This window comes from Chenopodium album, chromosome 11, assembly GCF_948465745.1.
Source record: "Chenopodium album chromosome 11, dcCheAlbu1.1, whole genome shotgun sequence".
Taxonomy (NCBI): domain Eukaryota; kingdom Viridiplantae; phylum Streptophyta; class Magnoliopsida; order Caryophyllales; family Amaranthaceae; genus Chenopodium; species Chenopodium album.
This window is the reverse complement of record NC_137844.1, coordinates 41,923,320-41,995,408: the sequence shown is the minus strand read 5'-3', so window position 1 is coordinate 41,995,408 and position 72,089 is coordinate 41,923,320. Positions and strand designations below refer to the sequence as shown.

At 35.7% G+C, this 72,089-nt stretch overlaps 1 protein-coding gene and 1 long non-coding RNA gene across 2 annotated transcripts; both read right to left on the bottom strand.

Annotated features, from left to right (window-relative positions):
* Positions 1-13,891: 13,891 nt before the first annotated feature.
* LOC145567580 (importin beta-like SAD2) lies at positions 13,892-27,574 on the bottom strand. Its single transcript, XM_081626891.1, has 22 exons — positions 27,149-27,574; positions 26,789-26,924; positions 26,594-26,681; positions 26,345-26,494; positions 25,140-25,302; positions 24,762-24,946; positions 24,438-24,611; positions 23,608-23,753; positions 23,352-23,475; positions 23,071-23,251; positions 22,579-22,738; positions 22,428-22,469; positions 22,226-22,344; positions 21,947-22,148; positions 20,214-20,345; positions 17,453-17,556; positions 17,109-17,288; positions 16,539-16,678; positions 16,259-16,398; positions 15,972-16,129; positions 14,791-14,920; positions 13,892-14,687 (listed from the first exon to the last, which is right to left on the bottom strand). The coding sequence occupies exons 1-22, from the start codon at positions 27,236-27,238 to the stop codon at positions 14,530-14,532; spliced, it is 3,102 nt and encodes a 1,033-aa protein (XP_081483017.1). The 5' UTR covers positions 27,239-27,574; the 3' UTR covers positions 13,892-14,529.
* A 23,128-nt stretch (positions 27,575-50,702) lies between these two features.
* LOC145568899 (uncharacterized) lies at positions 50,703-53,996 on the bottom strand. The gene is made up of 3 exons (XR_014096009.1): positions 53,673-53,996; positions 51,355-51,454; positions 50,703-51,258 (listed from the first exon to the last, which is right to left on the bottom strand). It is a non-coding gene; the product is annotated as an uncharacterized LOC145568899 (long non-coding RNA).
* Positions 53,997-72,089: the final 18,093 nt, after the last annotated feature.

Sequence of the window (72,089 nt, the reverse complement as noted above, 5' to 3'; positions counted from 1 at the left end):
AATAGAATTATGATAGTTTTTTGTTGGAATTTATTATTTGGTTGATGTTGGCGATTGAATTATGAAGCATAGATTACTTGTGATGAATTATTGAATGGAAATTATTATTTTGGCATGTTGAATATGAACCACACTTTTATTTATTGCATGATAGAAAGCATGTTTAATTAAACTAAATGTTTAATTTGGTTTGGAATATTGAAAAGGAATTTTATGTTGGTTCATATAATTTTTATTGATGCTATAAGCATGAGGAAGGAGTTATTTAAGTGTCTTTGTACACGAGAAATAAATTATATTTTGGTGTCTTTGTGCACTTAAGGTGTTTTCAACACCGAGGGATAGGATTTGTGGCACATTATGCGTTTAAGGTGCCTTTGACACCGATGTAGATTTAAAAAGGGTTCAACATTAAATATTATGTGGTCACTAATTATTCAAGAATTAAATTGGAATGTTTAATTGTTTGGATAATTATAATGTTCGAATATGCTATGGTTTGAGAGTCATCACCAAGTTTAATAATATGTAAATAACGTAAAGTGAAAGAGATTACGCACCAAAACTCTTGGAACGTATATACCTTGAGTATGAACATATGGGTTGGGGGTTATGGGATTTTATATTTAACCATAACTTCTACTGGGAGTACAGGACGCTGTATTTTCCTTTTATTATTATGCGCAGGAATTTCGCCTTTTACGAGTGGTTATTTTATACTGGCACGGTTAGCTCCCGTGTTACTAACCCTTTATTGGGGCAGGTTAGGGGGGGAAACCCGTTCGATGCGTAATCAATACTAAATAAATTATTTATTTAATTAGTCGAGAAGTCTTGTTGTATGTTGTGTGCTTGTAAACAGATGTAACGAGGTAAGTTGTGTGTTGATAGGTGAAAGCATGTTAGTGTGTTTAATAACGCTTATGTACTCAGCTTTGCTGATTGTGTGTTTGTTGGCCTTGTCTTTACCTTGGCCGTATGATGACCCATTTTTAATGGAGAGTAGTGAAAACAAGTAGAGAGAAGCTTTTCAGGTGATGAAGCATATTCATGATGGGTATGAGTGAAGAGCGAATCATGCTAGTTTCCATAAGTTTACGATGTGTTATTGCTTTCATTATTTTATTATATTATGTTTGTGAGACTAACACAAAGGTTTTGAATTGGTTCGGTTTTGTTAAGGGTCTATAATGGTTCCAAGTTGTAGGTTGACTTTGTTTTACTTTGGTTTGACTTTACTTCCGTTGGTTGACTTTTTAAGTTGAGTCGTTTTGAATGTTTTTAAAGATAGTCTTCCGCTGTGTGTCTTTGATAGTTGCCTTAGCCGTTTTCACGGTGGCGGTAATGTCTTAGATTTTCTTATTTTGAGTTTCAAATAGAGCAAAACAGGTATTTTAAAAGAAATGAATTTCTAGGGTGTTACAGCGCAACCCACCATACTTAGGTCATAATTCCTTATGTAAGGGCACAATCCCCAATGACCCTATAAATAGGGACATTTAATCTAATTTGGGGATACGTTCATTTATTACATCACTTACCATTCTCTTACAACAGAGAAATCACCTGATCTCAGGATCCTAAAAGATTTACCTACTTTCCGCATTTTATGAGTCTATTATATATATATATTCCCAGTCCCATGGTCATATTTGTGCTTATTTGAGCTCTACAGAGCTATTTTTATTACTAATATACGTTTTTTTAGTGTTTTTGTAGAGTTGGTTTTATTTTGTAGGAATTTGTAGAGTTATTACAATTTCCAGACTTATTAGACCACTACGAAGATATTGGAGTTTGATCGTATTTTATGACCGTATTTTTATAGCCCAAGACCTAGTGAAAGGAATTTAATTTGGTGATTAAAGGCTCGATTGGTGAAGAAGTCCAAGTTTTTACAGGCTAGTACATGAATCAATTAAGTTAAGTATTGGGCTCAAAGAAAATGGAAGATCCAATCTCGTGGAACTGTTGGGCGTGGAGACCAAACGGGCCCGATCGGGTGAGACCTAGCCTAGTTAGGCGTGAGTACTTTAGCTATTGGACTTGTGCACTATTGGGCCTGTTGCTATGGGCTGTTTGCTGATTTGTTTTGTTTTAACTCGGTCTTTGTCGGTTTGGGTGGATATTCACGGAGTAGTTTCTCTAGTCCTAGTTTTAGTGGAACTCCTTTTTCCTTCTTATAAAAGAATGGATTACATAGAGGGGGAATGATGGACCACTACCCGGTATAGGTCACCTCGCCCAATACCAAGTGACATAAGTTTTTTTTAATATATTTTATTTAAGGTAAATAACAATACTTAATAAATCAATAACAATACTTGATAAATTAATAACAGCACCTTAATTTAAAATAACAATTTTTAATAATACACTTATTATTACTATAATTCGATTTGATAATCACTTATGACTTTTATTGGTACTTGTTATCACTAATTACTACTTATATCTTAAAGAGATTAACGTTTATATTTAATAGTCCACCATGCTTCGCAATATAGAATGTTCTACTTAGAGAGTTTTGACCAATACCTGAACTTAGTCGACAATGGAACTTCCGCCGTTCTGAGCTTCCGGCTTTACCAAGGTAGCTAACCCCAACCTCGTCTTCCTTAGATCATGTACATCACAAATCTAATTTGTTTCCTACCTTAGATCGTAGTCTCTACTCAAACAATCTCTATTGTATTTGTGATGGTACTTTTAAACATAGAAATAACTCATCTGTGACATAAGTTTTGAAAGGATAATGTTCCTTTTTGAAAGGAAAATTTTTTATTTAATTTGAAAAGATTACAACACTCATTTCTTACAGAATTAAAACAGAAAGTCTAAACAGACATGACAAGAAATAGAGTTTTTCTCTACTTAAGAGAGATAGAGAACCAATCTGTCTTTTAAGGTGAGGATTTTCTCTAGAGAATTTTTCTTGTTTTCAGAAATGCTCTAGCCAACTCACTTCAAGCCTGCCTCACTTCTTTGCCTAATGCCCTTTATATAAGGGAAGGCTCACAAAGGTCACCACACTTTCTATGGTTTACAGAAAACCATGACTTAGCAAGTGAATATCGTTTACTGCTTTTCTAAAGATTCTTTAAAATAAATAAAACGTGCTACAATAGTAAAAGTATAATACTTTATTGCTGGTGTGGGCTTAGGTTTCCATCATATCTTGTAGACCACCTTTACTATCCTTACTGTCTTCATAATGGACATACATTGTCTTCTTCTATACAGAGATCCATCACACATTGGTAGCATAGGATTCATCCCATGTGATAAAGATCTCCAATAAGTGCTCTTTTCTTTCTAAGGATAAATATCTCCCAGCTTCAACTTGTTCAAGATAATCATACACTGATTCTCCATGTAATACTCCTTCTTCTAAATAATTTCTTAACCATTTTGGTGCTACTATTGTGGTATTTACCACATGTATTATGACTGGTGGTTATTCTTTTATCGCTATGAACTGGTTAAGATACTGAGCAATATAGAAAAATCCATAAGCTCTTGCCTGATTTATCGTCTCTGCTGGATACAGATTGGATATTTGACTTTGCGATAAACATCTTCAAACATGATCAGGAAATGTGGAGAGCTAACTTTTCCTTCAACCATTTCAATGTTTGCACTTTGCACTTGGACATGTTCAGCTCTTCCTTTGTATCTTGTTGCATCATAAATTCTCCTAAATATATACCTCTAAAATTTTGTGAGCTTCTAAACGAAAGTAGTATTATTATTAGGAAATGGTACAATGCTATGAACCATTCCATAATCCCAAGCTTTGTAGTGCTTCGCCACATATGATGCCCTTCATTCCAGAGAATGTGGATGAATTGACACAGTACCTACTCTGAAATTGGTATTGAACATTATTCTACTTCCCCATATATCATAGACATCATACAACTTGTATGACCTTGATACAACTAAAACGTACCAGAATCTAAAGTTGTTATCTTTTATATTATTTAGTATTATATTCTGAATATCTAGAATGAGTCGTAGGATAATGACCACTACTTCATACATTAGGAACCTTCGAACTGCTATATGACAACTTTTAATCAAACCATCTCTAGAAATCTTTTTTGATGAAACAATCATGGCCTCCATCAAGACCCAAGTGGAGGGTGAAACCTGCTCCATTGCTTTACTGTTTTTTCAATAAGAGTTTTTCTCTCTGCCTCCATCTTTTCTAGTTGATGGGCAGGAGGTTTTTCTGGTATCTTGTGCTTCTTTGCCATTGGCTAATTCTCTAATCAAAATCTGCCCAAGAATTCTTAAATCCCTGTATATGTTCAAAAGTAAAAGAGAATTGGTTAAGCAATAATTGTAATACCTCATATTTTTATACATATTTTATTTTAAATAAGTATTTTGTGAGTTATTTAAATAATTTGAAATGAATTTTAAATGGCATTTTAATTATTTATTTTAAATAAGTTTGGATATTTATAAAAGGAAAGTTTTATTTAATTAATTATTTTATTAAGTTAGGATTTAATTTAGGAAAGTTTAATTTTAGTAAAGTTTTATTAGGAAAGGGATTAGGAAAGATTAAAAAGGGAAAGTTTAGGTAAGAAGGGTTTCTAGAGAAAGGGGTATAAATATTCAACACTTGGGCAAATTAAACTTTGCCTAGAATGGAGGATATCTAAGGTAAACTTTCTCTCCCTTCTCCTTTATTTCTCTTTCTTTTTCTTTCTTTTTTTCCCTTCCCCTTTTTCGGCACTCACCACCGCCGACCACCACCACCACCGTTGGGCCGCTGGCCACCACCACCAGCAGTCGGCAGCAGCGGCGGCGCCACCTGCAGCACGGCAGCAGTCGGCTGTGGTGCCGTGGCTGTTGTCCGACCACCTCTTTCGAAAAAAAAAATTATTCTTTTTTATTTTTCTTTTGTTTAATCCTAGATCTAATTCTAAATTATGTCTTTTGTGATGATTTTATGATGATTGACTTTATGTATGGTGCAAATTAATTTTCAGATTTTAATTCTAATTAAAAAGCCCCAATTTTTAAAACCCTAGATTTATAAATAATTGATTATTGAAGGAATATGATTTAGGGTGGTTTAAACCTTTAATTTAGGGGTTGCAAAGTATAATTACAGCAAGTTTTCATTAATTAATATTGCTGGAATTTTTGTTAGTATGCAAAAATTAAATTTCTTGAAGGAATTTTGACTACCCATTCATTGGGATTAAAGTATGAGTTTTTAAATTAATTTTAACCTTGTTTTAATTAATGTATGAGTGTTTTACTAAGAGTATATATTGCTAGAAATTTGTGGGGTATATTTTAATGCCATGTTATGATTTTGGTTTGTAGGAGACTTTAACGTGAATTATTTCTATTAGTCATGGCGATTTTAAGATCGTATTAAAGGTACGTTCGAGTACTTGGTATTTATTTGGTGATATAAGATCATGCTAGGCTTTGAATAATTGATTCCAAATAGAATTATGGTAGTTTTTGGTTGGAATTTATTATTTAATTGATGTTAGTGATTAAATTATGAAGCATGGATTATTTGTAATGGATTATTGAATGGAAATAATTATTTTGGCATGTTGAATATGAACCACACTTTTATTTATGGCATGATAGAAAGCATGTTTAATTAAACTACATGTTTAATTTGGTTTGGAATATTAAAAAGGAATTTTATTATGGTACATATAATTTTTATTGATGCTATAAGCATGAGAAAGGAGCTATGTAAATGTCTACGTGCACGAGGAATAAATTATATGTTGGTGCCGTAGTGCACTTAAGGTGTTTTTAACACCGAAGGATAGGAATTATGGCACATTACGCGTTTAGGGTGTCTTTGACACCGAGGTAGATTTAAAAAGGGTTCAACATTAAATATTATGTGGTCACTAATAATTCAAGAATAAAATTAGAATGTTTAATTGTTTGGATAAATATAATGTTTGATTGTGTTATGGTTTGAGAGTCATCACCAAGTTTAATAATATGTAAATAACGTAAAGTGAAAGAGATTACGCACCAAAACACTTGGAACGTATATACCTTGAGTATGAACATATGGGGGGAGTTATGGGGTTTTATATTTAACCATAACTTCTACTGGGAGTACAGGACGCTGTATTTTCCTTTTATTATTATGCGCAGGAATTCCGCCACTTACGAGTAGTTCTTTTATACTGGCACGGTTAGCTCCCGTGTTAGTACCCCTTTATTGGGGCAGGTTAAGGGGGAAACCCATTCGATGTGTAATCAGTGCTAAATGAACCATTTAGTTACTTAGTGGAGAAGTCTTGTTGTATGTTGTATGCTTGTAAACAAGTGCAACGAGGTAAGTTGTGTGTTGATAGGTGAAAGCATGTTAGTGTGTTTAAATACGCTTATGTACTCAGCTTTGCTGATTGTGTGTTTGTGTGTTTGTTGGCCTTGTCTTTACCTTGGCCCTATGATGACCCATTTTAATGGAGAGTAGTGGAAACAAATAGAGAGAAGTTTTTTAGGTGATGAAGCATATTTATGATGGGCATGAGTGAAGAGTGAATCATGCTAGTTTTCATAAGTTTATGATATGTTTATTGCTTTCATTATTTTATTATATTATGTCTATGAGACTAACGTAAAGGTTTTGAATTGGTACGATTTTGTTAAGGGCCTACAATGGTTCCAAGTTATAGGTTGACTTTGTTTTACTTTGATTGACTTTACTTTCGTTCGTTGACTTTTAAGTTGAGTCGTTTTGAATGTTTTTAAAGATAGTCTTCCGATGTGTGTCTTAGATAGTTGCCTTAGCCGTTTTCACGGTGGCGGTAATGTCTTAGATTTTCCTATTTTGAGTTTTAAACAGAGCAAAACAAGTATTTTTAATGAAAGGAATTTCTAGGGTGTTACAATAATTGCCAACGCAGGAGTCTACCTTGCGCTTGCATATTAGACATATTCTTTTTAACAAAACCAAGTATGCCCTTGCAATCTGTTCTTATTAAGAACTTTTTAGGGGCTAAGAAGATTAAGAACTTCTCGATCCCTCTAATGACTGCAAGGATTCCCTTTTGCGTGGTAGAATAATTTAACTCGGCTTTATTAAAACTTTCACTGCTATATCTACAGAGTCTTTCTCCTTCTTTGATTTTTAACATAGCACTCCAGTGCTCATTACTAGCATCTGTTTCAAGGATTAAATCATCTTCATCACTAGTAAGTAGTGTTAGTACAGGAAGATCTTTACACATAGCTTTTAGATTTTGAACAATTTTGAAATCACTTTCCTTCCAGTTGGACTCTTTCCCAACAGCCATCATGTAACCCTTTTGGCTTGTCAGGGCGAACCATCCAGTCCCGCTTGCTTGTGGGGTTCGGCTGAGGTAATGCATTTGAGCAAAGGCCTCAAAGCTTGGCTCTACCTCGAGCATTTCGCAGGCGGCAACATACCCAAGATATTTACCCAAAAATTAGGGGCAAGTTGCTAAACACCCAGTTAGTATCTTTCCAAGATCCTCTCCACAGCCGGATGGAGAGGGAAGCGAAGACCAGCTTGAATGGCCGCCTCATAGCAGCCAAAACATTCGTGCTTGTAGCTGGACCCTTATGGCCAAACTACACTATCTTTAACATCTGGGACGTTGAGAATGATGCCATGGCCCATGACATGTTTATGCCTGAATTCCCCTATCTTTTCGGCCATGGTCTTCCGCCTGCCTGCAGCAACGTGCTGATAGTAGGCGGCATATTCTTTTTGGCGAGTGGACGAGGGCTCGGCCCAACCCTCGCCCCTATCAATAGACAGAGACTCCCTTGTAGTCTCCAGCCGGGAGCCTGCCTCTTCAGAGTCCATGGAGGCTCTGCTAGAAGTAGACGACTCAAATTCGTCATTAGAACTGTCGGACTCTGAGTCCGAATAAGGGTCTCGATGAGAAGGGACAGAGGCATTCTCCCTCAACCGTCCTAGAAGCATCATCTCTCAACTCCTCCCCTGATTCTTCAAGAATTGAATCACTAGGGGTGCTAGGAATACCAGGCGGATAGTCAGAAATATCGCTGACAGGCGCCCTAAAGGAGCTGTCAGGATTCCACCTTCTAGTTGTTTGTTTGGTTCTGGCCATAGTGTCCTGCACAGACACAGAGACGGTCGAATTTGGGATCGCTAATCTAGTTCGTGACGTGCGCATGTGGGGAAACCATTTTCAAAAGAAAAAGAGAGCAGAAAGCAGGCGGTTACCTTGCAGTCGGGTGTATAAAAGACGCTTGAGAAAATTGTCTGTAATACTCCGTATTTTTATAAAGTATTTAAGTATTTATAAAATATAAGGGCTCAAGTATTTTAATTATAAGGTTTTATAAAAGTGAAATATATTTTGGGCTAAACATTTGTTAGTTATTTGGCCTTGTTTAAAAATATCGTATGTAAACTAATCCTACATACTCTATTGGAATAACCCATTTCATTTAAATAAGCCCAACTCTTTATTTGAACCCCTGTGGGTCAAATATTCCATAACTTAAGCCCATTTATTTACTAAGCCCAAACCTACCCTATACTCTCTGCACTATAAATATCCCTCAAAACCCAAAATTTTCCACACAAGAGCCTCAAAAAACTCAGATTTTTCCATGTAAGTTTTCTTTTCTTTTTCCTTATTTTTCTTTCTTTCCTTCTTTTTTTCCCTTATTTCTTCTTTTCTTATTCTTTTTTTTTTCTTTTCTTGCAATTGGGGTTTCATGCGTGAAACTCTTCACGCATGGTTGACCATGTGGTCCCTCTTGATGTCGCTGTTGTACCGCCACGTCACCACCCGCCAGCAACCGACCCAGCCACCATGTACGGTGGTGCGTGCCTTTCTCCCTTCTCTCTCCTCCTTGTTTTTTAAATTGTTATTTATGTAATTATATATTTTGAGTATTGATTTTGGTTATTAAAATTATACTAGTATGTTTGTAATTATGTTTTGATGATTAAAGATTGTAAATTTTAGAGTATAAAGTGTTTTAATTTATGATTTTATAACGTATTAAAAGTTAGGGTTTTAATTATAAAAAAATTGATTTTTAGGGTTCTAACTTACAATTGATTTAGGGGTTTTATATACCCATTAATTGTAAGTGGTTATAAAGCTTAAAGATTGTATTTTTATGAAGTTTTAATGAGTTTTTGTTAATATTATATTGCTGGAATTTTATTTTAAGCACTACTTTTGTGTTTTAATTAAAAGGGGTTAATTACCCATAAGTAGAGAATGTTTTAATTGATTTTAATGGAATTTTCAGATTTAATTTAAGGGTTTAAACCTTAAAAAGTATGCTGGAATTTTTATATAAACACTATTATTGAGTTTTTACTTTGTGGTTTAATTACCTAGCTAAAGAAAGAATTTTAAAGGTTTTAAACCAAAATTTCAGCTTATTAGAGAGGTTTTAAAGTGTTTAAAAGTTGCCGAAAATTTGTGTAATCAAGGGATTAATTGAGACTGTGTATTTGGTATTGTAGGAGACTTTAAATTGCGTAATTTCTAGCATTGTGGCTAGTTGGAAAGACGATTTGAGGTACGTATGCGCGTAGGATATATTAATTATGCGTAGTTCCATGTTAGGAAGTTAAATTGGTATCAAGTATGAGATTAGTATCATGTTAAGTTGTGTTGTGATACTTGAATTGATTGAATGGTTATCCATGTCTTATATGTATGCATGTGAATATATTATAGTAATTATTATGAGCTTGATACAAATTGAAAGTAATTGAATCATGTTATATTATTTATTATTCATTATCAAGAAGGCATGTAATTAATAATCAAGGCTTATGTTTATTGAAAAGAGCTAAATTTATATTTATTGTGCATGATTCATGATTTTATTCTCACCCATTTATTATTGGAGTTAAGTCAAGAAAGTTAGTTTATTTATTTACTCACCCTCATAAGTTGAGGTCGAGTCAAGAAGTTAGTTTATTACTCACTCACATAGTTGAGATTGAGTCAAAGAAGTTATTTGTGCATTTTATGCACCAAGGTAGTAATCGTGCAATTTTGTGCACAAAAATAGGCAAGGAACCTTAATTTAATTCAAGAATGAATTGGAAGTATGTGTTGATTGTTGTTATGTTTGTTCTTGATTGATTGGTTGGAGTTATCACGAGTTAAATTGGTAAATCACGTAAAGTGTAAAAGTATACGCATCAAAACTCTTGGAACGTATACACCTTGAGTATGAACACAAGGGGGGAGCTATGTAACTTTATATTTGAGCATAGCTTCTATAGGGGTACATGACGTCGTACTTTCTTTTACTATTAATGCGTTGGAATTCCGTCACCAAATGTGACATAGTAGGTGCCAATTTGGGTAACTCCCTAATTGGAAGCTCCATATTTAATGGGCTATTTTAAGGAAGTAAACCCGTTCGATGCGTTATCCAAAACTATTTATTAATAAATTAAAGTAGAGTCATGAGTCAAAGGTCAGTTGACTTGTGTTGAATGGCGAGCATGTTTTTATTTTATTTTATTTTATTTATTTATTTATTGCCTATTGTTAGGATATTCATGTTAGTGTGATTATTCCTATTGGTGCATATGCAATCAGTTTTTGCTAATTCATACTTTGTTGTTGTGTTTGGATTCTCTTTGTATTGGCCCTACTATGACCCATTTTATATGGCGAGTAGTGAGGTTGAAATAAAGACAAGTACAGGTAGAAGGACCATATCAAGCATGATGGGATTGAGCGAAGAGGGTTATACGTTCATTTGTTAGTAATTAATATATTGGATTATTTAAGTAGTCATTGACACTAACATTAATTATTGTTTTGATATTTTAGTTTGGTTTTTAAGGCCTTTAATGGTTCCAATTTATTGGTTTAATGTAAGTTGGTTTTGAAATTTGAATTTGTTTTATTAAACTTTATTTTATTTGAGTTTTTTTAAAAGTTAGTCTTCCGCTGTGTGACTTTGATATAGCCTTAGCCGTTATCACAATGGCGGTAATACTTTGGATATTTCCTAACAATGGGTTTTATTTAGAGTAAAAAGAATATTTCAAAAGGAGGAATTTCCAGGGTATTACATGTTTGTCTGAAGGGCAGGCGGACAGGGTGCAGGCGGTCAACAAATTCTTCTCAGAAAAAGACAAACTCTCTCAAAGTCAAAGATTCTCTCTCGAAGACTTTTTCGTAAACGTGCGAAATGAGGGGGGGTCAATTGCTACTTATAGAGGGGTGAAAATTTTAGGGTAAAAACCCTAATTTTTACTCTAGATAAAACGGTAAAAATTGCAACAACACATGTGTGACACATGTCACAGGCGCCACGTGGCTCGCCACATCACTCCTGTGAGGGGCAAATGTTTTGGGTATTTTTACCTTATCACGTGGACCACTCAAAGCATGACACGTGTCACTCTAGGATGGTCACCAAATGGACCAACCAGGGTACGACACGTGAAAGGCAAATATCCCATAAGGGAAATGGCGGCCTTCAAGGCCCAATTCCAAAGACAGCCGCAAAACGGCGCGGCCCACATTTCTAGGTCACTAAAACCTAGACAAGGGCACGCAATTCTAGGATCCTATAAATAGGGAGACTACCCCCATTATTGGAGCACGTTCAATCATTACATCATTTATTACTCTCGAAAACAGAGAGACACCTGATCTCGGAACTCGAGAAGATATTTACTTTTCCGCATCTTTTTACTCCGAACCTCGACTAACTTGATCGTTGGAGGCGGAACTCCGATTAACCGGAGCTTCCGTTGTTTTGCAGGTACAGACAGCTCAAAATCCAGTCTTGGTGACGTAACTCTCCCGAGGGACACAGAAAACCCCGAAATAGTATTATCTTCTCAAATCTTCGGCGCGAGTGTAATTGTGTCATTCATCCTTGACGACCATTTTGTGCATAATGATACCGACTTTCATTATGTACCTATGTTGTACTCATTATCGTTTACCATAAAATTAATTGGAGGTGCTCAACCTTGCAGATCATCATCGAATATCAGAAAACGGTAAAGGACGTTAAGATCATTACAAGGGTGGAATTCCAAAGAATGCATCTGAAATCCATAAATCTTGACATGTAATGGTTTCTTGAATTAGGGTTGTGTTCTTCTACGGCCTCCAAATTGCACTTTCTAAGCCATAAGACAATTCTTCCACTCCTAGTGCATGTAGTCAATGCTACTGATCATACTTGGAAATCCATGAATTTAATTTTGGTGAAGGATTCTTCTTGAATCATCATCTGTTGAACTTCTTAAGTATTTAGCTTCAAAATGTTGGAGATCACCCCTTGCGTAAAATATTGCAATGACTTCCTAGATGAAGTTTGACCCATGCGTATGTACACGTCAATAACATTCAGAGCCAAACCATAAACTAATATTCTTATTGCAGTGGTGCATTTTTGTAGTCATGATAAGCTAAGTCTTCCATGTGCATCCCTACGTTGCTAGGAGAATTTATCCCCCTCAACCACCTTATCCATAATGTGACAGGACAAAGGTTTGTGCATGCGAAATCTACGATGAAATTGGTTGTCATTAATTATAAAATGAATTAACCTTAAAGTAATCATAATACAACTACACATACCCTTTCTCCCTTTCTCTGTCCTTCAACGCTCCGAAACACTTTCATTTACAGGTTCGATTTGTGGTGAAGGTGGTTGGGAAGCATTATATTTTATTTCGTAACTAGTATGTGATGAATTCGTGAACTAGATAATCAAATTCCTCATATTGATAAGAGTCAAATGAACTTGAGCTTGAGCTTGAGCTTATATATGGAATATATTTGTGTTGTTATATGAGTGTTTTTGGTGTGGTTCTTCAAATTTGGCGTAAATACATAGCAATGAAACACAATGTCTGATTATAAATAAATGTGAAAGGACTCTTCCATTTATAATAAAAAGGCTTACAAGAAACAGGACCACTTCTTTTTTGATATGACTCTACAATGCTCAATAAAACAAATCGCTACCTTTAAAAAGTATGAGATAACTCTTATGATAGCGTTTGGACAATTATACCCTCTAAAATGTTTATTTACTTAAATGCCCCCATTAATGTTGATTAGTTTTTTTTTAAACTCTTAAGAATAGTGTGGTGACATTTATACTTTACATAGCTTCCCTCATTAGTCATTAATGCTACTAACAACTAAAGTTGTGATGCAAGGTCAAATCGAAAGAGCTTTCTAAAATATTACTAGATATGGCGCACGCATCGCGCGTGTTAGCCACTCTAGTCACTACAAAAGATACAACAGTAGGTATTAATGATAAGACTCTTCAATGCATGATAAAATAATAAACTGAAAATGAACATGACTACCTTTTCATATATGACAATTCAATGGATAATAAAACAATTTCAGATATGACAAATTTTTTGAATTTTTCCCAAAGTTTTGGAATTTTGATTCTATGGACGAGAATTATATTTTTAGTGTTCCGGTATATAATAATTGGGAAGGGTGATTTGAATTCATATGAACTTAGGATTTATCCTCAACTCTAAAAATCAAAACATCAGTGTAAGCTCGCATCAAACTTGAAGCAATGGAGTGTGCATACATGCAAATTAATTATGATTTTAATTGTAAAAGCTAGGTTAGTTTCTCTAAATTTGTGATTTACATATCTTCTCGTCAAAAAATAAAATAAATTGTTTACCACTAAAAAAATTTCCAGCCCAAAAAACTAGAACTGAAATAATCCAAGTATGCCCTTGAACTAGATAGTTTCTTCAATCTGTACAGTAATCTAATTTTATTTGCATTTGTGGTCCATTCACATAGAAAAATGGCCACCAGAAAATCCTTTGTTCACTCATCAGTTTCAAAGTTTTACAAAGAGGCACATTCAAGGGATGTAAAGCCGCATATCTCAACTCAAGTGTATTTGATATGATACAAAAATCAACAAGTCTTACATAGACCAGCAAGTCACCTTAACCTGCTGCATCATACCCAAAATTGAAAACATCCCTCACTGGAAAGATGGGAAAAAAGGCCCAACCAAATCAATAGTGCTAATTGCATAAAATAGAAAAAAAAAAATGAAAATGGGCCAATACTAGACGCAAAATTGTGAGTACAACCTAGGACACCCTAGTTGATGCCTAAATAGATACATAAAAGAATGCACATTATACACCTTACACGCAGATCTCCTCGTCCATAAAAGTAGACCATACGTTTCCGGAACCTACAAACCCCGAAAGGGTTGTTGCAAACCATGACGACAATGGCAGCTTTTACCAGAAATGCAAGACACCAGGCACCTTTTACCAGGAATGCCTACCCCAGAGGTATGTATGAGACTTTTCAAGTTTCATAACCGCTTTCCATCAGCAACCTCAGAACAAAATCCAAACACTTTGCCAACACATACCCCTGACCATTTAACTTCATTACTGTCCCAATATATGACGCTGGATGCATCACAAATGGAATAGGCAAAAGAATGGAAATTCTTATACAAAACCAAGTATCCATTTGCTTGCCTTCCCACAATATGAAATCACGAGGAAGCAGCTGCTGCCTTCTCCAACTTCTCTTTCTCAATCTCTACCCGTCTTTGGTCAGCATGCTGGGCAACTCCATTGGCCAGTGCTTGATATTGGAATTCTAGAGCTTGAGTCAAATTTTGGAACCTTGAAGGATCTGAAGCTTGCATCACTTCATAACCAATAAATAAGAGTCAGCAAAGAAAAGTATATATGAACTAGACATGAAAGAATTAATTGATGCTTCTGTGCTTGGAGCGTGCCAAGTCACTTACCTTTGACTGTATCAACAAACAATATGAAAGGGTCAACCTCGTCAATGGGAGATTGTAACTCTTCATCATCACTGTAATCATCATCAGAATCATCATCATCATCCTCATCATTCATTCTGAAGGCTTTAGCCTGCACATGCAAAATTAATATTGATCAAATATTAACCATCCAAACCACAGAAAATAGCACAAAAGAAAAAGCAATGCAGCTTGTGAAAGAGAGAAAAGTTGTACTTCCTCCGTTTTTATTAGATGCATCACTTTCTTCCTCCGTTTTTTAATAGATGCATCAGTTTCTTAATATGGAAGTTTCAATTTAGATACATCACATTCTCTTTCAGTCAATAAATTCTCTATATCACTCATATCACATGGCCCTCTTTATTTTCTCTCTCTCTCTCTCTCTCTACTCCAAAAATTGCCTAGGAGTCTACAATTACGAAAGTGATGCATCTAATAAAAAACGGAGAAAGTATTATAATTAATATGCAGATATACAAAATCACCGCACTTTTCCTCCTGTCCAGGGAAATATATAAAGAACAAGAACACAAAATGAAACAAAGAAAATGGAGGTCAAAATCTCAAAAAAGGAAAGGACAACATAAAATTTTGGTGCTCCACAAAAGCCTAGTATTATAATATCGAGATGCAGAAGAGCTTCCTTGCCCTCGCAATGTATGATTACTTTTGGGAGAGCAAATAGCAAGCACACATTGATCATCATAGCTAATCCAGACTTAACACCACCAGGATAGAAGGAACTGCAAGCATTTTTCTCTGGAAAAATTACATTGCAATCACATTTACCATTGAATCCAAACCAAACACTGCTCAGGAGTTCATTTTTCTGGATATATATATCCCTCGACAATTTAATTCAGTTTCCTTTTTACTTTATTTTTTGTGGGGATAGATTAAATTCTCTAGGGAACGAACAACAATAGGAAGCAATGCAAAGAGAACTCAGGTTTCTTCCTTTTCATGGTGTGTAGCTTCACATAAGGTCAAAACCATAGCTTTTATAGCAAACTTGTGATTCATTCCTCCGGTTTGTAACAAATTTTCAAAACAGAAAGGAGACTCCATTATTGTGTTAATAAATTTCTAGCTTCAAAAATTGTGCAGTGTGAGATCACCCAACCAGCACCCAGCCATCATTCAAAGACCAGAAACCTCACCCGTGCCGCTAATCGATTCAGATGATTGCTGTCAGCATCATCCCCCTCTTCCTCATCAACTCCCATCTCTTTGTCAGAGCCATCACCTTCATCTTCACCATCAGAATCAAAACCATCCATAACATCATCATCTTCAGCCTCCTCCTCCTTCGCAGCTTCTGCAACACGAAGATTAAATAAAATACCATTTACACAAAATATATAAATCAAAATTCACAGATTAGTGATAGAGATAAGGCAACTTTCTCTTACAACATGCAAGTACCAGAATATGAGGGGAGACATACCTGCAACCTGTTCCTTGTATGCAGCAAGCAGCTCAAGAGTAACCCTGAAAACACGTCCAAGAGCTTCCACTGGTAATTGGTCAGCAGGAAGTGCTAACAAGGACGTCAATCCCAGACAACACACTTTCTTATCATGCTCCCTGTAAAATGAAGAGAAATAATCCATTTAAATTTCCAACAAGGATACTAACATCCAGGTAACAATTTCTCCCAAGTCGAGCAAAATAGTTTGAATGGAAAGCAATTAAGAAGTAAATAAATAATAAATAAACGGAGCTACCTTTTAAAGTTGGTACGCACACCACTTTTTTTCACTTGCTGTATCATTTGGAACCAAAGATTAAATATTTCTGCAGAGACACCTAGCTTATGGAGTATACTCAATGTTAAACTAGGGTTGTAATAAAGAGCATTAGCAATCTGCAGAAAAAAATGCATCAGATACAAATCAGTGTATGTTAAAAAAACATGTATTGAAATCACCACTGTAGTACAATTTAGTTTACATACTACCACTAAATAAAAATTAGCTTTCACAAAAGAGTTTCAAGTTTCAACAATAAAGGTAATCGCCGCATCAAAGCTAGACATTAACAAGTTTCCACTAATCAAGCAAAATGATAAGCACATCCACAAGATACAACTAGAGCACAATGCATTTTCATGCCTGCTAATATAAGAAGAAAAATTAAGTGATATCATACAAATAACTCATTACAAACTCTTCAATATATCATACCAATAATTCTGTAGCTGCCATAACCATTAATTAAACTGCCATACAAGAAACTAATCAATGATGCAGATAACAGACTAACAATAACACAAACAAATTGACCAATATTCATACCACTTGAATCAAAAGACATTTAAAATATGGTTTCTCAGCTCTACGCAGTCGCTCAACAGTTATCCTCAAGTAAGGCTCAACCCAGTGATCAACTTGACCCTTGCAGTTCTGGAATACAACTTCGATGAGCTTTGGTGCAGGCTCAATATCACCATCTTCAAGATTGTTATCAGACATTATCTATAAACATAAAATCCATCAAACATCAGCTTCAAACACTGAAATACAGTGTATATAAAATATGCCAAGGATGACTTCATAAATAAACAAACATCACATTGAAGAATAATGGCACTTTCATCAACTAGGTTAAGATGACAAGTAGTTGGGTTATAGAAGCTCACAGAGGATATCATTTTCCATAGACTTTGCTGGTAGTCTGGATCTTTGCAAGTCAGAAAATGAGCAGTGCTACGGGATATATAATTGTCCAAAGGTACCAAGATGTCTGCATCAAATCATCCATTGCAAATATAATTACTAATAAGTACATAAATTACAACAAATATATACACAAAACATTCATCAAACAGTATATAGCCAAATATAGAAGCCCAAGATAAACGAGAAGCCTCTTCTACACCACATGAGAAATTCATGAAGGTGATATAACCAAAACAGGTCAATGACATGATCTAGGGAAAGCACAAAATTGGCTGAAAATAATTTTTATTAAATGTCTTTTCATCGCACAAAGGTCAAACCATTGATAAAATATAACTGAAATTAAGTCATGGAGAGCAAGAGTAATTTATAACTCATAATTTGACAAACTCCTTCCAAACATCAAAACATGTAGATGATAATTTTCTCCTATTTCAATGCACTATGCAAGTTATCATCTTTGGTCCAAACTTTTAACATCTGTCTAAGCTCTTCTCCTTCTAAATCAACAAGCCTTACATACAAAATGCCTGTTACCATATATAATAACATATTAGGTAGTAGTCATTGTTATTAAAATCCCGATTTAAATCTTAGAATCTTACAATTTTACGATTCATGTATGTCATACAATTCGATTTACGATTCTACCCGATGTTAGATATTTTTCTTAACTAGCGAAATCCTTACAAGTTTAAAACATGTTTATTTTGGTTTTTTTTAAATATATACTCCGTATTGTCAAGTATTGATTGCTTAATGGGTAAATAACTATTATCTATCAATAATTAGGTTTCAAACTCATAATTTCAATATATTTAATTAAATTCAGATTTGACATCTTGATTATGCATGTCGATAGAATCTTAAAATTCTACGATTCGATGTTACAATTCGATTCTGATAGCCCCTTCCGATTCAAAGTAGAATCCCGATTTTAATAACTTCGGGTAGTACGTCATCCAACAAAGGCTCAAGTTAACTCATATATGAACAATTATTTAATACTTTCTCTCAAAAAGTATGGAGCAGTCTAGCAAAAGACTTGACTTTGTAGGAAACCTAGATAGTGGCAACATGAATTAAGTTAGTTCCACTTCACAGCACCAAAATGTCAACCTAATAGATAACAGGCAGTAAATTCAATCAACAAAGTTTGACCAAAGACCAACCAGGATTAAAACGACTTGATTTTCAAGAAGCGGACATCTGCCTAGGCATTAGTAATTAACTAGATAATAATTTGCAGCTACGTTTTTCTGTAGGAATGTAAGGGCCCGAACAGAATGATCTGATATCTCATTATGCTCATAGATCTTAACAATAGAATATAAATTCCTAACATCTAGACATTTCTCATCATACCAAGTTTTTTTATATTGATCCTTGGTTGGAGTTTCAGGTACTTGATCAAGGATCTAAAGTAACAATTACTAACAGTGTGTTTGGATAGGATATCACAAAGGAAGAAGGGGAAAGGGGTGTAGAGAGGGTGATAGAATAAGGAAATAATTCCATTGTTAGGATAAGACAGGAGAGGAGGGACAGAGTAAAATCCGACAATGCATTACTCATCTTCCATGAGAGAGAAAATTGAGAGAATGCCATAAACGTTGCTGCTTTTGTTTCCCAAGCCTTGTTCATGGCAAAATCAACACTAATAACCTCCACTTTCCTCGCCCCTTCATTTGCTAACCAAAGAAAGAAAACGCATCTTTGTTTCCCTTCCCTCCAAATCCTCCTATCCAAACAAAGTGTAAAACAAAGCAGTATTTTATTCTTTTACTGTTTTACACTAAAGTCACTTTCAATTTATTCTTGTTTTCTAATGCATAGCTTTTAAGTAAATACAACTTTACAATATCAATCCATCATCAAACCATTAGTACTTTAATTTAGCAAGTTAATGACTTGGTTGCTGAACTATCTACTCTAATCCTAATAAACATTTACAACCATCTAGTATAGTAAACCATCATTTTAGCAAGTGAATTATTGTTGCTGACCTATCTCATCTAATCCAAAGAAACACATACACCATTGCATCCTTCACAAAATTTAAAAATCTAAATCACTTCCTAGCAACAAGATGAGGACAAACCAAAAAATGAATGATAGGAAACCCATGCCTAGTACCAAGAAGCTTCATTAAAGGAAGAGCAATAAACCATGAATACATTGTATTTAAAAGTGAAGTTACAGTCTCAATATCCTGCAAAACTGAAAACATTGTCTGCAACTCTATACTCAACCACAGTGGAAGAGTCTTAGCCAACTTTAATTAGTAGGTAAGCTGAGTCAAATGCACATTAAGGCTTTGTTTGGTTCATTGTTAATAAAGGAAAAGAAGAGAAAGGAAAGGAGGGGAAAAGAAAAGAGATTTTATTTCCAATATTTGGTTAATGAAATGTAATGAAGGGAAGTGAAAGGAAATATGCTTTTATTTTCTCTTTCCAGTCCAAATTCCTCCAATTTTGGGAGGAAAGGAAAGCTGAAAATTTGTAAAGAGGCTTTCCATTCACTTTTCTTCCTTTCTTTTAAATTTTCATTCCATTCATCCAACCAAACATGGGAACATATTAAAACCTTTTCCTTTCTTTTCTTTTCCAGCCAAATCCCTTCAACCAAAAAGTGCCTAATAGAAGTTCCTCCATCGATCTATTTGGAGATCGAGATTACTAAACAAGTTACACAGTCGCAAGAGAAGGGCATAACACTTACTTGGAAAGAAATCAATAGCCCAATCTGACAGTGCCTCCATCATCAGCGGCCAAAGACTCCACATATCCAGAGATATTGTAGGAGAAAAGAAAGTCATATAGGACACAATCTCCAACACTTCTTCAAAGACCTCTGGAAAGACCACCACCATATTTACAGATAAGAAGCTTGAAAATGCTTAACAAATATTTAAAAATACTGCAAGCCAAAAAACAATTAACTTGGACAAGTAACTTATTTAGTGATCAATTAGTAGGTTATACTATGCAGCAAAGACCATGCACTCAAGTGATCCACTTTAGCCTCAACGAGGCAAGCTCTCAAAGAAAAATGTGATGTATGTCTACCCTCAATAAAATACATTTAGAGAAGTCAATCCCTGCCTTCAAGATTAATTCGAATGTCTCTAAAATCAAGCCAACCTACTTATGTCTACCCTCAACAAGATACATTTAGAGAAGTCAATCCCTGCCTTCAAGATCGATACAAATGTCTCCAAAATCAAGCCAACCTACTTAAGATAATGAAGGCTGGCGGTCAAAGAACAAAGTTACACTAGCACATAATATTATCTGCAAACTAGTAGACAAAAACCTACGTTTTCCCCACATTAGACCTTTCAATCTTTCAGTTCATTTTATAAAATTTTAGACGTTAAACACAAATTAAATACCTATGTTGAAAACTTATCTATGGTTTTTAGATGCTAACATCTTCCCCCACCCCCCCTAGAAACTGAAGACATCAAAACAAACTCCATCCTTTCAGTAACTAAAGTAACCCAAAAAAAAAAAACCATCCCCCAGTGAATTGTTCATCATTGGAATTCTTCCATCTTCCACAAAATTGGCATCCTTGGATATGTAAAAACATAAACATGACATGATCAATAGACCATAGAGTATTAAGGCTTCAGATTAACTTAAATATTCTTCTCCTGCAGCAGCTAGTAAAACAATTGCCCTAGACATTTAGTAACTAGGACTTGGTAGTTGCTTCTATATGCTTTAGGATACACATTGCCTGTGCAGCTGTGCTCTTCATTTGAATGGGGTAAAGTAAGTTGCCAAGATTAGAGTATTGTGATGTTAATAACAAAGGTGAGTATACATACACAATCCATTAATAGTTTTCTAATATTTCAATTTCGATCTGATCCAACTAATTATTCCATTCTTAAATAATACTGTTCTACTCCCTTTCATTTCTTCTAAGGCCTGCAATGTCTCTCCATTATAAGGGAATTAAGTACTCCCAGTAGCCCAGGTTTTTAGTCTTACTCTGCCCAAAAGTCTTAGGAAGCCTATTATGGGAGGGAGGTTGTACCGTTGTAGCATTCACCAATAAGATATGGAGCATCCAAGCAAGCATGCTCTTTTCATGTAACACCGGTCAATAGAGTATTTCACAAACCTGAACTACTTTCAAGTTTCTACTATAAATATATAAAAATTATAACCATTAGATAAATCAAAATAATAATCTCTCTACAGCTCACACAGTTTCCACAGACATGTTGATATCTATTTTTCCATGACAACCATACTCCTAGTTGAATTCAACAAGCTAGTTCAACAAATTAATATCTATTTCCTCGAGTGATAGTTCACAAATGGAGAATTAAATCTCTCATTTTAAAACGCAAACACCCTCCCTTCCCTCCCTTAGCCCAAAATCATATAAATGTAGAAACAAGAATGAAACAAGTGAAACTTGCTAAACTAAAGCCAGACCTTGGCCATCAGTAGTCAACATCCTCCGCATTATAGGCAGAAGAGTAGGCTCAATTTGGCCAAATAGATGAGGAAGTCTGCTGACAGATTCAAGAATTGTGCTTATAGCTCGTAAACAACCAACAGCAGCCAATGCACCACCTGGATCATCACCCTCCTCGTCATTTTCGGCAGTACTCATACACTTCCAGAATGCAGCAGCCTAACCAAGGGGTAAGTATCATTAAACTGAGAACTTATTAAATATGAAGTGTCAAAAAAAATTTAGAAATTAATTACCAAATTCTGGCACAGTCCAAAAGCATAAGGTGCCATCTCTTCCCCAAACTTGTCAACAATAGTCTCCAGAGTGAATACAAGGTCTTCATTCTCCACCTCGTTCATAAGTTTGAAAAATTCTAAACGAACAAAAGCTCATGAGAAGATGCTGCAAATAAAAACATCATATATAAAATGAACTAGGTATCTAAATATTACGTACCATCCAGTAGTTGTGGTAGAATGGGACGTATTTCTCCCAAATCTGCATCCAAAATTGGAATTTAAATAAGAGAACATGTATTCTTGACATGCCATTAATGAAAAACAGAGTGAATACATATAACAGATCTCAGCAACCAAGCAAAAAGAACCTTTGCAAGCTTCAACAAAAGAACGCAGTGCAAAGACTGAATCCACACGAACAGGAAGCTCCGGATCACGCAGCCCAGCCACTACACTATGAAGTGCTTTTCGGAAATTGTTCTGGTCGGAGAATTCAATGTGAGCATATTGGCCAGCAACCCAAGCTGCCTGATATTACCCAGCAATGAGACGGAATCAAATTCAGAACTTTGTGAGACCATTAAAATCTAATATAGTTGAAACATTATAATAAAGAAACCATACAGAAAAAGGTAACTCCCTGCATTTCTACATAACAGAGCACAGTTATATTTGGATTGTCCTCCAATTATAGCGCACTCTCCAAACTTAGTTTACTAAACTTACAGCTTGTCCATATTAGCCACAATGAATAATTAAAGAAAATTACCAGGTGGCATGGTTCAGATGTTAAGAAATTACATGAAGGATGGTCTCCCCTAAATATTAGCTACAACCTACACAGATGGCTATCTACAAACCTTAGCTCTTAGGTGACCAGCAGGGCTATTGAACTCGGAAAAAACATATTGCACCAACATACGCTCCAACTCAGATTTGTATGGTGCAGTTTGTTTCAGCTTATCACAAAGTGCACCAATAGCAAGAAGGGCACCATCTTTCTGCCGATATGGCTTTTGTTCCACTGGGAAGTCATCATACCTGAAAGTGGAGTGATCGTTATAGCAACTGTAAAGTTAACAACACCAGCATAAATCGTCTATAATGAAACAAATATAACATAAACAGAAGAAATATATACCTCTTTAAAATCTCAACAACAAATTGAATGAACTTTTGCAAATTTTCTTTGCCACGCTTTCTGACCAACTCACTGACAAAGTCCATTGCTGCAGTTCTTGGACTATATAGATCTTCTATAATATCTACACAATATAAAAAGATACATAACCATTTAGTGTCAATAACCAATATAACAAAAACAAACATAACTTTTTTTTTTGAAAAGAAATGGAAGCTAAACAATTTAGAGTTGCAGAAAAGCCCATAATACTCACCATAGCCTTTTCTTACATACTCATGAGGGTCTTCATCCCAAAGTCTTTGATCGTTGTCGTTAAAACACATCAGGGGGAAAATTATTTCAAAAAGGAGAACATCAAGTCGTGGTTGCAACAATTGATACATACTAGACTTTGAGATGCTGCCACAATGAAAAAAAAATTATGGTTAGACCAATACAAACAGGCTGCAGTTTTCTAGCCAAATTAGTCAGTAAAGTAGAATTGCACAATCCTGCCTCAGATTTTGACCATCATTATACATATAGTTATACTTGCCCTGCCTTGAATTTCGATTTTCACACCTAACATCTAAGATATGTGACCCACTCTCAAATATATCAATATTCTTTGTCAAAAGATTTTTTTTAACCTTGCTTTGCTAGCCAACCTTGCTCCTCTTGGAAATTCCAATTTTGGAAGCAAGTGCCACCCTATAAGTCCAACTTGAATAGGTGAATGTAGCAAACAAAGATCTAAACCTTTGTTTTATCAGTATAAAAATCAAGTTATGTGGCACTAAAAGGGTACAACTCTCCATCCAGCCCAACATGGATTAAATACATATAGAGCAAACTGGGAGCTCCATCTCACCAACAATACTATGCTTCTAGTACACATCTCAGCTTGGTTCAATAACAGTATTTACATTTTAATTCAGCTCAGTTTGTTAACATAATCAGAGGTGTGAGATGGACAGCATAACTATACATTGGCATCAAAGGAACATCTTAAGATCAGAAACCTTCTTGGAAAAAACACTTCATAGATTAATGTCATTAAACCCATGGGATTAAATTGGCATATGTCAAAAAGGCTTTACAAACCTATTGCTTAGATATTGCAGAACAAGATTGATAACTCTATCAGGTAAGTAGCCACCAGAACGGATCACATTCAACAAATTCAAATGGCACTCCAATATCTTCCCTGCATAACTCTTCTGAAACATCACAGCAAAATTTTTGTTCTCAGGGTTCTGGATTCTCATATCTCCAAATCTGTTGACATATTTCAGATTGCACAGAAATTAGACAAATTAATTAATTAATCAGTGGTTACAAAACTCAAATGCCTTCTCCTTATATGAACATCAAAGTTGCCAAATGATTCCATAATTGTACAAGACAATTATGCTAACATTTACTGACCTTGTGTATAGCCGATTCAAGATGTGAACTGTCCATTTTTTAACCTTCCACCAACCCCAGGATTTCCTTTGATCAGCATCAGCAGGCTGGCCTTCTTCAGGAACAGGTCTCTCTAAAATGTTCAAGAAAAGGACCATCCAAGCATTGAACAAATTGGAATCAAAGAGCTGTTTGGGAATCTCCAACTGAGAAGGGAACAGGTGAGCTCCTGTGAGTTCTAGATGAAGACTGATGATATTGCAATCTAAGTAGTACAGGACAGGTATATATGCCATCTACAGATCTAACTCAACAAAAAATAACAAGGAGATGATACTAAAGACATGGTAAAAACTGTCAAAGAAAGAATGCCCAGTATACTAAGAGCAAGAATCATACATAGATAGATGACCAAAATATTTTACATATAAGCTTTATGAGTTCTGCCACATCTAGTGAAGGGTTGGGAATCAGGACAAGCTTGTTGAATATGTTGAGCAAAGGAGGAAAAGTCTCCTCAACAATTAGATGCACAGGTGTCCTCTCATCATCTGACTTGAACCTGCAAAAAAATATCAGCAGGAGGTAAAATACTTATTGATCCACAAGTTAGACCAGATAAGAAAGCCTTCGTTATTTGAAAACACAAAAATGAATAACCAATATCTGCAAACAACAAGAAGTTAAGGTCAACAGAACTATAGATAATAATGCCAGTGGTGCAACTGCTAGTTATGTCAAGTGTTTCTTTCCTTATGGTTATTCTTTTGTTTTCTTTCCCACACAAAAAATTTATATGGATCACTTAGTGTAATTAATATACTTATATATACTATAAATGTAACAAAGAAGAAAATGCTACTGGTCAAACTGGAAAGCATTTGTTCCATATCCCTTCATTTATATAAGGGTTAAATACAGATTCTTAGAAAACAAGTCAGACTCTTGACTACCAAGAACTCAAGCTCGCCCCCTCAGTCAAAGAAAAAGTTAGGTATAGAGAATTTGAGACGCAGGCTACAGAGCATTATAATTTCTCTCTTTCTTTACCTTCCAATCCAAAACATATAATGTGCATACACATTAAAAAGTTTATTACCAAAATGGCATTCACACTGACAAGTTACAATGGATTGCAATTATTGAATCATATAGCAAGTATCAAAAAGTTGCAATTATAAGGAACTGAAGGAAGTATTAAGTTTGATATAAACAGCAGTAGTTCACTTAGTATGCTCAGGTATATGCAAGTGAGGGGTACCTAAAAATTGTACTCAGCCAAGTTCAAATTAAAGGTTTGGACAAGGATATTAGGTCTAGTACAAAGCTCTGGCCTAATCTTTGCTGAGAAAGAAACATGTAAACTTTTTGTAAAATCAAAGATAGTGCTTGTTGAAACATGAATACACTGTCAAGCTAGCATATTATCTAAATTAGACTTTTGACTGTACTAGCCAATAGAGAATTAGGTAAGCAACTCCACCTACTTGATGGGGAGCAACCAGAATCAGAGAAAACCCAAAAGAATAAAACATATGATTTGCTTTATTTTTTTTGTGATGATACCGCAATATACCATACATAATCAGCAATCATGTACTTACTCATATTTTCTAGCGAGAATCCGCAAAACAAACAGAGCACCATAGACCTGTTGATCTTGCAAATTATGCTTCACCCAGTGAAGAAGGCCAGGCCACTGCTCAGGGTAATCAGCATGGATAATTGTTTTGAGGCACTCGCCCAACTGCACCCTACAAATGGCAACCACAATAAACATCAAACACCCTTCAAAATTGAGTTTAGGATATGATAGCTCACATAGATAACAATAGCACAGCAAGTAGCCATACCTCAAAAGCGGTGGAACTTGAACCACAAACACAAGGATATTTTCTCTCACCAAGGCTTTATCAGCCGGTGAGATCTTTGATTGCTCCTCTGAAATTAAAAATAAAAATATAACCAAGCATACAATATCAATATCGAATGACCGAGCTACGACAATTAAAGTCAAAGTCTTAATCACTACACGACAGGAAACGAACCGGGATCATGAGGCGACCAATTCTTGGCAATAAAGTTCTTGAAATGAATACTAGCAACCTGTCTCACTGCCATATCGCAATTCCCATCAACTATTATCTGTAATAGCCTGACCGTATGCTGTGGCGTGTATTGAAACTGCCATCACATCATATTCCCAACAAATTTCAATCAAATTACTCATTCTAACATGCAAAAATCACATTAGAAACTAATTCACACACAATCAAACAATATAAATGAATAAATTTCAGCAATCAGATCACAGCATCAACGCGATTACACGAATAAAATTCAGCTAATGATCAAACTATTCAAAAAAAAAATTGATCAAAATTCGAAAATTAAACTCGTCAATTAACCTGATTAAGGCTATCTTCAGCAGCTTTGCGTTCATCTGGATTAGGACTAAGAGCAGCACGAAGAATCACAGCCAAACTCGGAAGATCCATAATTCTTCCCTCAAAAAATCAATCGAAAATTCGAACAAAAACAATCAAAATCAAAATGCAATAGTACAGTACCACCAACTGAGCTCAATCCAATAAAAACCAAAATTAATAAAAAAAAATGAACAAAATCAAAATTCAAACCAAAAAAAAAAAAAAAAAAAAAAAATTGAGGGAAATGAAAATGAATCTAAACCCTAGAGCTAGAAAAGCTCAAAGGGTTTAGAAGAGAGAGAAAATAAAAAGGATTTTAATGGTGGAAAGAAGTGCGCAAATGCAGAAGAAGAGCACGAAGGTTGCGGAGAGAGAGAGAGAGAGAAAGCGGTGGGTATTTAAATGATTAGGGTTTTAGGATTTTGAGGCCTTGTAATTTATTTTTAATTAATTGGAAATGGATTGGATTAATTGGGGGACGACGTCGTTTTGGGTGTGGTCTGTAAAATAAAGGGGTTTTTCCAAGAATTTTGGGATGGTTCGAATTTCTATTGTTGTGGTATTTTAAGTGTAAAGAAAGAGGTAGAAAAAAAGAAAGGAAGCGCACGTGCTGTAGTAGGAGTGAATTTGTCGTTGTTGCGGTATATGATGAATACGGAGTATGTAATAATCTGGACAACTCATACCAACTAATACTTGTCTTGTGTCATCTTTGCTCCGTTTTCAAACATTTTTTTGTCCGCCCTTTTATTGGAAAAATTGCAAATAATAATACAAAATTTAGCTGGTTCTTTTTTAATAATACAATATTGAGGGGTGTTGAATTTTAAGAGGCAAAATAACTTGTTTGTTAAAAAAGTTACCCATGACACGTGTTGCCATATAATTGGTCTAAATATTTTTTGTTTTTTTTATTTAACCTATAATTACATTCAAATTAAGCTTTTAATAATATTGTTTTAACAAATAAAATATCAAAAGGTTTCAAATTAAAAAATACCCCAACCACCGGCAGCTCCCTGCCCCACCCTAGCGGCCGGCCTCCGGTGATCATCCTCCCACAGCGCCAGCCGACCCCAACAATTGCACCCATCCCCACCATTAAAACCGAAGCCCCCAACATAAACCCATTTAACCCAAGAAACTTGTTGTCTAGGGTTTCGGGTTTTCTGGGTAAACGAATTTTTGCTGGTTTTGGGTGGGGGAATAGAGTTTATGGGGTCAGAAAACAGGAGAGGGGATGGTTTTCGGGGAGGGGAGTTGGGTTTTGGGGTGGTTTGGGGTGGGGATGTGTTTCGAATTGGGAATTTGGGCTAAGTTGGTGGCCGTTTATGGAAGGACGGTGGCTAAAACGTGCAAGGGCTGCACGGTTCAGTTGCTGCCCAAGATGGTTGACGTGGCTGGGCACTTCGCCTGGTTGCGCGGTCGGCCGTGGCTGCGGCTGGGATTCGGCTTGGCTGCGACACGATCTGCGGTGTGTTTGGCAGAGTGCTCAGTCATGGAGATAGCAGAACTGGTGTTATTGGGAGGAGCGATAGGCGAAGTTGCAAGTGTTATTGTTGGGGATGCCTGTAATCCCCCATATTTTTAGAGTAAATAATAATATATTTCCTTATTATTTAAACAAATATTTTATTTTGTTTTCATTTAATATATTATTTTATGTAAAACTTAATTAAACTCTATTAAATTATTAGGCACTAATTTAATTTAAATTTCTCTTTCTATACACCAACTTATTTTATTAATAATGTTGGTAGCCCAATTTTGAACAAGGAAGCTTAAACTCCCATTTAAGCCTAATCTACAAATTCCTACTCCCACTTGAGTTTGGAAACCAAGCCCATATGCACATATAAAAACCCCAAAACCCTCAAATCCTTCCCCTCATTCACGTAATTCCCTTCTCCTCTTTTTCCCCTTACTGCTTCATTGTTTCATGAGTATTCAAAAAAAAAAAAAAATATCGAACGTTGTTGCTCTTGCTGCTGACGACACCAACCCACCACCGGCACCACCCTACTGCTCCGCGCGTCCACCGCAGCACCCCCCCCCCCCCACGACAGCAGTTTGCCCTCCTCTCTCCTTTCTTCTTCTTGTTCTTCTTTTATTTTGTTAATCTAATTCAAGTTTTAATCTGTATCAAATTTTGTTATAAAATTGTTATTATTATGGTTTGATTATGTATATGAACTATAAAAGATTAAAAATTTTAAAGTTTTATTATGTTTAAATTATGAAATAAAATTTCTGATTTATTTCGTTAAGAAAATTAGGGCTTAAACCTTGATTTTTCATGATTTTAGGGCTTAAAACGTGTTAATCAAGTTACCTAATCATACTACATTTAAATTATGTTAAAGTTTAATTATTTTGATGGTGAATAAAATTTCAGATTTTTATATAGCTCTAAACTTGCTGTAATTATATTTCATGAATAAGTATGTATTTTAAGGTTTTTATGTAGGAAACTTAAAGAACAAAATATAAGTTTTAATTTTAATTAAAGGGAAGGCTTTAATCATGGCCACGTGGAGAGCTCCTTATGACCATGTAAGCACCTGTTGCCTACGAAATCAACTTGCCACCTATGTCGATAGGTGGCACTAGCTTGGTTGTTTTTTTATATACCCAAGCATAATTCATTATTATGGTACAATCTTTATCTCTCAAACTCTCTCTCTCTCTCTCTCCTTCTCTCTTAAACACTCTCTTATTCTTCTCATCAAATTGCTAACTTTAACATTAGAGCGGTTATCCTCGGATAATCCCCCTGGTTAGCTAATTTGCATTGACTGTGTAGGCACTTAATTGGCCAATAAACCTTTACGGATCCCAAGACTCAAGTTACCGGAGAACACCTAGAACACTAGGGAATATTAGGGTTTGATATTTCTATTGTCTATATATATTGTAATGTGGCCGAATATTATCAAGGGGAAAATACAATGAGAAATACAGAGACATATTTCCCCCAAAATTTAACATCACCGTCCTCACACCACCGCAACGACAATTGCCGGCTTAGAGACATTTTGTGGGTAAGGGTTTAGGTGGGTAGTAGTTTCGTGGGGATTTTTCGTGGTGGTAATGGCTTTGGTGGTGATCAATCTCAGGGGAGGTTGTTGCAGTGAAAGGGGGATAGAGAGGGGGTGGTTGTTGTGGACGGAAAGTTTTCGGATTGGTAGTGGAAGCCATGAAAGATGAAGGTAAAGAGAAAGAAATAAAATGGTTGAAGAGTGTGAGCATGATGCACCGAGGTTAAATTTAACGGTTATTTAACGATTTTAGGTTAGTAAGGATACGGATGTAAGTTTTTAATAATAGAGGGCTACCACCGATAATCTAAATAAAAATTGACTACCATTAAAAATAAGAAAAAAATAAGGGTTACCATTGAAAATTTCCCATAACTTATTATATCAATCAATCAATAATAACTTAATACTAAAACAGACACCGGGAGTAACACATGTCACATCCGGGTGCTTTTTTTCCCTCCAAAACTCTCCTTCCCTTTTTAACCCATTTTTTTTGTTAATATTTGATTATATAATAATATCATTCTAAATCTGATCTTTTATATTATCTTTGTGACAAATATATATTCCTTTTTATTTGGTGTTCATAATTATTCTATATACGGTTACCTAAATAATTATTTCAACTCCTTTTTAATTATCTTTTATATGGAGTATTAGTAGATTTGCCAAAATAGTAATAATAAATTGACTCATATAATAGATGTTATAGAAATTACTTTAAAACATCACTTTTTTTTTTTCCAAAATGCTTCGGCTAGCTAATATTTTATTTCAATTTCAATTAAATACAACTATATATTTAAGTTAATTACAATTTTGTTTCTGAAATTTTACTATTATACGTACATAATATCACAAATTAAGGATTTATAGAGCATAGTATAGGCGTATAGCTATAAAATAAAAGTTGTGTTTGACAAATGATTTTTTAGATATAAAAGGGGATATAGTATTTGTAATTTTGTGAATGTTTGCACTTTTACTAATAGTTTTAGTGAAGATTTTAGTTTGTTGTTTGATTGATTATAGATGTTTATTAAAAATGCATTTATTAATAAGTATTTACTAATATGACCACTAGACCTGATCAAACCAAGTCTGGCATGAAAAATTCTCGAGTTTGTGCAGCCTAAAAAAAAAAAATCCATTTTTAGATAATTTTTTTCTTTACCTATTAATAATGATCATGACATTATAATTTATATATATTTGATTTGTATGTTTTATCAAATTTTATTTGTTGGATATAATTAATTTTCTTACAAAAATTAGACTTACCGTGCATGGCACGGGCCTTAAGCTAGTATATAAAAAATAAAACACGAGAGCAACACATGTCACATCATGGTGTTGTTTTTTCTCTCGCATAGCTGCTATTTACATGGCAAGTAAATAGCAGCTATAAGATAAAAGAGTGGTGAATTTTTTTTTTCTTCTAGTGGTACAAATATTGTACCACTGATATCTATAATGGTTATAGATAGTACCACTAAAACAACTTATACTCTAGTAGTATAAAATACATGTATAATAGTACATTAAAATTACCATTGTAAGTATAGTACATTAAAAATACCACTGTAGCAATAAAAAATAACAAAAATTAAGTGAAATATTTACCAATTAGCCCTCCTATATGAATCCTAAACAAATAGCAGCTATGCGCTTAGTTGCACTCCAAAACTCCTCCTCCTTTTTAACTATTTTCTTTTTATGTGAATATTTCATATAAATATAATAATATTATTAAAATATTAATCTAACTCTTTTTTAATTATCTCTAAAACATGTATTATTAGATTTTGCCAAAAAAAGTAGTATTAAATTGGATCATATACTAGTAGTTGATATTAAAACCATTTGGCTATTGGTGTAGTGGTGATTGGGACTGCACTTGGTAGGGAGGGTTGCATACCATGTTCGATCCCCGCAACAAAATATGAGAGGAGACTGGAACATAACCACCTAGAACCAATTTTCGAATCCGGATCGATTTTGCATGGATAAACCTGGTGGAATACAAAAAAAAAAAAAAAAAAAAAAAAAAAAAAAAAAAAAAAAAACTATTTCTTTATATTTTTCTAAGGTTCCAATTCTTCTAGGGTTTGATTTTCAATTACAATTTCGATTTTTAATTTCTCAATCCTCAATTTAGAATTTCGGTAATTCTTTTTTCTTTCCTAATTTGTTTGATCGTGGTTTCATTTTTTTAAAAAATTTTCACTAATAGTAAACTATTTTTATATTTTTACCTACAATGTAATGTAATAGAACATAAACTACAATTCAATAAGAAAATTTTAGATTTTAATACCCGAAAATGGTTTTTAACACCCAAAAAAAAAAAAAATTAACACCATTTTTTTTTTAAGAAAATAGATTTTACCACCATTTAACAGATTCCGTCTAAGGGTCCATTAAGTGGAGTCCATACTGCCACGTGTCACTTGTGGTTGGTCAACAAAATAAAAAAAAACAAATAAAAATTAAATAAAATAAATCTAAAACTACCCGGCCACCACCGCACCACCACCGTCTTCTTGTTTTCCGCCCTCACCCAGCGTAGCCGCCGGCTTTCGCCCCATCATTGGCACCAGAACCTCTCCCAGCCTAACCCAGCCCCAACGGAACCCAACCCCTCCCTTACCTGTAACCAAAATCGCCGCACTAGAACCATATCGCATCCTCCTTTTCCCAAGAGAAACGACCACAATTTCGACCATTATTGACCGATTTCGTGGCTGTTTTAAAATTTAGGGTTCTGTTTTGGACGATTTACGGGGTGCAGGAATTGGAGGGGTATGGATTCCAGTGGTCGGGGCTGGGGAGGATAGTGTTTCGGTGGTCTGGGCTGGAGAGGGGGTGGGTTACGGTGCTGGCGGGTTGAAGCCGTGCGTGTGGGTGGGGATGCGGTGTTGGTGGTGTTTGGGTGGCTGTAGGTTTTTTCCTTTTTGTTTTAAAACCAATAGTATAACAACATGCACCACAAGAAAAATAACTTTTTACAACAGAGTAGTATTTGTTGGGAAATGCTATTTATCTGTTGTTAATAGTCTTTGCCAACGGATAATTTTTTGTTGGTCATTTGTTGGCAAAAATTCCATTGTAAAAGTATTGCCAACAGTTAAATATGGTCTGTGGGTATTATTATTTGTTACAATAGATATCTTTTGTTGGTAATTATTGTTGGTAATGCTTTTGCCAACAGTTACATAATACTGGAAATGTGTTTACCAACATATATAGTAATGATGGTATAGGTTTTAACAATACATATAGTCTATTGGTAATAACTTTTTTCAATGTGTTTTTTAACTGTTTCATTGAATTAAAGTTGTTGGTAATACTATCAAACTAAGCTTATTTGCTATTTTTTTTCTATATTATAAAATTTCACATAACTACTATCACGCACCATTATAAGAAAGCAAATTTCATTCATAAATTATGACACTTGTTTAATTTACATAAATATAACAACCAAAACAATGTGAGCCATAATACTTTTCATTACAAGTTAGTTTCAAAAGAGAGCTTATGGTCTACAAAACACCTTCAACTATTTGTCAAATGTACATCATATATAGTGAGGCATAAGCAAGATTCATTCCACCCAAAAAATATATTTGTGCATGGTCTTCATCACTAATCATAATCATCAAATTCCTTGTCTTCATCATTTTGTGCATGATAGTCATGTTCCTCACCTCCATAGTCATTAAAATTGTAATACCCCGTATTTTTATACGTATTTTATTTTAAATAAGTATTTTGTGGGGTATTTAAATAATTGAAAATGAATTATTTATGGCATTTTAATTATTTATTTTAAATAAGTTTGGAAATATTTTATAAAAGGAAAGTTTTATTTAATTAATTATTTTATTAAGTTGGGATTTAATTTAGGAAAGTTTTATTTTAGTAAAGTTTAATTAGGAAAGGGATTATGAAAGATTAAAAAGGGAAAGTTTAGGTAAGAAGGGTTTCTAGAGAGAGGGGTATAAATATTCAACACTTGGGCAAATTAAACTTTTCCCAGAGTGGAGAATACCCAAGGTAAACTTTCTCTCCCTTCTCCTTTATTTTCTTTTTCCTTTTTCTTTCTTTTTCCCCTTCCCCTTTTTCGACACTCACCACCGCCGGCCACCACACCACAGGTGGGCCGCCGGCCACCACCAGCAGCAGCCGGCAGCAGCGGCCTCGCCACCAACAGCCGACTGTGGTGTCGTGGCTGTTGTCCGACCACCCTTCTTTCCAAAAAAAAAATTATTCTTTTTATTTTCTTTTGTTTAATCCTAGATCTACTTATAAATTATGAGTTTTGTGATGGTTTTATGATGATTGATATCAAAGTATGATGTGAATTAATTTTCAGATTTTAAATTTAATTAAAAAGCCCCAATTTTTGAAACCCTAGATTTATAAATAATTGAATATTGAAGGAATATGATTTAGGGTGGTTTAAACCTTTAATTTGAGGGTTTTAAAGTATAATTACAGCAAGTTTTCATGAATTAGTATTGTTGGAATTTTTGTTAGTATGCTAAAAATTAAGTTTCTTGAAGGAATTTTGACTACCCATTAATTGGGATTAAAGTATGAGGTTTTAAATTAATTTTCAGCTTCTTTTAATTAAATTATGAGTGGTTTAATAAGAGTATATATTGCTGGAAATTTGTGTGGAGTAGATTTTAATGCCATATTATGATTTTGGTTTGTATGAGACTTTGAAGTGAGTGATTTCTATTAGTCGTGGCGATTTTAAGATCGTATTCAAGGTATATTCAAGAATTCCGCCACTTACGAGTGGTTCTTTTATACTGGCACGGTTAGCTCCCGTGTTAGTACCCCTTTATTGGGGCAGGTTAGGGGGAAACCCGTTCAATGCGTAATCAATACTAAATAAATTATTTAGTTACTTAGTTGAGAAGTCTTGTTGTATGTGGTGTGCTTGTAACCAGGTGCAACGAGGTAAGTTGTGTGTTGATAGGTGAAAGCATGTTAGTGTGTTTATCTACGCTTATGTACTCAGCTTTGCTGATTGTGTGTTTGTGTGTTTGTTGGCCTTGTCTTTACCTTGGCCCTATGATGACCCATTTTTAATGGAGAGTAGTGAAAACAAGTAGAGAGAAGCTTTTCAGGTGATGAAGCATATTCATGATGGGCATAAGTGAAGAGAGAATCATTCTAGTTTCCATAAGTTTATGATGTGTTTATTGCTTTAATTATTTTTTGATATTATTGTTTGTGAGACTAACGCAAAGGTTTTAATTTAGTTCGGTTTTGTTAAGGGCCTACAATGGTTCCAAGTTGTAGGTTGACTTTGTTTTACTTTGGTTGACTTTTTAAGTTGAGTCATTTTGAATATTTTTAAAGAGAGTCTTTTGCTGTGTGTCTTTTATAGTTGCCTTAGCCGTTTTCACGATGGCGATAATGTCTTAGATTTTCCTATTTTGAGTTTTAAATAGAGCAAAGCAGGTCTTTTAAAAGAAAGAAATTTCTAGGGTGTTACAAAAATCTTCATTATCTTTCTCATTTTCATCATTGCATTCACTACCAGCATTTTCCTCATCTTCAGCATTTTCCCCATCTTCTTCTTCTTCTAGAAGAATAAGAATTTCTTCTTTTGACATACCTTAAAAATAAAATAAATCATTCATTAAATGAATAAGATAAATCATAAAAACAATAACAAGCTAAGTTAGAAGACAACTACAGTACTTTACTTTGTGTTATTCTAACATTTTCTCGTAATCTGAAACTAACTAATAACTAAATGAAAGGGGAGGTAAAGAAATTGAAATTATATTAGAAAGGGTGGAATTTTAGAGAGATTATAAATTAAACGAAAATAAAAGCATAAAGACAACGGAATTAATATCACAAAATTTATTACCTGAAGCTGTAAAAAATTTGTCATCAAATTGGTCATTTTATCAAGCTTCCTCTCCACTTTTTGAACTTTCATCTCACCTTCAATTCTCTTGGCACACTCTTCCTCCAAATCACATCTTTTGTAGGAGATCGAGGAACCTTAACCCCCAAGCTAAAAGTCTTAGCATAACCATTTTTATCTTCTCCCACATATTTTCTGAAAATGGCTATGCGTTGTTCTTTGTTAGCACATGAGCTAGAACTTTGAAGGAGGCGAGCCAAATCTTCTAGAATTGCCTTCTACATATTTTAAAAGACAAAAGAAAATAAAAATAATTTATAATTTGACAGTATCTTGCTCTAAGTTTCCATAATCAACCAAAAATAATAAAAGACAAAACCATACTTTCACAGTAGCTGATGTATTATCAAGTCGAGAGCCCTGTTTCGGTCAGGGTCGTCCCAACCTTTTTGGAGGCCCTGTGCAAGTATGAAGTGTATAATTTGGTACTACATGAAATGTCTCTACTCGACTTTTTTTTTAATACTAGAAAACAAAATTGCTATTTTTCCTGCCCTTAAAAAAACAAATATATAAATGTTGTAATTATCAAAAATGAAATATAAAGGATATTGTCACTTACATTTTGCTAAAAATATTGAAAATTAAGGCTTTTAGTGGGAATTCTTTGGAAAAAGAATGCTTTGGAATAAAAGAAAAAAAAAGGAAAAAAGGTTGCTAGTGGGATTCAATCTATTATCTCCACAATACACATGAGATCATTAACCACTAGGCCACAATTAGCATGTATGCATATTTAATGCAGCATATATTATTTATTCATTTTAACACTTGAGGCCCCAACTAAATTTGGGCCCTGTGCAGCCATAACCACGGTAAGGGCCGGCCTTGGTTTTGGTTCATGGGTTTCTAGCCATACGTCAAGAGGATCAGGCTCTTTTCCTTCTTTTTCCTGATACGGTAAAAAAAATGTACAATGATATAATCAAACCACAATCTATTCATTGAAATACAATGAAATAATAGATATTGCTAAGATACCTTTTTTTTCTGCTTCGTATATGTGCAAAACTCTTAGAGCCAGCATAATGACACATCATCGACTTGCTCCTATTTTCAATATTTCTTTTGCTTCTTTCCTAAAGTTTGTTTAAACGAACTTGATTTCAGGATAAGTAGACAAAAAAAGTAACAATAAATGTTATATTTTCTACTTATGCAGTACAAGATTTAAGGTTTTACCTAGCCTTTAGGGGATTTCCAAAACTCCACCAAATTCTTCCATATGTTTTTTGGTATATATGGTACTTGTAATTCCCTTTGAGCAATTGCTTTTTCATGGGTTCTTCCATCAAAATATCTTATCTTTAACTCACATTTTTGGAGTCTCCATGCATCATTCATAGTGTTCATTGCCCAATCATAAGGCTCTCGTCCTATGGGAAATTCAAATGATTGTTGTACCAAAAAATACATAGTAAATATACAAAGTTTCTGTGCAGATTAGATAGTAATCATTATTTACTAATTACCTTTGCTTCCTCCTACACACAATCTTTTTTTTTTTTTTGACTTAGCAATCTCCAATCCCAACAATCTAATGGCAATCTCTAGGATCTCGTGCTAGACAACCAATTAAAGAGGATAATTTCCTCTCTGTGTCACCAACAAGTTGTCCATATTCATTGACCTCAACAAACATACGATGCTTCAAAACCTTAGTTTTATTAGCACCACGACCCTTCTCATTCCTTGGACGAGCTGCTTGAATCCTATTTGTGGTATCTCATCATGATTAGTATAATCTGCTTCATATTCTTACCTTATTTGCTCATTGAAGTTTGTTGAGATATTAGATTCTAAGTTACTGTAGGGAATATTTCAAACATCCTACACTTGAGCCCCACTATGATCATACACTTAAGCATGGTGGCGTCCAAAGGGAAGGAAGCTAGAGCAAAAGAGTCACCAACAAGTTTTAGGAACTTGTAAACCGTTCACGAACACAAAAATCGCTAACTTCATAGTGGTCCTGAACCATGACTGGATATTCGGGGATGAAGGTACAAATCCAACCTAAAAGAGATTGAACTTGCCCTAAATAGGCCTTTATTTTGTTCTTCTCGTACTCATGTGCACTTTCCAATTAACATACAATCAATATATTAATCCCTAACCTCTTTAACAGGGGTGAGCACGGATCGGATATCCGAAAATCTTAAATTTTAATATTCGTATCCGATTCGAATATCCGATTTTCGGATACCCGAAAATTTTGGATCGGGTAATTCGGATATCAAATACCCGATCTTTTAATATGATATATTTTTTTAATAATCAAACTCATTATCATATAAACTACAATTATTCATATATTTCGAATCTTATAAACCCACAAATAACAACCCAGAATTTCAGAATATATAAAAATCAAAATAAACACATACTATACAAAATACTAATTAAGAAAGAGAAAAAAAGACCCAAATGACAAAAACCAAAGATTAATTTGGTATAAAATCAGAATCTAACATCTAAAAACCCAAAAAAATTTAACACTTATATACAAAACATATCATTTAAACAATAATTAAATCTGAAAAAAAAAATCAGATAAAGTCGCCGCTTAGGAGATTCAATTGGTGGAGCAACCGTGAGAGGGAGGGAAGTCGCCACTGTCGGAGAGAGAGTGTGGCGTTGTGTTGGAGGAGCGTGTTGCGTAGGTGGTGCGGTGGGTAGGTAGCAGCCGTGAGGATCTAAGGAGAGAAGGCAACTGGTGGTGCGGTGGGTAGGTTGCAGAAATTGAAGGAGAGAAGGTAAGTTGGTGGTGCGGTCGGTTGAAGAAATCAAAGAAGGAGAAGAGGATGAAAGAGAAGACCGAGAGAAGAGAGAGGGAAAGTGGATGAAAGAGAAGTAGAGATCTGAGAAGAGAGAGAGGGGTGGTAAGGATGAAAGAGATTTGAGAGGAGAGAAGGAGGGGCGTGGGATTAAGGGTTTGATTTAGGGTTTTGTTGGTTTGGGTACTTGGGCTGCTGGGGGTATCAGGGCTTTTGGGATATTTAGGGTTTGCTGATTTGGGTTGGTTTTTTAGATTTCGGATCGGATATCCGATTGGATATCCGACTTTTTTTGGATATTCGGATATCCGAAATCCGAAATTCTGATATCCGATCCGAAAATGTTTTCGGATCGGTTATCCTAAATTTTCGGATCGGATGCGGATCGGATTATCGGATTATCACATAGTTTTGCTCAGCCCTACTATTTAATCTATGTTGGTTGATTATTAATGCACAAACAAATCTATTATTGGCGATCACTTGAATTAAAATCATATTAGCCTAAAATCAAATTATTAATTATTTAATTAAGCGTGATTTCAAATACAAATTCCTTTTAAACCTGCAAGGAAGGGCGTGATCAAGCAATAACAATAATATCAAGCAATGTAATAATATTGATACAACAAACCATCATCATAAAAAAATAATCTCAATCTCATCAAAGCATAATAATACTAGCAAGATCCTAGACATGATACTAACATGATTAATAACAAATCCTAGCATGTTACTAAATAATAAAAATCAAAGCTTTATCCCTAACATGATACTAGAAAGATACATGATATTAGAAATATTAGTTAACTCCTTAAACATGATACTAGGAATCAAAATACTTACTTCGAAATATTAGTTAACTTCTAAAAAAATAGAGCAATGTAATTACTTACTTCGAAGCCTTGTATCTCTTTCTATCAAAACAAAACACACGTTAGTAACTTCAATGAAATTATTAAATCAAACAATAAGAATAATATTAATTGAAATTAGATTTAGGACCAAACCCTCAGAACTATCAACCTTTCACGTCGAGGTCTGAGGCAACTTTGCACTTGGCTAGGTGTATTCGAGACTCGTGAATGAGGAATGGTATATTTTGTAAAGGTTAGGCTTAGAAAGAAAGAAAGAATAAGCTTCTGGCTTAGAGAGAGAGATAGAATAAATGATTGTTGATGATTTGAAAACGGGGGAAATCGACCCTTTTTCTAGAGAAAAATCGTCCGTAAACGATAGAAAAGAGTCAGGAGTAAAACTGGTTCCATCGCTCGGCGATGAGCCCATCCTAGGGAACACCTTCGAAGGTGACCGTGCGTCGGCATCTTCAGTTTTGTGGCTATTCCTAGCCACGACAGTGCCTCACCGCTGTAGACAATCTCCTCTGTGCTTTGGGACATCGCCGAAGACCGCTGCTTGTAGCTATCTCCAAAATCTTGTCTGTGCCTTGACTCAACCAATTTGATTAACAACCTTCATGCCCTAGTGAAAGCCATCGAAGACCTAGATGCCTTGCGATCCTCAATTTTGCTGATGCTTTGTCATGTTGAATGCGTGCTTGCCTTATGCTTCGGAGTAGTTTGCTCTGCTAGTACCTCAGCGCATTTTGTAATGAGCCGGTACCTTGGCGCTTGTGCTTGCTTGTGAACCAATACCTCGGTGCCTTGTGCTTTGTGATGAGCCAATGCTTAGGCGCTTAAATCAAGTGAGATGATCGTCGTTAGGTTGATCACTAATCGCAGTTGTAATCGAGCCGACTACCAATCATGTCAATTGCTTTACGGGGCTAAATGGCATACCAAGGAACCCAAAATGCTGAACTAGGTCCACATAAACCATTTATGGGTCCTAGGAATTGCATCGCTGAAGAGAAAAAGTCCAACGCGTGCCGCCACGTTCCATCGTGACGCGTCAGGCGTATCGCGTCGCGATAATTTTATCGTGTCGCGATAAGGTCGCGTTTTTCCGGATTTAATTCCTTTCTTCTTCATTTCGCCGTGGCTCTTCTCTTTCGTTCGAAAATCGCCGAAAACTTCAACTTGCTTGTTCTCGTTCGTTTCCCAACCAAACTCGCTCAAACTTTTTGCAAATCAAAGTTCTTCATCTCTAGTTTGCCGATCGATGTAACTTTTGCTCCAACTCCTCTTAGTTTGGAAGAATTTCATGCATGTTCTTTGCGAATTTCCGGAAAATCCGAAAATGAACTTGCTTGTTTTGCTTTGTTTGTTGAATTTCTTGCCATGAAATTGCTTGTTTATGTCTATATGTTGCTTTGAGAGTGTTTTGGAACTTGTTTGGCTTAATTTGGTGAAGAAATGAGCGATTTTCCATTGTTGAACACCTTGAGTTCGTGAGCATAATGTGACTCGTTCTACATGTTTTTGCTTGATTTTTGTGCTTAATTTGCCACAATAATTGTCATAGTATTGTAGGAAATTGTTTGATTGCTCAAAAATCTTGTTATTGCTTGAATCAAAATCATGCTCTGTTTTAGTACTACGTACTCTGTTTTTTGACGAATATAGTATCATGCGGCTAGGTGAACTCTAGATACTAGAGAACCTTTAATTTATTGTCCTTATATGTTCAACATAATTAGTATGGCTCTTGTGGGGCTCACCGAGAGGACGAGCCCGTCAACGTAGGTGAGGGTCCTTCCACCAGCTTGGGGGAGTTTCTGGAGTGGGATGGATATACTCTGTACTTCTCGCCCGTCCATCACATTTCGGAGCGCGTACAACGCGGCGTTGCTGACAATCGAGTTCGTTGCCATGGTTCAGGCAACCGTGACATTAGGCGATTGTACAAGCAATACCTTCGGGATAACCTGGAGTTGTCTACGCTTTGGGAGTCCTGCGATTTGAATCCCTTCTTTCAGGCTGCATTGGCGCTTTAGCCTTTGTAGTCGAGTCGTTACATAGTTCGAGCATTAGTGGAGTTCTTCTAGGTCACCATCAACACCTTCCACTTCCCTTTAGGTGAGATGACAGTCACCCCTTTCGACTTATCCATTATCACTGGACTAGAGTTTCGGTCTACCGTTGTTCCTCTTGGTAGGGATCTCGCTCTTACTTCGTAGGAGGTTTACGAGTTGCTAGGTCCTATTATTGTTCGGGTGCGTGCCTGAGACCGGATCAGTAGGGACTAGACATCGGTCTATCCGCCGGTCTCTGATGGTGGGGCCTTTCGAGACAATGCGACCACCCCGGAGCAACGGGTGCGCATCTTTGTTCTGATTCTTCTGTCAGGGACTTTCTCTCCTGACAAGGGTAGTCGAGTGCTACTTTACTACCTTCCTGCTCTTCGCGACCTTCGATTGGTCGGGACTTTTGATTGGGCCAGCTTGGCCTAAGCCAATTTTCTACTCGGGCTGCGACTCGCCTGTCGTCACCGGAGTCTTGTACGTCGGCTTTTGCTGACTCTTAAGCTTTTCTTGTTATCACAGGTCTGGGTCTACGAGTACTTCCCGTCATTGGCGCCAACACAGTCTCTGCCTAGGGGCTCCCCATTGCTACTAGTTGGGGAGGCCGCTTTCCTGGCGTGGTGGCTACCGCTCATGTGCAAGAGGTGATTCTCGCGGTTAGGATTGTCTCTTTTGTCATTTATTCTTCTGGCCTCTTTGTAGGATTTTTTACTCATAGATGTCCTCTGTAGGGTCCTGACGTCTTCTACCGTCCATGGATGGGATTGGACGGTTCTGCTCTAGCTTATTAGTACACCGCCTAGAGGCGTTACTTCTGGGGTACATACGATGCTGTGGTGTACCTGGGCGAGAGGGTTATGGCTCAGCACTCTGGGAGGTTTTTGTCATCCCATCTCGTCCTCCCGCGCATATGATGGACCAGGCGCGTATCCGAGCTCATATGGGTTCGTCACCGATCGGTGCGGATTGGCGAGGCTTTAGCCATCTGGGTCGATCTTATGGGGAGAGCCTTATGCCGCGGTTGCCCCGCCACCTTTCATTGAGGAGGAGGAGGAGGAGGTATGCTTCTACGTCCTTTTATTTGTCTTTCTTAGTAGCCCCCAACGATACTAAATTGTTGGAGTTTACTTTCGCAGGCTCCAGCGGCTACTGAGTTCGTGCCTCCACATATTTCCATCGTGTATCAGGGGACATACGGTCCGATTGAGGAGATGTGCCTCCTGCCACTGAGGAGTGGCGTCTGGTCTCGAGGTCCATCCCTCAAAGTCAGAACTGGGTAAGTCATTTCTTTGCATTTATCAGCATGTATATCTTGATTATTTCTGACTTTATTACTTTTGTAGTTCTCACGGGAGGTGATGACGAGGATGGCGGCAACCATGGACGCCTTCCGGTACCAGCTGGTGAGGTTGAGTCACTGAGCCTCGTGCTGTCGTGGTGATAACGTTACACCAGTATGCTTCTTGACTTCTATTATTTTGTTTATTTTCCACTTTGCATCTGACTCACTTTATGGTCTTTTTTCAGCCTGCCCCTCCGTCACGTACTCGCTCGAGGCTAGAGGGCTCGAGATAGAGAGCTGGATCGAGGCGTTTTTGTACCTTGGTCGAGACTGAGGATGGGAGAGAGGCGTCGGATCATACCGTAGTACTGGATGATTCCGACTCTTCTTCCGAAGGAGCGGCGGAGAGGCCTCCTAGTCGGGGTAGTCCTACATTGGTCCCTTTCGGAGCTGGTGGGACGTACGAGGTGGGCTCGTCATCGCGGCAGCCACAGTAGGAGGAGCCGCAGCAGGGTCAGATAGGATGGGCTGGCCCCACACTCTCGATTCTGACACCCGGGGGTGCAGATAACGACCAGGGAGTGACCCCACGGACCTTGCAGCTTTATAATGCTCTGGGTATCCGTCCTCCGGCGCTATAGCTTTTGTACCTGTGTAGATTCATTTATTTGTGTAAATTTTTTACTATGTAGGACTTTCCTTTCTTGTGTATTTATGACTTAGTTATGACGTGATGTATATTTACACCAAACTTACTATGTACATTTTATTTTATTTTATTTTCTCATTTTATTATGTGCATGTTAGTGTGTGAAATTTGTGACAATTTGCGCAAAATTTAAAGTGGCCGCGCCGTGTAAAGGGTTGCCTATGTATCCTTATTAAGGAATCAGGCCAAACGTAGCTCTTTTGAGTGTAGAACTCAAGTAATCTTGGGTAGAATTTCTTAAGTTGGTCAAGATTTGTCATGTTTGAGAATTCATTGTGAACGCGGGGAAATTAGGTTCTTGACTAACCTCCTCACGGCCAAACAAAATTTATTATAATCCTAAACTAACCCCTAAACAAGTCTAGTGGTAAGTTTAGAGTCGAACCACTAGGAACGGTAATGTTAGATTGTTCTCGATCTAATGCTTAAACTACGCCGAAGTCGCTTTATGGATAGAGGACACTATAACTCCACTAACACACATATAAAGAACAAGATATTATAAAGTCTACTAGGGGCAAAGATCCAATTTAAACAATTAACAAGTTAATGAGAATCCATTTGAATATCAATCATGCAAAGAAAGAATTAAAATGGGAATTTATTACACTCAAGAGCAATCTCTCAAATTCCTAGCCTAGATCCCTCATTGACTAGGTGCATAGAAGAAATTTACCCAAAATGCAATCAAATATATGAATTCTAATTCACAATCCCTTGTCAAACTAGAACTAATATGCAATTAAGTTTGCTATCATGGGAGATCAATCCAATCTAAAACAAATAACATGCAATCATCAATTCAATCAATTTAATCACACAATTATCATCAAATAACCCAATTAACCATTACAAAGCTTCACTCAACACCTAGTATAAGGAAATCTATTCAAACATGACTAACAAAGCAATTAAAGAAAGCATAAAGAGAAAAGTGAGTAAGAATGCTCATTGAAATAAGACGGAGATCTTCAAATCATCAAATTCCTCCTTTGATTATCCAAAATCCATGAAAACCATTGTGTTTCTCACTTTCTCTCTCCAAAATTTGAGAGTTTCTCTCTCTAAAAACCTAAAACTAATTTAAAAACTACTGAAAAATGAATTCCCCTCTAAAATGAGCAAAATCTATTTATACTCCTTACTAAATTGCCTAGGAAGCTCCGTAAAAAAGTCGAGTAGCACGTATAGGAGCGGGCGCTCCAAAGGTTGTGCACGGGGGCTCCTAGCTGCAGCAAAAGAGGCAGAATCGTTCCAGAAAGTTTGGAGCGGGCGCGCCCGCGCTCCTACGTGCTAGACAAAACTGTTCAGCTTCAAACTAACATAACTCCCTCATTTTACATCGGAATTGATCATATGACCTGTCGTTGGAAAGCTCTCGAGATAAGCTTTCATCTCCAATTAGAATCACTCCAAAATTTTTAAGATATAGGCGTTTGAAGTTCAATCGTTGCAAATCAAGTGCACATTTCTTCATTACTTGTTCTTTTATGTTTTATATTTCTTCAATCTTGAACAATGAACTTATCCAAGTGTTCCTAAACATAAGAACAAATCAATAAAGTTTAATCTAATGCAATAAGCAACCAAATTATGCAAGAAAAGTCAAAATTGAGAAATAACGACATTTCACACGCAAACATGACAAATGTAATAAAACGTTATTAAAACCAAGTAAAAAGATATCAAAACTGTGAAAAACTAACTAGAAAATCCTAAAAAATAGTGACATAAATGACACTTATCAGATTACCATCCGTGTTAGTTAGTTTTGCAGAACCTCCTGATAGGATAGTTTTGACAATGTATGGTCCGGACCAATTAGGCGTAATTTTGCCTCTTGGTTCTAGAACATTTTTCCTTAACGCTTTTAACACCAAATCTCCTACTTTGATGTTTCTTGTCTTGAACTTCTTATTGAAGTGTCTAGCCATGCGAGTTTGGTAGCATTGAGTATGATGTAGAGCTTCTAGTCGTTTTTCATCGAGTAGAATTAGCTCTTCATACCTTGCTCTTGTCCATTCAACCTCATCAAGTTTACTTTCCAACGCGATACATAAGGAAGGTATTTCCAATTCTATAGGTTGTACGACATCCATTCCATAAACCAAGAAAAATGGCGTATTTCCTGTCAATGAACGGATTGACGTGCGATAACCCTAGAGAGCAAAGTGGAGTTTGTTAGGCCAATCCTTGTAGTTTTCAATCATCTTTTCAATGATACCTTTTAAGTTCTTATTGGCTGCTTCTACTGCCCCATTTGCTTGAAGTCTATATGAGGAAGAGTGATAGTGTTGAATGCCATACTTTTGAAGCAATTCCTCGCATTCTGCTTGAAAGTGAGTTCCATTGTCACTTATCATCTCATGTGGGACTCCATATCGACATATGATGTTTCTTTCGATAAAGAGTGCTACATGTTTTGTAGTGAGTTTCGCGTATGAGGTTGCTTCGACCCATTTTGTAAAGTAGTCTATTGCAACAAGGATGTACTCATGGCCTCCTGTCCTAGGAGGGGTTATTTTTCCAATGATATCTATTCCCCATGTTGAGAATGGCCATGGAGATGTATAGGTATAAAGGAGGGATGGTGGAAAATGTTATAAGTTAGCGTATATTTGGCATTTGGGACATCTTTTCACATATTGATGACAACCCCTATTCATGGTAGTCCAATAATATCCTTCTCGCATATCTTTTGGACTAACATTTTGCCATTCATATGAGTTCCACATGCTCCTTCATGGATTATCCTCATTGCCCTTTGGGCTTCTATCTTGCCTACGCATAGAAGAGCTCTACCTTTAGGTACCCTTTTGTGTAACTCGTCATTTATGAGCACAAATTGGGAAGCTAAAATCCTTAGAGCGCGTTTAGCTCTTTTGTCAGCATGAGGTGGGTATTCTCCTTTTGTGACATAATTGAGGATGTCGGTGTACCAAGGTTCTTCCTCTTCCTCTTCTTGGACTACTTCCTCATCTTCGATAGCTTGAATATAAGCTGGTTTATGCCGTTTCTCTATTGTCAAAGGCATTTGCTCAATTTCCTTAGGAATTCTAACAATTGAGGCTAGTCTTGCCAAGGCATCAGCGAACTAATTCTCTTCTCTTGGTAAGTAGGTGTACTCTACTTTCTTGAGTTGATTAGTAAGCGTTTCTAGATATGTTTGGTAAGGAGCCAAACTTTCACTTTTTACTTTCCATCTTTTGGAGATTTGGTTAATAATAAGGGAAGAATCCCCAATATTCGAAGTTTCTTCACTCCCAATGCCAAAGCAGTTTCGAGGCCTACCACACATGCTTCATATTCCACAGCATTATTGGTAACGTCAAAATCTAACTTGATTGAGATTGGGACATGCTCTTCTTTAGGTGATACCAATAAGACTCCTACACCACATCCCTTCTGGTTTGATGCCCCGTCGAAGTATAATGTCCAAGTATCATCTTCTGTGAACATTAAGTCTTCATTCGGGAAGTCATTTTCATGCAATGGTGTTGAGTCTTCGATCGGGAAGTCTGCTAAGAAATCTGAAACCAATTATCCTTTAATGACTTTTTGAGGCATGAATCTTACGTCAAATTGGGCTAGATTGACTATCCATCTAGATATTCGCCCGTTAAGTGTGGATTTTCAAATAGATATTTAAGGGGATCCATTCGTGATACTACATATACCGTATGAACGAGCATGTAGTGCCTTAACTTGGTTGTGGCCCACACAAGGGCGAGGCACAACTTTTCAAGAGGTGTGTAGCATACTTCATACTCAAGCATCTTCTTACTTAGGTAGTAGATGGCGTTTTCCTTGCCTTCTACTTCTTGTGCGAGCATAGCTCCCATTGTTTCTTTGGTGACTGTTAAGTATAGATGAAGAGGGATTCCTGGAAGTGCAGGTGCTAATACAGGAGGATTGGCGAGATAGGCTTTGATCTTATCAAAGGCTTTTGACATTCTTCATCCCATATTACTGGCACGTTCTTTTTGAGCTTCTTGAATATTGGTTCCCATATCGTGGTGAGTTTGTATATGAACCTACTTATGTATTACAACCGACCAATAAATTCTAGAATCTGTTTTTCAGTTTTAGGCGATGGCATTGACATGATTGCCTTGATCTTGGTTGGATCTATTTCTATTCCTCTAGAGCTAATGACATAGCCTAAGAGTTTTCCTAAGGCGACTCCAAAAGCACACTTGGGTTTAGCCTCATGTTGTATTTCCTTAATCTTTCGAAGAATTTTCTCAAGGCTACTTGATAACCTAGACGGTCTTTTGATTTTACAATCATATCGTCCACATATACTTCAACCTCTTTACACATCATGTCATGGAGTAAGGCAGTCGCTGCTCTTTGGTAAGTGGCACCCGCATTTTTCAACCCGAATGGCATCACCGTATAACAGTAAGTGCCCCAAGGTGTTATAAAGGTGGTCTTTTCCATGTCTTCTTCTGCCATGAGGATCTGGTTATAACCTGCGTACCCATCCATAAATGAGAGAAGCGCGTGATTGGCTGTGTTGTCTACCAGAATATCGATGTGTGGTAAAGGGAAGTCATCCTTTGGACTTGCCTTATTTAGATCTCTGTAGTCGACACACATTCTTACCCTACCATCTTTTTTGGGGACTGGTACCACATTAGCAATCCATTCGAGGTATTTAGATACCTTGATAACACCTGCAGTTATTTGTTTTTGACCTTCTTCTTTTATTTTAAGAGCTACGTTGGGTTTCATTCGATGTAACTTTTGTTTTACAGGTTTCATTCCTGGGATTAATGGTATAATGTGTTGAGAAATTTCTCTATTTATTCCTGGCATATCTTCATATGACCAGACAAAAACATTGATATATCTTTTAATAGATCAATTAAATCAGTTCTTTCTTCTTTATTAAGAGTTAAACCAATTTTAACTTCTCTTTTAATAGTTGGATCTTTTGAGATATTAACCGTTTCGGTATCCTCAATTATCGGTGTTTTATTTTCAAGTGTTTCCACTGCTTTAATTATTTATTTGTCATTTTCGTTGTTAGCAAAGCAATGCTCGTTATCCACTAGTACAAAAATGATCTAAGGTAACACCACATGGTATCACTTTGAAGGTAAGATACTTAGCTAATTTATAGGTAACACTTTTGTAACACTTTGATCTTATGTAACACTTGATTGTAACACTTTCTAATTAAGTAACACTTTATTGTATCACTTTGGTTTTAAGTAACACTATTATAATATTAAGTAAAACTTGGTTGTAACTTGTAAGCTTTACATGTAATTAAGATTGTTAATTTATTCTAGTTGATGTTTAACAAAAGATCCCTTGGGAAAAAAATACCATAGACAAATCTCATAGAGTTTAGATTTTTTTTTTTTTTTTTTGTTAACCTTTACTAGACTTAAAAATATGTTGTCATATATTGATATTCTCTATTCTAATTCAGTAGTATAAGCTCACCTAACTAAACTTGGTTTAGTAGGAATTATTGCACCTTTTAACCTTGATTTTGGGGTTCAATTCCCATTAGAGACACTTTAAGGTTAGTAATCATTTACACTTCCAATCCCTTCACTCTCAAACTGTCTAACCTGCAAATACAGAACCTAAAAAATCGTTAGGGTTAGGTATGGTTAAACCGTTAGAGTCCTCATAATACCTAAAAGAAGTTAAAAAATAATAAAATAAAAACAACTTAGAACTTGTTCGCTACTTTTATTTTCTTCTTCCCTATCACCTTCTTCGCTACAGTAAATGTCGAAAACGGTGAAATCAAGAACATTTTCAAATCTTTTCGTAAGTCTGGTTCCGACATCACTTATTCTCTTTCATTTGTAGATCGAGCGCTATGTCAACCGTGTAAGGTAATACGTTTTCTCAATTTTATCAATTCACAAACCCTTGATTTGTTATTCATTTTCCAATGTATTCTTCAGTTTAGGCAATTGAGGGTTCTTCTAAGGTGGATTCTTTATCTATTGGTCAAAATTAGTGAAGTTATTCTTCTTAAACTAGGGTTTTAAAGAGGAATTTTAGTTTTATTTTGGCATAATTTATTAGTCTTCTAGAAAATGTCATTGATATTTGGGTTGTGTTTGGATCGTTTATTTTTATTTCAAGATTCTATTTTTTCAAGTATGCAAAATGATAAATTTGATTTTCGTCTGCTAGAACTCTTATTGGGGTTTACTTAGGGAAGTAAATGTTGGGACATATCATTTTTGAAAAAAAAAAAAATCAGTTTAGATTATTGACTTTGAGATTAATTCCATTTAATGGGAATTTCTCCACGATTTCTACACTTTATTATTCCACTAATTCTACTTATATCCTTTTTTTTATGCATTTGATTTAATTTAGTATTAGAAATGTGAGATTTACCATGTGTTGAACTACTCATCATATTAGATATGTAGTATGATATTTGCAACTAAAATGCTGGAAAAGTCACTTTTATTCGGTTATAATTGACATAATAGGTTTGGTGAATGTACTCTATTATTGGAAATGTATAATGTTATTGGAAATATGGAATGTTAATAATTTATTGGAAATGTGGATGGTAAGAAATTAAGATACTATATCCACTAGTAGAAAAACGCATTTTGGCACCGGTTCAAAACCCCCATAAGGCACCGATTTTGAACCGTTGAGTATTTGAGGATGCCATTTCATACCAAAAAAAGCCACCGGTTCAAAACTGGTGGCAATTTCTTAAATTGGCTAATCGGTGCTAATATTTATTAATCTTACCGCGTTTTTTTAAGGGTTTATTGGCACCAGAACCTGTTCAGAATCGGTGCCCTTAATGGCCAAAAAAAGTAAATTTTTTTTTTAATTTTTTTTTTTTTGCATTTTTTTCACTTAAATTGATATATAAACACTAACATATATATAAACTTACATATTTTCATAAAAAAATGCTGTAATATTACAATTTTCGTCCAAAAAAAAATACAAGGTTACAAACAAAGAGCATGTAATATGCAGCTGCACAGTTGCAGAACAGGAGCAGCAGCACAGCAACATAGAAGCAGCAGCACGGCAACACAGAAGCAGTAGCAGCAGCCTTGCTATATGCCCCTTGTGCTCGTAAAACTTAAGAATGAATGTGTTTTCTAATCTGCTGATGCATGGAGGGCAGCATGTGAAAATCAGGATAAATCGAAAGAGGTTTTAACATGATAATGTGTTGCTTTATTGAGCAGTCAAATACACGAAACATAAAAAAAAGGCAATATAGAGTTGGCAAGATGATTACTTTGTCTCTTGGTAATCTATCCAGGTTACCACAAAAAAAAAAAATACAATTGACAAACACAATCTATATGCCTTGCAACTACATACTCCCGGAAGTTATAGATACTTTGAGCAGATGAATCTCAGCATGCATACACTTCACTGCAACCAATAACATGCAATGTACATCAGGTGGTAGGAAAAAGAGCAAAAAATGAAAACATAGTATTAAACTGTTGATGGATCTGACCGACTCACCTTAATGTTTGCATACATGGATCTGACCGACTTATATATCCAGTTCATTTACCCCTAGTTAATGTAGATACAAATGGCACCAGCCAAACCATCACATAGACTACAAACACGTAAAAAGAAGTATTAAGACCAAAAAAGAAGGGAAACTAAGCTCTGCTTTTGCTAAGCCAAAGGCCTAGGCCCACCGCCCTACAACTTTCTACACAAGGAGATGGTGCCAGTTCACTAAAATTAAATATATAGGTCGTAACAGTGGACAGTGTGCTCTACCAAATCGGTTAAGAGGATTTATATGCCCTTTTCAAGGTTCCTGTAATTGGGTAAATGCAAAGTTTCTTACTTTGTTTAATTGTGTTAAATCATTTTAGCCAGAATATGTCAAAAACTAGCAATAAGCACATTCTTAAACTCTAAGAATGCATGTCATAATGGTACTCTTTACATATAGTACCACCTCCCCAATAAATTTAACAACTTTCATCCCCACCCCCAAGCCCCACCCCTCCAAATGCTCACAAATGCATATTCTACAAAGTAGATTGAAATAACAAAAAAAAAAAAAAAAAAAGAAGAGCAAGCTGGCAGCACGACTTCTCACTTGCCTTGGCAGAAGTAGATAGAAATATACCATAACATGTTTATAGAGAATCTAGACAAATAAGATTGAAAATAATTAATTAAAATCATAAAAGTGCAATAGCAATTACAAACAAGTTACAAAATCTCTACAAGATTACATCCCGTTTGTTGGAGTTTTAAAAATTCTTCTAGCCATCAAAATATTAGAATCTTTGTTAATGTCTTGCATTGTTAGCAATTAAACCTTTCTGAAGATAATGCACAACATCTAAACCTCAAACATATGACAGGTCATCTAGAAATTATGAGTTATTTTGGTAAAAATTATCCTTAGTGCAAATCTTCCAATGGCCCAATAAATCTCTATTTAGATAAGCACACATAGGATCAATTGCAATGTGAAGAGTAATTGCCAAGATGAAGGTAATGTGGTAGAAACTACTTAAAATTACTAAGAACCCTTTTGTCTTCGTTTTTGTTAAATGATTATTAAAAAAAATAGAAGAAGAAGATGAAGAAGAAACTAGAATAAGTGGTTGCCAGATTTCAAAATCATGATAAATCTAATATATTTGATGAATTTTATTATTTTTGATAGATACCGTGCACCATATGACTTTTGGAAACACAAACAATTAAATACTTTAGTGTCTTTAGTGATAACAAATGGATCCTAAACTATTCGTTTCAATTTTCTAATACTTTAGAAAATAGCACAAGAAGATAAAAAATAATTCTATCTTTGTTATTGATAAAGTCCTCATCTTCATGAACTAGGCCTCCCAGTACTAATATAACCAATATAACTAGTATTCCATCCATTCAAAATCACATTGAAGTATTCAACTGATTTTACTCCAAAAAAACCCTAAATTTCTACAAGGCTGCAATACAAGATTAACAAAGAATCTTCAAAGAAAAACCTTTGACACGCTATTCTTGGTATGACATGGAGATAGTTCCATTAGACATAAAATTAAACATACTCGATTTAACTAATATTACACAATAGCGAAGCATTTTACAAGAAAAAGGCTCTATAGACATATACAAGCAATCTACTCTGTCTTCAAGCACCTCATCACCTTTGCTTGAAAAAAAATAGCATCTCATCACCTTTGAGAATCTTTAAGCTAATCTCACATACTAAATTCTCAACTCTACCAACAAAAAAAATTTACACAACCAAAATATATATTTTTTGGTTCTCACAGAAAGCATAATAATAAAAATCAAAACCAGAAAAATTAAAATAAGTCATTGCAACCTACAAGCGTCTATTTCAACAACGATTCCAGAGACGGCAACCCGAGCAATGGCAATCATCTCAAACTAATCAGAAAAGTCGAGTTATAAACTTCACATCACTGAATGTTCAAAGATTAATTCTACCACAACACTTGCCCCAAAACAAAACACATCCAACAAGCATTACAATAGTTCATACCCGATATCAAAACATCTATTCAAACGGAACAACTAATGACAATTAACACAACCCCCACCTCCAAAAAATCCCAAATACAGAATTTCAGAACCAAATTAAAAAAACCAAAAATCCCATAAACTAATCTCATGAAAATCATATCAAATTACACAACCAAAAGACAATTAAAGTGAGTTGAACAAAGCCCAACAAGCAAAATTCCTCAAATTTTGAGAAAACATGCGTAGATCTACAAAAATTACATAAAAAACCCAGCAAAAAAAAAAAACAGAAAATAGGGAAAAGATAAGACCTGAAGACCAGCATGAGAAGAACGAGAAATGGGGGATTTCTTATCTTTGTCTTTGTTCAATCCGTAAGATTTACGAACAACGACCGACGACGCTTGCCAAATAGGGAGAAAGGGCTTGATTAACGAACAACCACTACTATAAAAATACCTTTAAAAGTTGCCCTTTTAGAGCCGCGTGTTAAAAATATGCGACTCGTTAGCCTTTGGAGTCACCCCTTATAGATGAGGCGACACTATAGGTTGTATAATAAGTTAAGAAAAAATGTAAAGTGTCACCTGATTATTATTGTGTGACTCATAAATGTTTGGAGTCGCCTCATATAAATTAAGTGATGTGTAAGGTTGTTATATGAATATAGCTAATAAGTCTAATACATCAATTGAAATTAATATCTGACTCATAAGCTTTAGGAGTCACTCGTTATAAATTAGGCGACACATTAGGTTGTATTAGAAATTATGAAAGTAAGTCTAAAGTGTCATATGTTTTGGTATGTGACTCTTATACCTTTGGAGTCGCCTCTTGTAAATAAGGTGATGCGTAAGGTTTGAATATGAATTTATCTAGATATTTTAACTTATCCCTTAATGAGTATATAAACTTACATATTTTAAGAGTTACTTGTCTTGTATATGACTGCCATAAATCAATGCATAAGGTTGCATCTTACATTTGAAAAATTGTTATTGGATGTTACTTCATCCGTTTCTAAATAATTGAAATAGTCAAACTTGACTGTCAATACATGCTGGTTTGATCTTACATGTATAATAAAAAATGTTGATATCATATTATGAAAATTTATATTAATAACTATTTCACAATATATTTCATAAAAATATTTGTTTTTTACGCGTTATTAAAATAACGATGGTTAAACTTAGTACATAAATAGCGAAAAAGTCAAATGTATCAAATATTTATGAACGGAGTGTGTAACGTGCGACCAATAAACATTTTGAGTCGTATAATACGGAGTAACATTTTAAGTTATCTAATACTGAGTATTCCGTCCGTCCCATATTTTTGCCCCAATTGGTACATTAGAATTTTATACTACTAAGAGATTAAATAATACTACTAAAAGAAAGTTTGTATCACAAAAAAAAAGAGGTAAAAGAGTATTACGTTTCTTTAATAAAAAAATAAAGTAAAGAAATCCATTAGAATTTTTGTAAAAGAAAAGCATCAAAAGTTTAAAATCCTTGAAAAGTAAAAACTATTCATCTTCTAGCTTTGTCATTACCGTGCTTTCCCACGCAAACCAAACCTCAGAAACTTGATTCCAATCAAACCCCAATAACAAAATTGCGTCTCATCCCCAACAACCCAATTTTTTGGCATAATTGTGATAATTCCGGCGGTGGGTCTCATCTAATATTTTGTAGAAGCTTCGAATTTGAAGGTAAGCATCTTATAAACCGTGATTTCATCTATTCATACATGAGTTATTATAATTTTGGTGTTTAAGTTCATCAAAATTCATTTTCTTGTTATTTAAATTAGGCTGAATTCGTTTTTTTGGAGTATTATGCTCAATTGAATTACAATATTTGTGGGGTTTTTTCATAGAGTACGGTTATGTTGGACCATTGCATGTTGATTATTGATGTGATTTGTTAATCTTGAACTTAATTTTCTTAGTTGATATTTATTTGTTATTTTCAACGTGTTTAATTATTCTTTTTGTGTTCCACTAGAAACTTATAAAATTAAGAAAGATGAAGATTATGCATTCCGTATTAGTTTGACATCTACAAAATTGATTTTTCAATTAATTTATTAGTTTGACTATATAGAAGATTATGTATTCCACTATATAGATGCTCGTATCAATTATATAATTCATTGATAAAACTATTTTGATTCTGATGCATATATGGTAGACACTACGATGTGACCTTGTGCTATAACGTACTTTGCTACTAATAATAAAAAATCTAGAATGAGTTCAACCAGAGTGATAAGGACCCTGTCAAAAAGTCATATATTATTTAAATTCTTGAATATTGGTTTATGAGATTTAATGTTAATTAATTAAATATATGTGGGACATGTCTTTGTTAGAGATCAAATGGACAAAACTTAGATTACCTGAAAGCGTACTACGCCTGAATTTCAACAAGGGGTTGAAGTTTTTATTCAATTTGCCTTGAAACATAAAAAAGGGGAGAAAATATGTTGTCCTTGTAAGACTTGTGGAAATATGGGTATTGTGTCTAATGAAAATGAACTATGAGATCATATTTTTTTGTAATGGGTTTTTGAAGAATTATACTGAATGGGTTTGGCATGGTGAGGGAATAGTAGATGCTGATATTAACTACGATGATAATGTAGTGGGCTTAAATAATGTAGATGATGATTATGAAGATAATCAATTGATGAGATGTTGCTTGATATGGAGGAAAATATGCATGAGAGGGGATATGTTTTAGATAGTTTATTAAGTGATGCTAATAAACCTTTGTATGCTGGCTGTTCCAAGTAACCTAGACTTTCTGGTGTACTAAAGTTGTTCAAAATAAAAGCCAAACATGGGTGGAGTGATAAGGGTTTCACAGATTTGTTGGAATCATTGATAGATATGCTTCCCGAAGGTAATGAGCTTCCAAGTTTTATATACCAAGCAAAGAAAATGTTGTTTCCAATAGGTTTAGATGCTGAGAAGATACATGCTTGTCCAAATGATTGTGTGTTGTATCGAAAAGAGTACAGTGACTTGCATGAATGTCCAAAATGTGGGACATCACGATATAAGGTGAGCAATGATGGTGAAATTGTCAAAGGAGGGGCTCCTGCCAAGGTTCTTTGGTATTTGCCTATTGTGCCAAGGTTTAAGCGTTTGTTCGCTAATGTTAATGATGCAAAGAATCTAACATGGCATGCTGATGAGTGCGAAAAAGACGAAATGCTTCGACATGCAGCAGATTCCCCACAATGGAAATATATTGATGATGAATTCAAAGAATTTGGTTGTGAATCAAGGAATTTAAGGCTAGGCTTATGTACTGATGGAATAAACCCATTTGGTAACATGAGTAGCCAACACAGCACCTGACCAGTTCTGTCAGTGATTTATAATTTACCACATTAGCTAATTATGAAGCGTAAGTACATTATGTTGTCATTATTGATTTCAGGACCTAAGCAGCCAGGGAATGACATAGATATATACTTAGCACCATTGATTAAAGATTTAAAAAAATTGTGGGATGAAGGCGTGTCTATGTTTGATGCTTATCGAAATGAGTCTTTTACATTGCGTGCTATGACTTATTGCACAATTATTGATTTTCCAGCTTATGGGAATCTATCTAGTCACATGACTAAGGGATATAAAGCATGTCCTATTTGTGAAGATGATACAGAAGCAATTCATCTACCGAAAAGTAAGAAGTTGTCATATATAAAGTGGGTTTGTAAATGCTTGAACTGATTGATCTAAGTGAGCTACGAGGTTAGTTAGCAGTTTGAATAGAACCGGTGTCGTAGCGGGAAGCAAGGCAATGAGAATTGTTCGGTTGGGATTCTGTGAGTATAGGAGATGGCTTCCTCGTAATCATCCCTACTGTAAACTTCGAAAGGCATTTGATGGAAAACCCGAGCATGGAACTGCTCCTATTCCTCTAACAGGGAAGCAAGTTTATGAACGGGTTAAGGACATAAATTGTGTTTTTGGCAAACCTACAAGGCTGCGGGTGACAATGTTTGCTACAAAAAGATGTCTACATTTTAGACCTTGTCGTATTGGAAACATCTATTAGTGAGACATTGTATTGATGTGATGCATGTCGAGAAAAATGTTTTTGATAGTCTAATTGGAACACTTTTAAACATACCAGGTAAAACTAAAGATGGTAAGAATTCTTGGGGTGACTTGGTTAAGTTGGGCATACGACCTGAATTGAAAGCTATAAAGAAAGGAAAGCGTCATTACTTACCTCCAGCATGTTACACGTTATCAAAAATAGAAAGAAGGCTTTTGTGCGAGTCTTTACATGGTGTGAAAGTTCCTCATGGGTATTCCTCAAATATCCGCAACCTTGTGTCGATGAATGACTTGAAATTAATTGGGTTGAAATCTCATGATTGTCACACACTTATGCAAGAGATTTTACCTGTGGCAATTAGGCCAATTTTATCAAATGATGTCGAAGTCGATATGAATGGTCCCACATCTCTTCATCCTCGTAGCAGTTGTCACTCTATTGATCCCGTTCCTTTCGTTAATGGATCTTAGGTATTTTTTTCATATATCATTATTAGCATACATGACCTCAAGAATTTGATTATAAAAAGTGATATTATTAAAAACTTGTGTATAGGAGCCTATTCCATGTGAGTTACTGGTCGTTGGAAAAGATCAAGTATATCGAGTTGTGGCCAGAGGGACCTTATGTAAAGCTGAACCGGGAGAGATTATTTATAATGTTCCATTACTTAAAGATCATGTCAAAGTGACTATATTAGATATTGTTGATGGGGAGGAGAATACACCGCTACCTTTACCTTTTTTCGGACATGAATATCTTGGTGATGATGTAAAAGGAAGTTGGGCACAATGGCCTCGAAAACAAGTCAGATTATCTCAGGAGGTAACTTACTTTTATTTTATATAAAATTATATTATAAAGTATAAACATTTAATTATCTTCTCTTATTTTTTTATGAAGATCAACCAAAAACCACAGAAAAAGAACAAGGAAAATATCCAAGATGGTAATAAAATAGGTGATATTGGTTCAGCGGCTGAATCTCATCAGAAGGAAAATGAGAATGAAACCATACAACTCTTCATTGTTAGCAAGGTCACCTTCTTGTCATTGCCAAAAAGTTGCAAGGGTTTATACAACTTGTATAAGAATCGAGACATTGATTTCAGCGTTGATGTTGAGTTTGAAGAGGATATCTTCTATTATCTTGAGAGAGTCACTTTTACAGCTTACGTATTTGGCGAGGATCTTAAGCAATTGCTTGATATGGCATGGCTAAACATATCATGTGTTCATATTTGGATAAGGTAATAATACTTAGATCGTGAAATTTCCTGTAAAATTTGACTAAAAATGCTTATTATTTAATGTATTAATATTTTTGCAATTGGTTTAGGTGTTTACAAAACGAAATCGATAAGAACGAAGTTCAAGACACCATTGGATTTTTTTGTCCCCAAAGGTTAGGAATGGTTAAATCTCGTACTTCCTCGCTGACAAGTTATTTGAACCATTCAATGACCAAGCAACGTACGAAACAATATATACTTGCCCCTTTCTATCAAGAGTAAGCACACACAACTTGTAATTAATTAATCTCATCACTTTGTTAACCTCTCTTTTTTTTTTATTTTTTTTTGTGAATGATTTATCTAATTTATTTTTCTTACTGTTGTTTTTTCATAAGTCATTGATCGCGGGTTAAGTAGGTCGTTCGGACTACTAACCCTAACCAAATTAGAAATTTATAATACCTAAACTCTTCACTAAACTAGTTAGTGGCAAGTAAAGGGTCGAACCACGAGGACTAAGTGTATCAATTTATGCTAATTAGACAACTAGGATGGTCGAGATATAGAGAGAGGTACAACTAAACACTACTTAGAGCAAACAATTAAAACTAGGGAAAGTGGAATCCAATTACATTAATGCATTCAACAACAACATTGCAATTAGATGAAAATGGCCTTAATTAGGAACAATCAACACTCTCAACTCACTCTCGCACAATTAAGCATGCTAATTATCCTACTAAGCTAATTCACTCTCGTGCAACTAACCTAGCATAGGTATGGAGGAATTTAGACTCTCAAATAACTCACTTTCGCACAATTGATTGAAAGCACAATTAAGAACATAAAATCAATTAGCTAGAAAGATTCTAATCCATATAAGCATCATCCATACACAATAATCAAGAATCAATTGCATACAAATCACAATAAATCATTCAATTCATCAACATAATCTTCATCCAATTCCCTATAATAAAATCTAAATTAACATGATAAAGAAGAACATGAAAAGCAAGATAAAATTAGAATTAAAGCTAAAATTAAACTATTAAATTAATTAACAACTCTAATCAATAAACAAATAAACAAAAACAAGAAATAAAGGAAAGCAATAAAGATGAGAGAAAGTTAGAAATGCTCATTGAATAGATGAGAAGAGATTCCACATAGTTGCTTCTTCAATCTCTCAAAAACTCCATGAAAAATCCAAGCTTTTTCTCTCTAAAACTACTCCTAAACTAGAGAGAGAGGCTCCTAATCTAACCCTAAGAGAGAGAAAATATAAAAATAGACTAAGGGGCCGTTTGGTTGGGGGTAATTAGGAAAGGGAATCGGAATCAACTGGGTCGATTCCCTTTGTTGATGTTTGTTTAGCACTTTTAATCATTCCCTTTACCCTCCCCATTACCCCAAATCCTTCCAACTTCATTCCCCACCCCCCCTAAGACTTTCCCATTCCCTTTCCCTACCCACCTACACACCACCACATCACCACCTTCACACCACCACATCACCACCGGAAAACCATCACAGACCACCGCCACCCCTACCCAGACCACCGCCGCCCCTCCCCGACCACCGACCTCCCCTACCCCGAAAAAACCTCCCCTAGCCCCGACCTCCCTTGACCCCGAAAATCGCCGCCTAGCCTCCCACCACCCTCGAAACCCACCACCGCTAGGGTTTCGAGGGTGGTGGGAGGCTAGGTGGCGGTTTTCGGGGTCAAGGGAGGTCGGGGCTAGGGTTTTGCAGGGCTATGGGAGGTTTTTTCGGGGGAGGGGAGGTCGACGAGCGCGGCTAGCGGTGGCGAGGGGAGGGGAAGGGCGGCGAGGCGAGGGGCAGGGGAAGGCCTATGAGGAGTTTGGTGGCTGAGAAAGATGAAATGTGTGGTGGTTGTGGTGGTGGTGGTGTGGTGGTGTAGTGGTGGGATTGATTCCCTTTATTTTAAAAACAAACAACAAAGCAAAAAAAGGGTATTTTCATTCCATTCTTCTCCTTTCCCTTTGTTCATTCCATTCCGATTCCCTCGTGCGAACCAAACGGCCCCTAAACTAATCTAGGGTGATTAATTGTTCAAAGAGTATTAATCCCAAAAGGGTATTTATATTAAAAGTTAATTAAAAGAAAATAAAAAGAAAAATAAAACTAATCAAATTAATTAAATAACAAAACTAAAATAAAATAAAATAAAAAAAGAAAGTAAAAAGGAAAAAGAATTAAAAAAGAAAACCAAAACTAATCCCACAAAATCAAACAAATCAGACCCCCCAATTCCCCTCTCTCATGGCTGCTCCAAATCAATCACTATCACGCACCATTATCGCCATCTTCATCAACCAGCCATCATCAACATCAACGGCCATAATCAAGAACCATCATCACCGATCTCACCATTGATTTAAATGGGTTAATCGCAGCCGTCCAACTTCATTAATCCGTACAGCTCTGCACGTGACATTGGAGCGGCCGCGCGTACCCTTTGGAGCGGCTGCTCACGCCTTCTGCCTCGAATTGGTGCAATTGATTAAAAGAGGAGCGGCCGCTTCAGAATTCAGAGCTCCCGCTCTAAAGGGTATCGAAATTGGGGTTGAATTGGAGCTGCGGGTTGAAGTAGGGGGCTGCTCTGTTATGCGGGTTGCTGCTGGTGGGGTGAAACAGGGGGCTATGGTGGCGGTTTTGGCGGCTGACGTTTGAGTGCGACAGATTGGAGGTGATTTGTTGCGTTGCTGTTGTAATTGATGGTGGTGAGATGGAAGTCGCAGGTGGTTTTCGGTTTGGGAGGTTGGAGATGGTGGGTGACGGTGGAAATGGGTTGGTGATGATTGGAGGTGGTGTGGTGGTTATGCGAGGTGGCTGTGAGTGCGAGTTGGTGTGAGAATAGGGGGTAGTGGTGGCTGTGATTTGCATGGGAGTTGGCTGGAAGGCTGATTTGTTGCGTTGCTGTTGTTGTTGGCTGATTGGAAAGGAAGGAGGAGCAGGAGAATTGAGGCTTGGGGTGGTGTAGGATAGTGAAAGGTGTGGTGATGGTTAATGGGCAGCATAAGGGGCTTGGAAGGTCTTGAATTGTGAAGCTCATTTGACATGAACTAGGGGACCGAACCTTGACCCGAACACATACCTGTACAAACCAAGAAAACCGAGAGAAAAATGGGACAAAAACTAAAATAATAAAATAAAACAAAGTAAAATAAAAGGTTAAACTAAAATAAATAAGGATAAAATTAAAGTAAAATAAAATATTAAAACTAAAAGAAATAATAAAGTCAAATGAAATTATATGAAAAAAAGAAAACAAACATGAAAATAAAAGAAAATAAAAGGAGGAGAACGAGAAGAAATATATTAACAAGAACCTAGACTAAGAACATTATAAATTAAGAATTATAAAATAAATTACGAAATTAAACTAAAAACTATTAAAAACTACTAAAATGCACAAAATAAAAAGACAAAAGACGAAAATAAGAGAAATAAAGATTAAAAAGAGGAAAATTATTGGAAAATAAAACGGAAAATAAGCATAAAAATACTCTAAAAGTGACATAAAAGTCACTTATCAAACTCCCCCAAGCTAATCTTTTGCTCATCCTCGAGCAAATTAACACAAAACATGAGAGAAGGAGAATGATTTATTCAAGCAAGAAAAACTAAAAAGAGAAAGAATATACACTAACTCACTTTCGTAGGAATCACGGTCAATTTTAGCAACAAAAGACAAGCCATTTAAACCCCTAGATCGCCCTAGAGGACAAGTGTGCTCTCGTGAGGGTTTCCTAAGAGTTTAACCCACAACACTAAACAAAAACCAAGGCAAGGCAAGGCAATAAAAAGAAAAGAAAAAGAAACATACAAAGAGAAAGAAAACACAAAGTTCATAATTGGATAAGAGATAAGAACAAGTACCAATGAATGAAAACCTTTCTATATAGACAAATGTATGCACTTTCCAAGATGTCAATGGTTGATTGAAACATAACATATGCTAAGCATGGAGAACTAATGAGGACTCAATTTACTGCTATCGTCGACTGGCTTTTTAAATTCGGAAGTTTTTCTTATTTCCTCACTTTTTCAAGCTAGAAAGCGAAGTTGATTTTGTTTTTGTTTGGATTATTATGCTGTTTGGCCAAACATTAAAATTGGTGTTTATGGATTTTTTTTTGTAAGAATTATGATATTATTTCAATCCAAATTGTTGTCTATCATATATGTTAATTTTGTCATTCATAGTTTTTGTAAATAATAATAATAATAATAATAATAATAATAATAATAATAATAATAATAATAATAAATAATGTTACCTATTAATTAATAAGGTATTACATTAGTTTGTAAAAAATGATACATAATGTCAAATAAAGTGCTACTAAATGTCAAAATATGATTGAAAAATGTTACCTAATAATTAACAGTGTTACATTAGTTTGAAAAAGTGATACATAATGTCGGATAAAGTGATACTATATAATTGAAAAATGTTACTAAAGATAAGTAAGTGTTATATAAGAAATAAAAAGTAACACTTTAAAAATGATACTAATAATATAAAAAGTGTTACATAAGAGGGTTTATAGTAACACTTTTGAAAGTGTTACCATACGTTACCCAAATTGTTACATAAGACCTTAGGTAACATGGGCGGAAGTATCACCCAATAAAGTGTTACCTATTGTCTATAATAACACTTTTACCACTTTGTGTAACACTTTTTAGGTGTTACTTGAGGTTAGTTTTGTAATAGTGATCTTGGGTAAGAGAATGACACAAGGAGTAAGCGAAAGAAGACATATTATTAAATTCTGAAACCATTACATCAAAAAGAGACATGTCCGTTGGGACTTGACTACTAACTATCCCAGGAGTAGGTTCTATAGAAGTAGATATAGAAGGAGGTGCAACTACAAGAGACTTAGAAGACTCGATAACAGAAGACTCAAATTCAGACTCAGACTCAAACTCAGACGACTCAGACTCATTGAACATTGTTCCTTGTCCTGTGGTGATGGAGATTCTTCTTCTACTTGGTGTAGTCACCTTCACGGTCTTTCGCCATCATTGAACTCAGGAATGAGCTTTGAGGGGTCAAAGTTTTCACTTTGCAACACCGTTTGGATAAGCGCGGAGTTGTCGTCAACACGCTTAGGCTCATTTTTCTCGTATCCAAATAGGAGACCCATAACATTGAAGTCGAAGTAAGGAGGTGCTTGATCCTTGTGGATAGGAGTTGGGATCTCATCTAAGAAGTTGCAATCCAAGAATATTTCGAACCCTAGTTGTCTTATCTCATCTTCGACAAAAGGTTCCGGGAATTCATGGCATGGATAATCTTCACCTCTTTTATGAATTGTCCATTTAGTGCGAGAGGGTAGTGATCCATTGGGATTGCCCTTTTCTGGGTATGAGCGTTTCTTCGTGCATTGAACTTTTCCTGAGCTCACTTAACATCTTCTAGAGTTGGTTCAAAACCAAGTCCAAAAGTATCTAACTTAGGGAGGCCAGGAAGTCCCATTTGTTTTGCTATTCCTTTCTTCTTTCCTAGAGTCATTCTAGGAAAGTGTCTTTGTCTCCTAAGAATTACATTGACTATCATAGTAGAATGGAGGTCATAGCGAAGAAGGGTCTTATCATCTTCCTTGATTAAGACCTCTTCAGCATTAAAGCCCCATAAATCTTCATCGTTTTCATCGTGCTTCACATTTATAATCGGTTTCTCTACCTCTTTGATTCTCATGGGGGAAGCATCGATCGTGACAGGAATTCCTCCAACTATAGCCTTGAATTTTTGATGGAGGAATGAAGGGACGGCTTTAAGGTCATGAAGCCAAGGGCCTCCCAACAATAAGTTAAATATTCATTCTACCACTTGAAAAGTAGCAGCATGTTCAATGACTCCTGCCGTGACATTCATAGTGATAGTCCCAAGAGCTTGACGACGAGTGTTATCGTAAGCTCTAATGCCTTGTGTTGATGGAGACAAACCCTCATCTTTTATTCCTAAGATTCTTGCAGTTCGGAGTGGACAAACATTAATCACCGACCCATTATCTACAAGAGTCATTGGAATATTCATTCTTTTGCAAATAACTGTGAGGTTCAAGGCCTCGTTATTCTTGTCACCTTTAGGAGGTAAGTCCTTATCAGAAAAGGTGATCAAGTTGAAGGGACTAGGAAGATCACCAGTGAGAAAATTAGCTAAACCCTCAGGTGAGGTTTCCGAATCTATCCCTACTTTAGCCAAATCGTCCATTACTGCGAGCCTATGCTCGTGAGATGTGGCTATAGTTTCCATACATTCATCTCAACCTTAGTCTTCTTAAGTTGTTTGATAACATCGTTGTCTTCTATAAGTGGTATTAGGACTTTTTGAGTGGTAGGGATAGGTTGATTTATGGTGGGAGGTTGCATTCTTCCTGATCTCGAGAGAACATCTATGGGGGAATCTTCTTCATCATAAATGCCGTCTATAGGATAGATTGTGGAAAGTGGGGTTTCTTCTACATCTTTAAGGTAGACATCCTAATCATCGCTTTCCCAAACTCCATTGATGCTAACATCTCTTATTTGCTTAGCTCGAACGAGTTTTCCACTATCAATTAATCCTTGGACTAGATCCTTAAATTTGATGCAATGATCTATGGTGTGTCCTCCAGATTGGTGGTATTGACAGTAGAACCTATTCGTCCTGTTAAGTGATTCAAATGGTCTTAGCTCGAGAGGTTTGATCTTTCCACTCTCAAAGAGCATTTTGAACATATTTTCATAGGAGGTCCCAATAGGTGTATAAACTTTGTTATTCCTTTTGGGTGGTTCGACAACGTTGAAAGAAAATGGCTTCCTTTCAGTAGCTTTAGTGGGCATCATCTCTTTAATGATACGCTTATTTTCAACCAACTTCATTTGCTTGATGGAATCACGGAGTAGGCTCATTGACTCCCTCATTGTTTTTATGAGAGTGCATACCTCTTCTTTAGAGGCAAGTTCTTTAGTTGGGGGAAAATCACTCATGTCATCAAAAAAGGTTTCCTCCTCTTCTTCAATAGCATGAGTTTCTTCAATCGGTTTGATGAGGAGTGATGGATCAACGCGATCTTCCTCATCAGAAATTGCCAAGGCGTCTGAAAGTGGAGAACTATTAATACTTGTCTTTTTGCTAGCAGGAGGCAATGGAAGTTTGTTGCTATCAATTAAATCTTGAATGACTTCTTTCAACTTCCAGCAATTCTCAGTGAGATGGCCCCTGCCTTGGTGATACTTGCAATGTGCATTGGGGTTTCAAAATTCCAACTAGCCGTCCTCCTTTCGACTGGTGGATCTCTAAATGGTCCAATAAGAGTTATGAGTCCTTTAGCGTGAAGGCGATCGAATGCCGTGTCATAACTCATGCCAATAGGTGTGAAATTTTTCCTATATGGCTTCTTTTGTCCTTGATTATTCATGTCAAGGACCTCATTCAAGTTAAAGGTGCTAACGTTGTTTGAGTGGGTGATTTTGAAAGAAGAAGGATTGTCGTTCTTGTAGACACCTGATTGTGTCTCCCCAAAAAACCAAACCCAGTGATGAATATCTTTCACGTCATTTGATTATCGAACAAGGTGAAATGTGAAAAGTCTTGTGGTGCGGTTGTTTTAATAAAAAATATTTCTTTTCTTACTCTATTTTTATGAAAATTTCCAGTTCAGTTTAGTTTGGTCCATAATAAGGGTCCAATAATAGTGTAGTTGGATTGAGCTCAAAAAGAGCTTTCCAATGATATATTATTGTAGGGAATATTTCAAGCATTACCCCAAACTTGAGCCCCACTGTGATCATACACTTAAGCATGGTGACGTCCAAAGGGAAGGAAGCTAGAGCAAAAGAGTCGCCAACAAGTTTAAGGAACTTGTAAACCGTTCACAGGGTGAAGGTTACATTCCTTAACGATCCATGAGATCGTCAAATCCAATAGGTCTGGAACCAAGACTGGTGTTCGGGGATGAAGGTACAAATCCAATCTAAACGAGAAAGAACCTGCCCTAATAATAGGCCTCTACTTCATTCTGCTCGTATTCATGTGCGCCTTCTGACTAACATGCAATCAATAGGTTAACCCTAAACCTGTTTAATCTATGTTGGTTGAATATTAATGCACAAATAAATCTATTATTGGCTATCACTTGAATTATAATCATATTAACCCTAAACAAGATTATTAATTATCTTATTAAGCGTGATTACAAGTACAAATTCCCTTTAAACATGCATAAAAGGCGTGATCAAGCAATAACAATAATAATAAATATCAAGCAACATAATAATCATAAATCATAATAATTATAAAAATTATCATGTTAAAGCATAATATTATTAGCAAGATCCTAGGCATGATACTAACAAGATTAATAACAAACCCTAGCATGTCACTAAACATAAAAATCAAAGCTTTAGCTCTAGCATGATACTAACATGATATTGATATGATATTAGAAAGCATAGGAAGCACCCTAAACATGATACTAGAAAACAATAATAACATCCTAACATGATGCTAGGAATTAATAAATAACAAACATGCTTTCTACAAAAATAGAGCAATAAGACTACATACTTTGATGCCTCGTACCTCTTTCCAATAACAAAATACACGCGTTAGTAACTTCAAGGAAAATAATAAATCAAACAATTAAATTAAATAATTGAAATAGAGATTTGGGACCAAACCCTCAGAAATTATAACCTTTCACGTCTAGGGCGAAGGCAACTTCGAACTTGGCTAGGTGTGTCTAGAACTAATGTATGAGAAATTTTGAGAGGGAAGGTTTAGAAAAAGAATAAAGAGAAAAAGCTTCTAGCTTTTAGAGAGAGAAAGAGAGAGATGATGATTGTTGATTGTAGATTGTAGATGATTGAAAAAGGGGAGATATAACCCTATTTATAACGAAAACAGCCGGAATATGATAAAAAAGAATCAGAGTTTGAAAAGGAATAAAACACGACGCTGTCGCCGCGCAATAGCCTGTGGTGCGGCGCTGCAGGCAGTTTTTCACACGTTTTCCTATTTTTGATAAAATTAAGCGCACGAGGAGTAAAACCGTGATTTTATTTAAAACACTTCTTTTATCCTAAATAAAACTCAAAAAACTCAATTATCAATGCTAATCACATTAGGATTCAAAAGAACCTTCTAGAAGATTCTAGAAGACTATAATCAATCCTAATTGCATTAGGAATGATAAATCATAATGGGCCCTCCTCTACATCATTGGGCCGCATATAAAAGTCAAATCGGGCCCAGTTTAGTATTTTGGCCATAACTTCCTCATTATTCATCGGAATTGGGCTTATAATATATCATTGGAAAGCTCTTTTCGAGCCCAATCCAACTACACCATTATTGGCTAATGTTAGTATCATGTTAGGGATAAAGATTTGATCTTTAATGTTTAGTGACATGTTAGGATTTGTTATTAATCTTGTTAGTATCATGCCTAGGATCTTGCTAATATTTTTGTGCTTTATTGAGAATATTATTTTGATGATTCAATATATTATTTTTGTAATTATTATGTTGCTTGATATATTATTGTTATTGCTTGATCACGCCCTCTCTTGCAGATTTAAAGGGAATTTATATTTGAAATCACGCTTAATAAGATAATTAATAATTTTATTTAGGCTAATGTGGTTTTAATTCAAGTGATCGCCAATAATAGATTTGTTTGTGCATTAATATTCAACCAACATAGATTAAACAGGTTTAGGATTAATATATTGATTGTATGTTAGTCAGAAAGCGCACATGAATATGAGAAGAATAAAGTAGAGGCCTATTTAGGGCAGGTTCAATCTCTTTTAGGTTGGATTTGTACCTTCATCCCCGAATATCTAGTCATGGATCCAGACCACTATGGAGTTAGCGATCTCATGGATTGTGAAGGGGTGTAACCTTCACCCTGTGGACGGTTTACAAGTTCCTAAAACTTGTTGGCGACTCTTTTGCTATAGCTTCCTTCCCTTTGGACGCCACCATAGTTAAGTGTATGGTCACAGTGGTGCTCAAGTGTGAGATGCTTGAAATATTCCCGACAGTTCTTCTTTCCTTTCCAGCAACTGTTGTTGTTATTAGCAGCTTTTTGTTTTGCATGGTCATCCTCGATATCGATACCTATGTCATAGACAACCTTGAAAGTATTCAAGTTGCTTTAGTATTTCAAATGTTTTTAATACTTTTCTTGGAGGTTCTTGATGAACATTCTCACGGACTCTTTTTCGGTAGGAACCTCTACCATCTTAGCAGAAGTTTCCCTCCACTTGTTGAAGAAGGAAGTAAATCCTTCGTTTTCCTTTTGTTTCAACATTTTGAGTTCTCTATGGTCGATTTCGACTTGGATGTTGCACTTGTACCTATTAATGAAAGCGTTTGTAATAGTTTTCCAAGAAGAAACCTTCTCCTTGTCTAGAGAGAAAAACCATTGTTGACAAACGGTTTCAAGAGATAGTGAGAACAATGAAGGGAAAACCTTTTTGTCGATTGCCTTAATATTCATTATAGTCTCGAAAGCTCTTAAATGAAAATAAGGGTTGTCTGTTGGTTTGAACTTAGGGATGTCATTGGCATTGAACTTTTATGGAAGAAGTTCTTTGTCCACTAAGACCCCTTGTGTGCTAATTCCCTGAAACCTGTAGTCATTGGAAATTTTTGCTAAGGCTTTCTTCCATGCGCTCAAGTTGTTATTGATTGATAGGATCGTTTACTAGAAGAGCAAGACTCTTCATTATCTCAGTCAAGCTATTCATATTTTGCCTCAATTCATCAACTTCTTGTTGGAAAGCCATTATTACGAACTTTTTCCTGTGCCTGATGGGTTTATCGAAGAGTAGAACTTGGACAAAAGTGTTGTCCTTGATTAATCGCCCTTCTCTTCTTGACCAAGTGCTGTAATATTAAACCATTGACTTAATGACTTGACTCAAATTGACTTTGAATTTTACGGGTTTAAAAGACAAAAAGCAAAAAATGGGTGCACATTTTGGGAATCAAGTTACAAATCAAGCTATGGTTTATAACAACATAGTTTTGTTGGGAGGTAATAATATCTAACTTACCCCCCTAAAAAAATAACGGAAAGCACGCAGACAAGACTCTTAGACATGGTCATGGTGAAACTTAAATACAAGGTGTGTGCTATTAATTAGTGAGTGAGAGTGACATGCTTGACACTTGTGTAAGACCATGAGACTATGTGCTTAGACTTGATTAAAGACCAAATTATGACTCAGTTATTTGATTAATTAATCAATTAGACATGACGCGACGACCTGAGCAAAAAGTTAGACCATCGCGTCACTGATGAAACTGTCGCGTCGCGACAGAGTCATCGCGGCGCGATATTGCTATCGCGTCGTGGTGAACACAGTTCACGCCACAAGCCAAACTTCAACGTTATGAGTGAAGCATCAGTTTGAACTTGTTTCTAATATTCTACTCGAAAAGGGTGAACCTAAAGTCGTGCTAAGTCAAATGTTTTTAGACTTTAATAATCCAAATTAATTAATTAATTAATTAATTAATGAATTAATTAAACAAAGTCCTTTAGTCATTAATCAGTTTATTTAGACTTATTATTATTGATCACAAGTTAAATAAACGGTTAGTTTAATCACATATAGGCTATGCACAAGTAAGTAGTCACAATATGATGTAATGGGTTTGCAACCTAAACATGGCTCTAGTTCTCTAAAGTTCAAGGTTCATGGTTATGAATCCGAATGCATCGCGCAGAAGCCTTACCTTTGGAAGGGTTGGCGTGTATGGATGGGACCCTGCAAGTTAAACTTGCTTCCATGGTTTGGTGAATTCACAAACTCGGATGTACCCTTCGTTGCACGGAGTGTTCGATTGGGTAGATGGAGCGTGAATTCCCGAGAGCTAAAGCCACATGTAGAACACATATGGTTTTCGGAAAAGAAAGAAAAAAAATTCAATCAGGAAGTAAAATCGATCAAACAATACTCGAATCGGTAAAACAAGAAGGCAGACTTCTGGCTTGGTATTGGAAGAACTCAGCGCGAGAAAATAGGGTCCATCGCGCAGCGATGACTCTATTGCGCCGCGATGAAACCATGGTGTCGCGATTAAGCCATCGCATATCGATGGACACTGTTGTCTCATCGACAGTTCCTACATGCCTCAGTAGCTTTACGTGTTCTCGGGATTTCCGATTTTTTGTAGCGTTTTTTTGATTCTAGTTGTGAAAGATATTTCCCAAATTTCCTACGTGTAAAATCCTATGTTTTTGACGCATTACGGATGGTCTTTCCAAATGCGGACCTTTTTATGCTTATGTAATTAATGTTAATCAAATTTTACGCACATGAATATTTAGAACGCTTCAAGTCTTATCCACTCATTCTGAATTATTGCCAAAATATTTTTGGAATTAAAATAGAAATCCTCCCCAGCGGAGCCGCCAAAAATTGTAGAGAATATTTCAAGCATCCCACACTTGAGCACCACTGTGATCATACACTTAAGCATGGTGGCGTCCAAAAGAAAGGAAGCTTTTTAGGAACTTGTAAACCATTCACGATCACAGAGATCGCTAACTCTATAGTGGCCTGAACCATGACTGGATTCGAGGATGAAGGTACAAATCCAACCTAAAAGAGATTGAACCTGCCTTAGATAGGCCTCTACTTTGTTCTTCTCATACTCATATGCGTTTTCCGATTAACATACAATATATTAATCCTTAACCTGTTTAATCTATGTTGGTTGATTATTAATGCATAAACAAATCTATTATTGGCGATCACTTGAATTAAAATCATATTAGCCTAAAATCAAATTATTAATCATCTTATTAAGCGTGATTTCAAATACAAATTCCCTTTAAACCTACAAGGAAGGGCGTGATCAAGCAATTACAATAATATCAAGCAACATAATAATATTGATACAACAAACCATCATCATAAAAATAATCACAATCTCATCAAAGCATAATAATACTAGCAAGATCCTAGACATGATACTAACATGATTAATAATAAATCCTAGCATGTTACTAAACAATAAAAATCAAAGCTTTATCCCTAACATGATACTAGAAAGATACACGATATTAGAAATATTAGTTAACTTCCTAAACATGATACTAGGAATTAAAATAATCTAAGCATAGCTTCTAAAGAAATAGAGCAATTAAATTACTCACTTTGAAGCCTCGTATCTCTTTCTATCAAAACAAAACACACGTTAGTAACTTCAATGAAAATATTAAATCAAACAATAAGAATAATATTAATTGAAATTAGATTTGGGACCAAACCCTCAAAACTATCAACCTTTCACGTCGAGGTTTAAGGCAACTTCGAGCTTCGCTAGGTGTATTCGAGACTCGTGAATGAGGAATGGTATATTTTG

What these genes read in the sequence shown, in the direction of transcription:
- LOC145567580 (XM_081626891.1), bottom strand. Translation starts at nt 27,238, where the DNA reads ATGGATCTTCCGAGTTTGGCTGTGATTCTTCGTGCTGCTCTTAGTCCT. An exon ending in TATTTTGGTCATCTATCTAT is followed by an intron (nt 24,947 to 25,139) that starts GTATGATTCTTG and finishes TTCCCTTCTCAG; the next exon opens with TTGGAGATTCCCAAACAGCT. An exon ending in CTGCAATATCTAAGCAATAG is followed by an intron (nt 23,754 to 24,437) that starts GTTTGTAAAGCC and finishes TCATTGTGGCAG; the next exon opens with CATCTCAAAGTCTAGTATGT.